This window comes from Schistocerca americana, chromosome 1 (assembly GCF_021461395.2).
Source record: "Schistocerca americana isolate TAMUIC-IGC-003095 chromosome 1, iqSchAmer2.1, whole genome shotgun sequence".
NCBI lineage: Eukaryota > Metazoa > Arthropoda > Insecta > Orthoptera > Acrididae > Schistocerca > Schistocerca americana.
In genome coordinates, this window is record NC_060119.1 from 252,874,303 (window position 1) to 252,936,046 (window position 61,744).

General features: G+C 41.2%; 1 protein-coding gene across 5 annotated transcripts; it reads right to left on the reverse strand.

The window, feature by feature from the left end:
• Nucleotides 1–12,639: 12,639 nt before the first annotated feature.
• LOC124556554 lies at nt 12,640–52,305 on the reverse strand. 5 transcript variants are annotated; one of them, XM_047130612.1, is made up of 3 exons: nt 52,083–52,305; nt 36,264–36,459; nt 12,640–15,967 (listed from the first exon to the last, which is right to left on the reverse strand). In XM_047130612.1, exons 2-3 carry the CDS (start codon nt 36,264–36,266, stop codon nt 14,660–14,662), a joined length of 1,311 nt encoding a protein of 436 aa, XP_046986568.1. In that variant the 5' UTR covers nt 36,267–36,459; nt 52,083–52,305; the 3' UTR covers nt 12,640–14,659. The 5 variants fall into 5 exon arrangements, with proteins under 5 accessions (XP_046986568.1, XP_046986504.1, XP_046986706.1 ...); XM_047130548.1 differs by having other exon boundaries at nt 51,966–52,305; XM_047130750.1 differs by lacking the exon at nt 36,264–36,459.
• Nucleotides 52,306–61,744: the final 9,439 nt, after the last annotated feature.

Genomic DNA, 61,744 nt, shown 5'->3' on the forward strand with positions numbered 1-61,744 from the left:
AGGAGTGGGACAATCTGGCCCAAGAGTGCCTTGATGAACTTGTGGATAGTGTGCCACAACAAATACAGGTATGCATCAATGCAAGAGGACGTGCTACTGGGTATTCGAGGTACCGGTGTGTACAGCAATCTGGATCACCACCTCTGAAGGTCTCACTGTATCGTGGTACAACATGCAATGTGTGGTTTTTATGTGCAATAAAAAGGGCAGAAATGATGATCATGTTGATCTCTATTCCAATTTTCTGTACATGTTCTGGAACTCTCGGAACCAAGGTGATGCAAAACGTTTTTTTATGTGTGTATATAAATTTCCTCAAATATATGACATTTAATTACTCTCTTGACAAACTATAAATGATTGATATTGGAAAGTAAAGAGTAACAATCTGTGATTTACTGAATAATTTCCTCATCAACAAACAAAAGTTAAAACTGTTAACTGTTTCATGTTAAATTTGTCTACTGACCTAAAAATGCAGCGTCTGTATTGCATAAAAAAATTGCTGTTCCTAATTACAATACACAATAATGCATTTTGACCTTATGTTTTATTCTTACCTGCACAATGGACAGTGGTGATCTGCTCTGCTTTAATTAAAAAGAAAACACTGAGCTACAAGTTCCTAAAAGGAATCACTGTGCGCCTGACAGCCATAAGATTTACTTTAACTGCTTGTCAATAAGGATTTAGAACGCAGACAGCTGATCGTGCAAAGTAGTAAGTTTTTGTTTCAAACAGACAGTGTGTGTGTGTGGTTTGAGGTTTTCGGGCGCTAAACAGCGTGGTCATCAGCGCCCATCAAACAGACAGAGGAAAGCTCAACTAATTGATGGCAAATAAATAAAAATGTCGTTTCAAATTGTTGAAAGTATATTTCAACTTTTAAACAAACAGAATCTGGATCAGATTAACATAAGAACTATGATTTTCATCAAATATTGTCCCCAACAATTCATGCAGAAACTGGAGTACATTCCATACACAAAAATTCCTCTTAAGTTTTGTTCTGAAATGCTTCTAAAGGTGGGAGATGAAAAATAGTTTATCAGTATGCTGAAGATTTGACTGATAATTCTGAAATGAATTTCAAAATACAGATTGTCAATTAGAATTTTGTTTACATCACAATAATTTGTGGAAGATTAAATGTGCCACAAGCAGCTTCCATTAGCTTTGCAAGTAGCACTCACAATAAATATGAATTCTGCCTATATTACCTCATTCCATATGTACAGTCACCCTGGAAAGCGCACCTAAAAAATTATCCCCTGTCTGCTATGTCTGCCATCTTGACTGCTCACTCTCAGACAATTTACAAGAGCCTCCTGGTTGCGGAAGAACAAGTGACATCATCTTCTCCTGACATAACCACTGGTAACCAAAGAGTTACATGTAACCCATGTGCCCAGGTACCTGAAGATGCTGTCTGTGGCAAACGTACAAATCAAATAGTCACTTCTTATAATACAGAAACCTTAGAAATGCTTGTAAGACCCATGAACTACAATATACATGCCTGCGCTGAGCTGCAGACAAAGAAGCAAAATCTACATTTAAATTCTATTTTTATCTCTTATTGTAATTGCATAAACTGCAATTTTACTGAAACTGATTTTTGTTATCAAAAACAAATACCATTAAGATGAATTAATGGCAAGTAAGTAAAACCATCTCAATATTTATGAAGAAGCTTCTCCGTGATGTGTGGCTATGTTGCAAGATTCCTACAGCTCACTTTTAATGAATGAATATTTTCATAGATCAAAAACATAAGATACTTTGGAACCAACTGAAACTTTCCACCTTTCTGAGTGCAGTTGAACTATAATATTTCATACTGTTAATATGACCATTTACTACTGTGAACCTATTACTAAACGTATATGACTCTAATGTCACAATGCTTCAACTTCTCTAGTCAAAGGAAAGATAAGTTCACAGAAAATAACAATATTATTATTCTGCCTACAGTTAAAAGCTTTTTGTACGTATCCATTTTTACAGATGGGTTTCACTACTGGATATTTTAATCTGCCATTACATATGTTTTCAGCACACAGATGGATTATGAATGCAACCAATGGTTTGGTGTAGTTAAATCAGCACATTTTCGTACCTCATTTGAAACACTGCTGGAACAATAAAATCATCTGATCTACCTAATCAACTGATTTGTGTAATTCTATGTTTTAAACTGATGTCCATCAGTGGTCCATACATAATATTTATCACGTCAAATCTAATCTGGGAATAATGCTCACCATATCTGTGGCATTAGATATGCCACACGAGTCCTGGAGATCATGCCAAATGGCAAGTACTTTAAGGAAATCAGTCTTCATTGGCTGGGAACAGGTTCATCAAACACAGTGTTTTGGGCTATTGAATTGGCGAGAGCCAGCTTTCCTCCTTAATCCTATATGCCTGCTTCATTGTTCGCCACAAGATGTGGCACTGAAACGTTGTGCATCACAGGAAATGGAGATCTTGGCTTAACTGTCTGAATTTCAAGGATGATGCAAAAAACACTCCGTACACTCCAGGTTTGCCTTTGGGTAGTACTGACATCCAACTCATTAAGAGAAATTATAATTTCAGCCCTCCTAAAGAAGTACAGTCCAAGATATGAATAGATAATGATAAAAGAACACAAGCCAACTGCTGGAATGTGTTTTTAATTACAAAGAGAGAGGAAGGTACACTGAAAGAAGCTGATACCTCTCATTATTTATAAGACTTCTTGCACAGTACTCCTGAAATCAGTGAAGTGTCTACAAAATGAGACCCACAAAAATTTAACACTGCTGCACAATACAAGACACCTTGGTGAGTGAACAAACATGTCGGCATTGCACAACATTCTAAATTTTAGCAAAATGAACCTAAAACCAGTGTATTAGGGAAGAATGGGAGGCTGATGAACTGACTGATGTACATAAAATTATGAAAAAAGTCTATGGGAAATTGCAAAAGATATACTTTTGATATACCTGTTCTTCCTGTATATATAACATCACAGTTACTCTGCTTCAAAATCTCATCCTTCATGCTAAACCCTTTAATATGTTCTACAAGCAGGCATTTTGGACACATTACACTGCCTTGCAAGGGCCAGGAAACTCACAGATATAGTCCAAAATTGACGTTGAACTTGGTACCACAGGTACACCTCCGTCTTCCAGTGCAAACTATGATAGACATCATGCTGGCTGAAGTTGTGATAGTCCTGTATTTGGTGGAAAAGATGACTCAGGAAATTAAAGTGGTCACAGAGTGAAATGAAAAAGGGTTATAAGGCACAACACCCATATAGCTTTGCAACTTCATTTCTGACTACTGTGAAAATATGGTGCAAAAAGTTAGCATGATGAGACAGACAGAGACCAGTAATCAAAAAGAAATGCCCTTACAGAGATACAATAGCTACAAGCAGCTTCCATCCTCCACACAGCCAACAAAAGCCAAAGTTGTGATTAGTACACAGCTAACCATACCTACACAAAGAACAGACAGGGCCAAACCTACTATGTCTGCACAAAAGTTAAGTCTCTAGTCTCATCTTGGAAAGTTACATAAAGTACATTAATCAAAATACCTACAAGACCAAATCTAAAGCCATCAAATCACTCAACTCTAGCTGTATCTGACAGTTCTGATGAGACTGCTGAAGGAATTACAGACTATGAAGTTAGCTGGCAGAGCCCTTGAGCCCCCCACCCAGTCAGCCAATCAGTTCAGGCTCTCTGACTTGGTCGAAGGGAAAATGGAAAGACAACGACGAATCTCATCATTAAGACGGCTCCTGTATATTACAGCAGAACATAAAACTGGTTTAGGATACCAGAAACTGAAACTCATAGCACATGAAACACTTTAAACTTATTGATACATTTCTACTACAGGGCTATAATCTCCAATGCAATGATAACCTTAGGCAAAAGACCGTGGAAGCCTGGCTGAGACTGTAACAGATACTAATCTTCTGCTGTACCCCTGATTACAGATGGTCAAGAAGATGCAGTTGAAATTTGTGTCAGATACAGGATTACAATGTGCACTCAGTACTTACCATCTAAAGAAGCATCACATTACAAGACTATCAAAGACCTTGTAATATAACTTTCCCAGCCATTTCTCTACTGGGAGATTTAAATGCACACAGGGTCAGTTTAAGACAAGACAGATACAAGCTGCTGCTTTGGGTGCCAAACTGAGTGGGGCACCACAGTTATAAGATTTCTACACAGGGTACATCACAATTAGTAGTGACAGCTTGAGGCACTGTGCTGACAGGGGCACTCCACTTTCCTCAGAAGTCAAACTTGAGACAGCCTTATGAAAGAGGTGCCGTGTGTCCTCAACACTGGCAACAACACACATTTCAGCACTGCTACAGTCATTCACAGCCATAAACCTCACATTCTTCTTTCCTACCATTGTATATTCTGCTCACTGGGAAGATACTGATGACCTTCATTCCAAAGATCACTTCCCATTCTGCTCTGTCTACCAGCTGGAGCAGTCACCAATATGGGTAATCTGCAAATTAAACTGGATACTGTATAGCCAGCTCACCGTTTTTGAAAACCAAGACAGCATCTAGGAATACTAGGTGGAGCACATCACAACCATTCCCAAGTCCTCAGACAGAAAGAAGCCTGTACCTGGGTGGAGTGATGAATGCTGCTCAGAAATCTGGGTCCAGTAAGCTGCCCCGCAGTGGTTTAAATACCTATCAACAAATATTCCACACAGGTATGGGAAACCGTCAAGAGGATTATCGGTAAATACAGAAGCCATACATAACATCAGTGTTGAGGCTAATGGGTCTACAAACAACATGGGACATCACTCAGACAGCAGCAGAGCACTTTGCAATGGCTATTGCTTCTATCATGCCTCAGCATTTTGCTGCTACCATGCAATTATGGAAAGGGTTGAAAGGACTTATCTATTACGATTTATATAACCACCTCTTTTCCTTGTTGGATCTGGAATCAGTGACTGTTTAATGCCTGTGATAATGCACCCAATCACAACCGAATCCAATGTAGTGTGCTAAGACACTTTCAAACAGAATCAAAGGAAATCCTCCTACAATGTTTTAATTTGACATGGCACAAATGACAATTTTCTAACTCTTGCAGGCAAATAATTTTCATATATCTCCTCAAAACAGAAAAAGGACATACATGGCCCAGTAGTTACAGAAGCATCACCTAACTAAGGTTTGATGGAAACATCCTGTGTTGAATAGTTAACCTTCACTTGGTCTCAACACTAGTGACCAGACTCTTAGTGCAGGTTCAGATGGTATTGATACACTGTCAACAGCTTGATGCTGCTGGATGTGGCTATAAAGCAAGCTTACCCAAATAGACAACATTGAACAGGACTATATTTTGAAACAGATAAAGCATACAACACTATTTTGTGAACTATACTATACGTCACCTCTATCAACAGGGTTCCAAAGCCATCTGCCTGTGTTCATTCGGTCCTTTTTTCCATGACACTTTTTTTAAAATGCCACATTGGTGAAGTTCTGTCTGATATTTTGGTGTAGGAGAATGGTATCCCTCAAAGTGTTTTGAGTGTTACTTTCTTTGTCATCGCCATAAACAGTATAATATCAATAATATGGAGTCACACGGCAATGATTCTCATTTGTGGTTGATTTTGTAGTTTTTTTACTCTACCTCCAATCCTGCAATGGCAACTCATTTGTTACCCACAGTTGGAGGTTGGAGGAGTGGGCTGCAGAGGCAGGTTCATTTTAATAATTCCCATAATATTTTTAATTTAGCTGACTTGTAAATGAGGGACACTATTATGTATTTCAAAGACTGAGTGAGGTTCCCAGGCACCTTATTTGAATCAAAACGGTCATGGTTATCACACCTAAAGGATGCAGGCAAGGACCCTGAAGGCACTGCAATCTTGCAGTTCTTAGCCATGGTCATTGGGAACAGACAATGTATGTATGCTCCAGTTCTATAAGACTTTTATGAGACTCCAACAAAATCATGGGTGCACAGTGTACAGATCAGCAAGACCTTCTTACCTTAAACTCATTGCTACCAGTGTTTGCAGAGAGGTCTAAGCTGGGTGATCCTCTTGGTCAATGTGTGATTTTCTCTGATTGTGTCCTCAAGATCTGGATACGTGAGTAGTTCACTGCATATGATGCTAGATTACATGCAATCTTGAGATGAGATGTATCCAGACTGCAAACTCCCTCATCTGATCATCTAGTGCCCTCCAGTCTCTTCAAAGCTTGTAATTGATTGATTGATTGTTTTATTGGTCCATTTCATCATTTTTGTACATAGTTACAAATTGGTATTAGACAAGTCAATTTTTGTGACATGGTGAGATAAGACAACGTGAATTTATGTGATGATTATTAATTGTATATCTACTACAATTTAAATAAGTTTACATACATAAAACTGTAAGAGCTGCATGTGAAATATAGCAAAGTGGAGCCACTGCACCTGCTATCGTGCTACTCCTCTTAAATAACAATTTTTTCCATATCTTTTATCTTAATCTATTTATACAGACTAGTGTGTAAGTAGTCTGTATCTAAAAATGCTACAATATTGCTCATACAATGTTTTATGTAATTTTATTATCCATGTGATAATTTACAGTTGGCTGGTTATAGTAGTGTACTTGATTTTTTAACTATATTAATTACGAGGAATTGGCAATTGAAATTGTTACAACAGTATCCAATGGAAAATTCAACCAAACTAATCAGTAGGTTTGAGAGTACTGACACCACTAAAAACTGAGTACCTTAAATAATATTCATGATTGAATATTCGCCATAACAAAAATTACTTTTGCCATTATACTAGTTAGATCCCATGATTTGACATACTTTTATCATTCTCATTCCAGCACCAAACAACCATCATTCCACCATCACATCCAGTCTTTTTACTTCTCTCCTTTTCCGCTATCCCCACCGTCTCCCTTGCCCTCCGTGTAACCTGCAGCACTTCACTGCAGCTGGGTGGTAGCATTGATACCTCGCAATGTTTCGGGAAGTGTCATACTACCCCATCCTCTGGCAAAGATAGGTAGTATGACACTTCCCGAAACGTCGTGAGATATCAACGCTACCACCCGGCTGGAGACCCGAGAAACCTTCATCAACAGTTTACGCCGGGAAAGCCTACAGCCACACAATATAAACTATATTATGAATTGACAATTAGTGAAATTTGGTAAATGAGGTTTAATTATTATGATGTTTCATAAACTCAGACAAAGAATAGAAGCAGTGGTCAAGCAAGAACTGTTTTAACTTTATTTTAAATGCATTTAATGTTGGTATGCATTTTAGATACGATGGCATATGGTTATATAACATAGCTCCAGAATGATACACTCCTCTTTTGCGTAAGTTTTTATTTACTATGTTCCTGTGTAGGTTCATCTTATGTGTAGTTTCATGTGTGTGTATATCATAGTTGCATTGGAGAGATTTTCCTGTTTTAAGATGCTCCCTTTTGTGAAAATTAGTATTTCGTATGTATACAAACGAGGCCGTGGCAATATTTTCAGAGTTTTAAAAAGGGGTCTACAGGAATCCTTACATTTAGCTTTTTTTATCAACCTGATAATCTTTCTCTGTATTTTAAATGTTTTGTAGTATTTATGGAATTCCCCCAAAAAAGTATTCTGTACATAAGTAGCAACTGTATACTGCAATGATACATTGTCAGCACTGATGAGCAGCTTGTATTTTGAGTGAGAATCCTAACAGCATATGCTAGTGAATTCAGTCTCTTATTTAAATTGTTTAGTTGTACCTCCCACTTCAGAACTGCCTGAGCATGTACACCTAGAAATTTTGTATGACTGACCTTCAACACATTTTTTTCCTTCGATAGTGAAAACAGGTTTTGCAGAATGGAGGTTTTGTGTGGTATGAAAGTTAGCTGCCACAGTTTTTTTAAGAATTTATGATGAGCCTATTGGTCTTGAACCAGTGTGTTAGGGTACGCATAACTGATACTCCAGCCTCCTGCAGATTTTCCTCATTCTGTGATTTAATTAGAATATTAGTGTCATCTGAAAACAGTACAGTGGTTCCATCACGTATTTTACTAGCCAAGTCATTTACATAAAGCAGAAATAGGACAGGTCCTAGAACTGACCCTTGTGGGACTTCATACTTGATTTTCTGCTCATCACTGCAAAAACTAGATATTTTTGTGTTTCACTATCTTTGTGTTTTATTACTGTAATCTGCTGACGATTACTGAGGTACAACTGGATCCACTTTTCAGCCTGGTCTCTAATTCCATAATTACTTAATTTACATAAGAGAATGCCATGATCAATTACATCAAAGGCTTTACTTAGATCCAGAAATATCCCAGATACATGTTTATCATTCATTGCTTTTAATACTTCATTTAAGAAGGCAAAAATTGCTGACTTTCCAGCTCTGAACCCATGTTGTGAGTCACTTATCAGCCTCTTTATTTAAGAAATCTGATAATCTTCTACGGAAAATTTTTTCCATAATTTTGCTGAAGCCTGACAAAACTGAAACTGGTCTATGATTAGCAATCTCACTTTTTGCACCCTTCTTATGCAAAGGTGTTACTTTTGCAGTTTTTAGATTATTTGGAAATACACCACTCTCAAAAGATGAATTTACTATGTCTGTAGGTAGTTTCACAATAAATGTTGCACTGGCTTCGATAATAGCATCTGATATCTCATCAACACCCACTGAATATTTAACAATAAAAGGTAATTCTTTTAGGATTCTTCGACAGTTCCTCAGGTATTGTTGGATACAGAAATACTGTGTTTGAATGAATTTTTTGATCTGAGTGACTGGTTGGCTGTTTGTCATGGTGTGCATTTATTAACTGCTGTGCTGTATTTGAGAAATAATTGTTGAAAGCACTAGCAACATGTTTGGGGTCGGTTAGTTTATTTTTATTCATAATCAGCTCTATATTACTATGATTAACTGGCCTGGTACCCATTTCTTTCCTTATAATTTACCGGGTTGCTTTAGTTTTATTCTTGGAATCACACAATATTTTGTCATTTTCTAGTTTTTTTGCTTTTGAAATAACTTGTGTTAGTATCCTTTTGTATCTTTTGAAATATGCAGTGAAGTCAGGACTGGTATTATGCTTTAAGTACTCATACAATCTCCTTTTATTCTGACAAGATATCCTTATCCCTATTGTAATCCTTTTTTTTTAGTGGAGTTCAACACAGTTGTTTTCCTGGGAAAAGCCATAAACTTATATTTCTCATTGGTATCATTAGAGTCATATACATCTTTCCAACTTTCACCCTCTAGGAGAGAATAAAAATATTCCACATTTTTTATACTGAAATTCCTTACAGTGTGTCGTATTCGACTGGGAATTTGGTGTCCTGAAACATTCATTGCAAGAATTTGAGTATAGTGATCGCTAAAACCCATGTTTACAACTTGTGTGTTATAGGCATATTTGGACATATTTATCAAGATCTGATCAATAATAGATGCAGAGGCAGGTGTTTCTCGAGTTGGTTCAGTTACCGTTGGACTGAGTTTGAACGATTGTAGTAAATTTATAATGTCATCCCTGAATTTATTGAATTTTGAGAAATCAATATTAAAGTCACCACATATAATTATATTTTTCTTGGGAGAGTGAATTTCTTCCAAAAGTTCCTCCATGTGATTGTAAAACACTTTTTTGTCTCTATCTGGTATCCTGTATACAGAAATAATCAACTGTATTTTGCCTTGATAGTTCAGCAATAGAGAGTTCTATATCTTTTTCACAGGACAGTTTATGGTATTTGGTTACACTACTGAATTCAATATTTTCTTTAACAAATGTACAAGTACCCCCCATGACCCAGCAGATAAAGTAGTCCGCAATATCCAGGATTACCCCCCCTACACTTACAAAGATTGGAGAAGCGGGCATTATTCTTCTGGGTACCAAGGCATATTTAAATTCAGGGATATGAATCGGCATATGTAGCAGGATGGAGGTGCACAGTGATAATAAGCTGGTGTGTCATCCCCCTGCATACTATCAACTCACTGTTTATGTGCAGTATCACACACAGACAAAAAGAAGAACGGCTGGAAATAACAGACAGCAAACAGTGCCTAATAGGGCCAACTTTTAATACTGTGTAAAATATCTTGCTTACAAAAATATTGGGGAGCAGTTTTTAATGTCTTAATAGGGTGACTAGACCAACCTTTTTAAGTGACCAGGCAGCTATACATCCCTGTATTGTTGTATAATCAATGTTTTAGAAGAGAGTTTAATATCACTGAACTAAATTTACAGTCTCTTGTAAGTTGCATGATAGTGTGATAATGCTGATGGAGGAAAGTGAGACTGAACGGATGTGAGTGCATTTTCAAGCAAGGTTGAACTATTACCTCTTTTCAATATTTTGGGCATTTTAACCACATTCACCTACTATTGTGTGAGCACTTATAACCCAGCAATTGAACATCCATAAACAACAAACACACTGCTGTTCATCTGTATTTAATATGTTCACTGTCATGTGGCTGCTGCTGGCCACAGCGACACTGCGTGCCTGATGATGAGTGGCTGGTGGCAGACACAGCAGAGCCTCAAGCCTAACACCATGTGTCTGGCCTGTTGGCGAAACATCCATCACTAAGCTTGTGGCAGTCAATGTATTAATTGCTTATTATTAATTCCTATGCTTGTTGCCATTTATTGGAAGTAATCATTGAATATGTTACCAATAATTTCAATGTGTTATTTCCACCACATTTGTTAGCTAGGAGCTGAATGTTTTTAATACACCTATTTTTGATTACCACACACTTAATAATGTTTCATATTGTTTTTGATTTGTTTTTTGAGGTATTATTTTTCTAGAAACTGTAAACATTTTTTAGTTTTGAAAACAATGAAGGATTCAATAGCATTATTTGGAAATTACTCAAATTATAGCTGTTATCTACCATACTACAAGATATACTTGAAAAGAAACAAGTTTTTCAATAAACAGCATTGGTACCAATTTCAAAATCAACCTGAAAATTGCATTATTAAAAATAAATACACTACCCATATGGTTAAATAACTTTATTCAAAACAAGGTCCTCAGAAAATAATACAATTTCTGTCAATGTATAATTATTTTTCAGAGTTTGTCAAATATAGCATTTGAGATTAGAGGCACAAATACAGTTTACACCCATTACTGTTTCTGGAACATCTTTATTTTCCTGCACATAAAACCTATATTATAACTACATTATGAAACATATGGCCTATGCTTCTGACTATGAAAGAAAGAAGTTACAAATTCCTAATGAAAAAAATTGAGAGTTGGTCAAAATTCTCATTTCTTTTTAGTTAGTTTATAGGAATACTTGTCAATATACTGGTTCATTTTACAGCAGTTTGTGAAGTTCTTTTAAGATGCTATTTCATTTTATCTGCAGTGTAAACCACAATTTAGGTTCTGCCACACTGTTTTAGAGAGAGTATAACTTTTACAGTAGGCGTTAGTACCTTTACAAACATCAGAAACTGCAGGTTGCATCACAAGTAATCCTGACAGCATTTTTCTTTGTGTTAATAATATATCTAGATTACTCTATGTTGTAGCATCTTATATATCTATTTCGTAATTAACACCTTGGTTCCAAGTTTTGTGGAATGTGTTTCCCAAGTGTTACACACTGTTATCATTTTTAATATCATTTCCTGCTAACAATTTCATATTAATCTCCATTTGTCTTCTAGTGTTCATTTTTACTGTTACAGACATTTAACAATGAAATGGCTAACCACAGTAAGTAATCTAACATTATAATCTTTGTTAATGTCATATTACAGATGTGAATTTTTTGTCACACTAATTTTCTTTTTACAGGTAAATTAGTCTAAGTCAGTTCAATAATCCGTGGATCGTTTGTGCAATTTCTGAGCACAGCCACAGGTGAGCCAATCATCCATAAAATAATTGTGTTGGAAGTTGAAAAATTTAATTTTCATGATAAATGTAAATAGATTAGACTTTCATGCTACTAGTTTCCAAACAATCTTTCATATACAGGATAGAAGGAGCTGCCAAGGAAAGTTAATTCCAGCTCAGATTTAGCAAATTGGTTAGATACACTCTCCTTCAAAATGCATAACTAGTGCCATAACCACTGCACCAAAACTACATTTATTACGACATTATTCCATCTTCTGAGTAGAGGATAATATTTATGCAGAGAATCACTTAATACTTGCTTGATAGGTTCCCGGAAATTACACCGGATAATGTTGTAGAAGCCGCACAATATTTCAGCGAGACAACTGCCCGCCATTTTCAGGTGCTACTGTCATGTCGCTGCAAAGTTCACCAATTTATATGCTGGCTTTCTAGAACAGCGCACGCGCAAACGGGGTCCGTCACTCCCAGCCACATTTTCGTGCGCCGTGGCCCGCTTCCGCAGACTGCGACCCGTTTCTCCAGCAGAGGGCTCTGGTATTCGAGGCTGTCTACGATTAGTCTTCGATGACGTTATGCCCCGCTGGCGCCTGCGCTGTTCTAGAAAGCCAGCATATAAATTGGCGAGCTTCTCAGCGGCGCGACAGTAGCACCAGAAGATGGCGGGCAGTTGTCTCGCTGAAATATTGTGCGGTTTCTACAATATTATCCAGCGTAATTCCCGGGAACCTATCAAGCAGATGCAGGGCTGGGAAAGCCTCAAACAGCACACTTAATATTTGTTTTTCAAAAGTGTTATTGTCAAATTATTCCACAACCACTTTTCTAACAATATTGATCAAAATACTTGTGACATCTGCAAAAGGTAGTAGCCCCCTTATGGCACAAACTCCCTACATTACTAAAAAAGCATTCTTGAAAATGATTTTGCATCTCCGAACTACACTGATATGCTTGCATACAAGCAAATCTCTCATACTACTACTGTTCACTTCAAGATTAATAATAATGGCTCTTCAAAATATGAAAAACACTTTTACTGATTGAATTACGCCGAAATGATTCAAAATCTACTTCAAAACAAAGTGCATCAGGCAAAAGGCAAACTAATTTTTTCTGAAATGAGCATACAGTCAGGTTATTTGTAAATGTCCATCATCAAATAATAAATGCGATAGCAGTTCACAGGACAATGTATGCAGAATTGTTTCGATATTGATTTGAAACCCAGATGAAAACTTTTTCTTGATGGCTCACCTTCTTTGCAGGAGTACCTAAGCCCATTTCATTGTGATGGTGCAGTTTCTGAACTTATTAAAATATTATTTTATGTTCAGGACTCCTGCCTGTTACCTCACCCATTCATTCATCCTACATAGGATTTTCCTTACTATCCTATAATAATTCCAGGTGAACAATAAGATATTTCACAACAGTAGATAATGGACATCACCTTCCCCATTATGTGTCTATTTGCAGTAATTTGAAATTAAAATCATATACACACATTTCATTTTATTCATGTGTTTAAATATCACAAACGTAATATAGTAACATGTTTTACGATAATTTGAGAACGTATCTGCAGTTCTATTGAGTACAAAGCTAAATGAGCAAATGAAATAAAATGAAAGCTTCACTACTACAGTTTCTCCAGATTTTCTTTCATTGTGAAAACCTCCAGAATAATTATGCAGATGGTGCAACAAAAACAATACGCCAATTTCTTGATTGCCAATGAGAATCCTTATTGTACATGTATTCAAAGGATTTTTTTTTATTTATTGGGAGGTAGTAACAGTGACAAAATAAAACTGTGTTTATATTAATACTGTTTAAAATCACTGTGAATAACATGGGCCATAAATTTTATTTGACAATTCTCCTGATGCAACTACATCAATACTCCACAAGGATCTGAGTATCTCCCCCCCCCCCCCCCCCTTTTTCCCTAATACCTTGCATGTTTTGCATCATTACTATGTATGGATCTGTTTATCAAATCAGCATCCTAAACATTTGATTTTGTTCTGAAACATCTAAAGCAGATTGACACATCTACTATTTATGAGCAGGTTCAACATATTCATGTTTCATGAGTCTAAAATGTTGATATGGATAGTCTTTCACCACATACACATAATGCCTCAAGTCATATGAGACTTTAATGACATTTCTAACCAAACATCATTACCTCACAATTGGTAATTGCATTTTCCCACAACCCATTGACTTACTTGTAAGTGACAGGATTGATACAAATGGAAATATGTTATGACATTAAAGCAATACTGTCCATAACAGAAAACTAAAGGAGCTTATCATTGCCATGTTATGAGGAAGGTGACAGTAGTCACAAGAGAAGACATGGAAAATCAATTTATTTTGACCACTAACTTGGGTTTTTTCTTGCTTTCCTGCATACAAGGTACAAACATTTAAATGTAAAGTCAAGTTCGTGCCTAATCTTCCATTTTATGCAGTAACTGTAATACAACTACAACAAATGAAACCACTCATTTTTTTATTTACATCAATACTTGATAAAAATCATAATTAGTCAGGATCTAATGTGCTACATTATTATTTTGAATTTTTCCTAAGAATGGTATTTTACAATAGTAAATAAAAGTTTGGCATAAATCAGAAACATCAACACATTATCAGTAACTTAGTTGTTATTTGATATGCAGTCTTTAGTTTGTGCCTGAAACGCAGTTTCATTCTTTGAATGTCTGCTACCTAATACATGATCCCTCACATTTTTGACAGTTGGCGGAATTGGACAAACACACAAGTTACATACGATAGCACCTTTGCCCACTGATAAATACTGCATTTGACTATACAGTGAGCCTGAAAGATGTTTAATGATTTTTGAAAGCTGGACATCTACTGAAGGGATACTTTCTTTTTGCTTGGCAGAAGTGGGAGACTGATTCTCAAAAGTCTTAAATAATTGGGTCAATGCACTAGCAACACTTGGCATATGACCAGTATTTTTCTGTACTTCCTTACCAGGTACACTTAAAAAGTTCTTATGATAACTTCCTCTCACATGTTCAGCAAAATTTTTGGGACTAGGCAACTTTTTATGACATACCGTACATATGAAGCCTTTTTCTAATGGCTGTATACAACTGAATTCTCGAGTTTTGTACTGTTCACCAAGCTGAGGAGGAGTCAAATTAACTCTGTTAGAACCTTCCTGAGATTTAGTCAAATTCTGTACCTGTCCCTTTTTCTCCTGTTTTTCTTTTTGCGCAGTAATCAGTTTGCTTGGCTTCCCTCTGCAACATCCATCCTGGTTATGTAATGCAACAGATAAATGTAGGTCCTGGTTGTACACAGTTATAGCCTCATTACAGTTTCCACATATATATCTAAAATCACTTTCTCGTGTTTTAAGGTTCTCAGTTGGTTTTATATGTACTTTTTCATCATGTGATATTGTTTTGTCTATCTTGTTGTCTTCATGATTGACTTTTTCTTTCTCGTACTCTTCTCCTGGGATGTGTGTAACATCTTCCCAATTCCTTTCTGGTGATTTGTTAAGCACTTTCTCCTCATTAGACATCTTTTGTTCTATGGTACTTGCTTCACAAATGATATTTTCTTGCTGGTTATGCTCACTTACGCCTTGTGCGACAGCTTTGCTCTCGACATTTGGATTTGACGCTTTGTCATCACCACCACCATCAACAGCAGCAGTAGCAGTTGTAATCTCATTTTTCAGAATAGTAAGTTCACTGTGGAGAATAGTCAGCATGCCACCAATATTGAATAATCTTTTACTGATACTGTCACCTGGGGGTCCAGCCTCAAAATATGGCAGTAAAGCTTCATAAACCCTTATGCAACAAGTGAAAGTATCAGTTGTGTGACACACACGCTGATAAAATGAATCGTTCTTTGACAACTCTGAAGAAATCATTTTGTCACCCAGTCTGGAGAAAGATTGCTTCCTGACTAATAGAACCTGAAATCAATACCAAAAAGTTGCCATTAAGAGCAATCCAAACCTTTATTCGCAACTTATTTGCTATTACTGCTGTCTGTAACTGCGAGATTACTAGTCAAAAATGTTCTTTTTTCAGTTCCATCTTCTATATTCTAAAAGCATTTCCAGTTGGTTAATTGCAATACTTAGTCTGGTGCATAAGTTTGTAGCATTTTTGCTTTGCATGTTGGTATTCTGGTTGCTATGAGTTTATTTATCACCTGTCATTTTTATTTGTAGTTCACTGCCGACCGGTGTGGCTGTGCGGTTCTAGGCACTTCAGTCTGGAACCGCGTGACCGCTACGGTCGCAGGTTCGAATCCTGCCTCGGGCATGGATGTGTGTGATGTCCTTAGGTTAGTTGGGTTTAAGTAGTTCTAAGTTCTAGGGGACTGATGACCACAGATGTTAAGTCCCATAGTGCTCAGAGCCATTCGAACCATTTTTGTACTTCACTGGTGCTATTTTAGTTTACACTTTGTCATTTGGAGATAGTGTAGAAACTGTGGATGCTAGAAAATGGGGTGCCAAGTGGAGAAACTTCCTTTCTGGATGAAAATGCAGTCCGAACATGGCTTGACCAGTTCACTTCACTTCAAAACCACACGATTTCTACTGTTGTGGAAATGAAATGTTATCCCAGGATTGGCAGACTGTTGTAAATAGTGAAGGAGAATATGTTACTGATGACTGATGTCTCTGTTACGTGTATCTGTTGTGTTTATGAAACTTATTGAAAAACACTACTAGCTTATGCACCAACCTAATATTTTAACAGTTAGCTATGTTCAGAGCTGTCCAGGAACGACCATAACTGCTTTTATACAATAAACATCAGTGCACCACACTCAACAGTAAGAACTCTCAAGTAATATGATTTAGTTTGTTTCAAACCACACAAAATGGCCATTTGTAAAATGAATATAAAATTAAAGAACTATAACAGTGTTTTTAGAAACAGTTCGATCATTCAATTACACACATCTGGACAGCTATGCATTACATCTTAATACCAATCATTGTTACAAAATGCTTCAATAATATGACTCCATCTACTTTACATCTTAGTGCCAATCACTGTTACAAAATGCTTCAATAACATGACTCACTCAATAACTACAAAGCTGTTTAGCAAAATCTAGATTTTTGTTCATCACAAGTTATTGCATAGTGCATGGTTCCAGTATTATTTGTACACTTTCCTGTTCCTTCTGTGTGGGAGAAACAAGTACTTACATGCTCCTGTGTACATCCTAATATTTCCATTTTGTCACCAGAATCCTCACATAACATGAGATAAGATAGCACTAGATGAAGGAAACAAAAGAAAAATTCAGAGTAAGAATTAAAATCCATGGAGAAGAAATAAAAACTTTGAGGTTTACCGATGACACTGTAATTCTGTCAGAGACTGCAAAGTACCTGGAAGAGCAGTTGAATGGAATGGACAGTGTCTTGAAAGGAGGATATAAGATGACCCTCAACAAAAGCAAAGATGACCATCAACAAAAGCAAAACGAGGATAATGGAATGTAGTCGAATTAAATCGGGTGATGCTGAGGGAGTTAGATTAGGAAATGAGACACTTAAAGAAGTAGATGAGTTTTGCTATTTGGGGAGCAAAATAACTGATGATGGTCTATGTATAGTGGATATAAAATGTAGACTGGCAATAGCAAGGAAAGCATTTCTGAAGAAGAGAAATCTGTTAACATCAAGTATAGATTAAAGAGTCAGGAAGTCCTTTCTGAAAGTATTTGTATGGAGTGTAGCCATGAATCGAAGTGAAATAGAGAGAACAGAAGCTTTCGAAATGTTGTGCTACAGAAAAATGCTGAAGATTAGATGGGCAGATCACATAACTAATGAGGAGGTACTGAATGGAATTAGGGAGAAGAGAAATTTGTGGCACAACTTGACTAGAAGCAGTTGGTAGGACATGTTCTGAGGTATCAAGAGATGTAGGTTGCAGTAGGTACTGAGAGATGAAGAAGCTTGCACAGGATAGAGTAGCAAGGAGAGATGCATCAAACCAGTCTCTGAACTGAAGACCACAACAACAAGTCAGTACTGAGAATTTACAAACAATGCTCCACATAGCATAACATACAATTCATGTTGCATTTGGTACTGGAGTTTTTACAATGTCCTCACCCAACTTGAAATATATCACTCCTTTCATTCATCTTCTTCTTCAACCTAACCTACCCATCCTCAGAGTCGTACCTTGCTTACAATTTTAACTACATATGATGCAAGTAAGAAATACCCAAATACCAGATAATTCAAATTATCATCTCTATATGTAAACCAGGTGGAGACATATCAAGGCCACAGGTTATTTCCTTATAGCAATTTCAGCCTGTGTTGAAAAGACATTGACGAGATTAGTAAAACCAAGATTCGAATGGCGCCTGAGAACTCTCACAACACAGTATGATTATTGCTAACTGAACATCCAGCTTGCCTAAAAATATTGGCACTTGCATCCCTAGTAAGCAAAAGGAGAAGTACAAGAAAATTATCAGCATTATATGGATTGGAATCATCTATAACAATCAACTGTCTGATAGAGCTCATGATGATTCCTCTTCAACAACATATTGCACTTCTGCTTATGTAATACAAGAGGAAGGACTTCAAGATCTCTTTGTTGCGATCAGTCAGTCATTCATTGATAAAAGGCAGGCTTTCATGACAAGTATTTGCATCCTTAGGGATTTTTCTTCCATTTGTCCTCTGCATAATTTACGAGCAATGTTTAGTAAATCGGCATCTGTAATTACTGTAGTTACTGTAGCAGATATTTTTAACTAACATATTGTGTTACAGCTAGTTTACCCTTAAAGAGGAGTAACCCTGTATATTATCTGCATTTATTGTAAGTTAACACTGTTTTAGAGTTTACTAACAACTATAATTAACCTCAAAACGTTTTAGGAAACTAGTAATATTTACCAAAGCCAAAGCAAAAATGCAGCCCCACAATGAATGCTGTTCTTGAACACGGGATGAATTGGTTGATGTTTGTAAGCAACTGGAAATGCCCTGACTACTGTCAAATGATTGGCAGCCACTACAAATCAGTGTGTTGGAAGAGCTACTGAGAGTCGTGCACCTGTGATACCTGTATGTGTATGGATCCTGTCTCCTCTGTAGAAAGTATATGATCTGTCATTACTCATCCACTTGACTGTGAGTGGTGTGTCAATGGTAGATCTAGGCATCCTGTATATGGTGGACAGTGACCAAGGAGGACTCAGCATGTTATACTGATCCCCCTAACCAACAAGTTTGAGGTGCTCTCTCACTGGAACTGAACCACTGGGATTCACTTCACCTGTTTCGGGGAAACCCGTCTTGTCCAGTGTCAAGAAGAGGCAAATGCAAAAGGGTAGGCGTCTACTAATTGTCGGCAGTTCAAACGTACAGCTAATGGTGGTACCCCTTAGGTAAACAGCAACAAGGGAGAGGATAGTGACACCCGGTGCAGTCAGTGCGCATGCCTGGGGGCCTCATTCAACATGTTGAAGAAGCTATTCCAACAGTCACTGAGGGAACAGGGAGCAATCAACTGTAGATTGTGGCACCCATTGGAACAAATGATGCCTTCATCTGGCTTCGAGGTCCTACTTGGGTCATTCCAGTGACTAGCAGAGAAGGTTGAGAAGAACAGCGTTGAGATGACCAGCCTTGGGCCTGGAGTTTTAACGAAGCTTACAATTTGCAGCATTGTCCCCAGAACTGATCATGACCCTTTGGTTCTGAGTCAAGAAGGAATGAACCAGAGACTTTGATGGTTCTGTTACTAGCTAGACTGCAACTTCCTGGACTTGCACCATATGGATAAGAACTGTAGGGTCCTCCTAAATCGATCAGGTGTGCACTACACATCAAGGCTGTTACTCAGACAGCTGACTGCGTGTGGGAAGCAGAAAAATGTTTTTCAGATCAGGCAACTCTCCATGAAGTTCAGATAACAATAACTGTAGGAAACCCAGAAGTATCAGAGTAAGATGAAAAAAATTGCCTCCCACAGGTGAGAGTATTAAAATCCTAATGGCAAACTGCCAAAATATTTGAAACAAAGTCCCAGAGTTTGAAGTGCCCCGGTAAAGCAGTGAAGCTCACATAATACTAAGATACAGAAAACTGAAATTGATAGCAGTGAGATTTTTGGGGAAAATTTAAGTGTATATCGAAAGAATAGGCAAATGGGAAACAGAGGTGGTGTATTTGTCGCAGTAGACAAGAAACATAAACCCATCAAGATAGAAATCAAAGCTGTGTGTGAGACTGATTGAGCAACTCTCGGTATCAGAGGTGGACATAAAATGATAACTGGATCCTTCTATCGCGCACCAGACTCCTGATGCAACCAAAAACTTTACAGAAAACCTCAGTTCAATTGTACACAAGTTCCCCAATCATACTTTAATCACTGGTGGAGACTTCAATTATCCAACAATTAATTTGGAAAATTACTGTTCTGTTAGTTGTAAGCATGATAAGACATCCTGTGAAATATTATTAAATGCCTTCTCTGAAAACTACTTAGAACAGATAGTTAGGAACCCCACTCAAGACGTACATGTACTGAATCTAATGGCAACAAATAGACTTGACCTATCTGAGGATGTCCACATCAAAAAAAGACCACGATGTGGTTGTAGCGCAATGATTACCGACAAAATTACAAAGGACTACTACAAACAGTAGAGAAAAATACATTTTCAGTAAACTACATAAAAAATCAATAGTGTCATATTTCAATGAGGAACTTGAAACTTTCGACACAGTGCAGGAGCATGACAGGAATAACGGCTCAAGTTTAAAAGAATAATTGACCATGTACTGGACAGATACGTTCCCAGTAGAACAGTTCATAATAGGAGGGAACCTCCACAGTATACAGTCACTGTAGAGGAACTTCTAAAGAAACAGAGATTACTGCATAGTAGGTGGATGTATCCTCTGCCATGCACCTCACAGTGGTTTGCAGGGTATAGGTGTAGATGTACACATAGAGGCAGTAAGCTGTTGTCCACCGTATGTTTCTGTAACTGTTCAACATGTCCTTTTCTCACATGACATCATACAAACCACGGATGGTGGGCAACAGACAAATTTCATGTACCTAGATTTCAAGAAAGTGATCAACATGGGCCCCACTGCAGACTGCTGACAAAGGTGTGAGCATGTAATTTAGGTTCCTAGATGTGCAAGTGGCTCAAAAAATTTCAAAGTAATAGAACCCAGTATGTTGTCCTCAATGGTGAGTGTTTATCAGAGACAAAGGTATCGTCAGGAGTGCCCCAGGTGAGTGTGATAGGACTCCTTTTGCTCTTTATATTGATAAATGTTCTGAAGGATAGGGTGAGCAGCAATTTACGGCTGTTTTTTGATAACACTGTGGTGTATGTATAGTGTGGTGGACATGCTGTGAGATGAGTGAGTAGTGGTGACAGGCTGTGGGGCCCAGGGCAAACACTATTAACTGTTACAGAACTTTTATTGATTTTGATACATGACATAGCGAGGCTGGCAACTTCTCGTTACTCCTGGCTGGTGCTGATGAACAGGCGGTGGCTTTTCCACTCGTATTCAACGAGACAGAACCCTGTGTTGCTGAGACTGGCAGCCTTTGGTGGCTACGGCCATTGACATCAGCAGCAGTGCGTGTTGTTCTGCAACAGTGTTTCACTTAGGCAATGGCCACTCAGCTTTGCACATGACCGCAGTGGTGGTGTGTTTTTTTTTTTGGTAGGGTTTAAGGGCGCTCAACTGCTGAGGTCATTAGCGCCCAGTCACTGGTGTTAGAGCACAAGGAACCTGCTAAAACTCAAGGGGATGGGGGGACATCAAAAGGACCTGACAAAGATGCAGATGAAATAAGTAAAAAGGTTAAATGTCTTTGGTCAAGCCAGTTAAAGTTATAAAACGCAGAAGACGAGCAGCTGCTCGAGCGTCATCAGCTAAAACATCCGGTAAGGTAGATGGCAGGGACAGGACAACACGAAATTGACTAAAACGGGGACACGACAATAAAACATGGCGCACCGTTAATGCCTGACCACAAGGGCACTGCGGGGCTGGGTCACCAGAGAGCAGGTAGCGGTGGCTAAACCGGCAATGCCCAATCCGCAACCTGGTCAGAAGGACCTCCTCGCGCCGAGATGGTCGGGAGGAAGTTGTCCAAGCAGTTGGGAGCGGTTTTACTGCCTGGAGCTTGTTTCCTTGGAGGGATGACCAAGCATCCCACCACAAGGACACAAGCCTCTTACATACAACCCCACAAACGTCAGATGACGGGACACAATGGGAGGCTGGCCGAGGCTGGAGGACTGCAGCCTTGGCTGCAGCATCCGCAGCCTCATTCCCAGGCACTCCTACATGTCCGGGGACCCACAGAAAGCTGACAGAACCGCCATTATCAGCGAAAGAATGGAGGGACTGCTGTATTCGTTGAATCAAGGGATGGACCGGATAGGGAGCTCCAAGGCTCTGAAGAGCACTGAGTGAGTCAGTGCAGAGTACATACGATGAATGGCGGTGGCGGCGGGCATACTGAATGGCCTGATGGAGAGCAAAAAGCTCGGCCGTAAAGCTGGAACATTGGTCAAGGAGCCGGTATTTAAAGGTGGTGGTCCCGACGACAAAGGCACAGCCGACACCATCGTCAGTTTTGGAGCCATCGGTGTAAATAAAGCAAGTCGAGCACGAAGTTCGACAAACCGTGAGCAATACACTGCAGCCGGAGTACCCTCCTTCGGGAGTGAGCTGAGGTCGAGATAAATACGAACCGGAGCCTGGAGCCAAGGTGGTGTCGGGCTCTCACCCTCTCTGAAGGTGGTAGGGAGGGCAAAATCCAATTGTCGAAGCAGGCGACGGAAGCGGACTCCGGGGGGCAGCAGGGAAGACACATACAACCCGTACTGACGGTCGAGAGAATCGGCGAAGAAGGACTTGTAAGAGGGGTGTTCGGGCATAGACAACAGCCGGCAGGCATACCGACACAGCAGTATGTCACGCCGGTAGGTCAATGGTAACTCGGCAGCTTCAGCGTAAAGACTCTCGACAGGACTAGTGTAGAAGGCTCCGGTCGCAAGACGTATCCCCCGATGGTGGATGGAGTTGAGCCGGCGTAAGAGGGATGGCCGAGCGGACGAGTAGACGAAGCTCCCATAATCCAGCTTCGATCGGACTATGGACCGATACAAGCGAAGCAGGACAGTGCGATCCGCTCCCCAAGATGAACCGCTAAGAACTCTGAGGACATTAAGGGAACGTGTACAACGGGCCGCCAAATAAGAGACATGTGGAGACCAACACAGTTTCCGGTCCAACGTGAGCCCTAGAAACTTAGTTGTTTCCACGAATGGGAGAACAACGGGACCGAGATGTAAGGATGGCGGAAGGAACGCTTTATATCGCCAAAAGTTGATACAAACCGTCTTCTCTTCAGAGAACCGGAAGCCATTTGCCACGCTCCATGAGTAGAGGCTGTCTAGACAACGCTGGAGGCAGCGCTCCAGGAGGCATGTTCTCTGGGCACTGCAGTAGATCGCGAAGTCATCGACAAAGAGAGAGCCTGAGACATTAGGTGGAATGCAATCCATAATTGGATTGATCGCGATGGCAAAAAGGGCTACGCTCAAGACGGAGCCCTGAGGCACTCCGTTCTCCTGGAGGAAGACATCGGACAATACGGAACCCACACGTACCCTAAACTTTCGATCCGTTAAAAAGGAATCAATAAAAAGGGGCAGACGACCGCGTAGGCCCCACTTGTGCATAGTGCGGAGGATACCTCCTCTCCAACAGGTATCATAAGCCTTCTCCAAGTCGAAGAACACGGCTACCGTTTGGCGCCTTCGCAAAAAGTTGTTCATGATGAATGTCGACAAGGTCACAAGGTGGTCAACAGCGGAGCGGCGGCGACGAAAGCCGCATTGGACATTAGTAAGTAGTCGTCGAGATTCAAGAATCCAAACTAACCGAGCATTAACCATGCGCTCCATCACCTTACAGACACAGCTTGTAAGAGAAATGGGGCGGTAACTAGAAGGAAGGTGTCTATCCTTCCCGGGTTTGGGTATAGGAACAACAACGGCGTCACGCCAACGCATGGGGACCTGACCTTCGGTCCAGACGCGATTGTAGGTACGAAGAAGGAAGCTTTTGCCCGCCGGAGAAAGGTGTGCCAGCATCTGAACGTGAATGGCATCTGGCCCCGGAGCAGAGGACCGGGACAGTGCAAGCGCACGTTTGAGTTCCCGCATAGTAAAGGGGGCATTGTAAGTTTCCAGATTCAGCGAGTGGAAGGAAGGTCGCCGAGCCTCGTCTGCCTCTTTCCTGGGAAGGAAGGCAGGATGGTAATGGGCGGAGCTTGAAACCTCCGCGAAAAAGTGGCCAAAGGCGTTGGAGACAGCCACAGGATCAACAAGGACCTCATTACCTGAGGTCAGGCCAGGTACTGAGGAGTGGGCCTTAATGCCCGACAGCCGGCGCAGGCTACCCCAAACAACGGAAGAGGGAGTAAAACTGGTAAAGGAGCTCGTGAAAGAGGCCCAGCAAGCTTTTTTGCTGTCTTTGATGACTCTACGGCATTGCGCTCGGAGTCGTTTGTATTCAATACAATTCGCCAACGTAGGATGGCGGCGAAAGGTGCGTAAAGCACGTCGTCGAGCACGGATAGCGTCCCTACAAGCCTCGTTCCACCAGGGGACGGAAACGCGACGTGAAGAAGAAGTAGTACGAGGTATGGAACGTTCGGCAGCATGGATAATAACAGCCGTGAGGTAGTCGACCTGACTGTCACAACTGGAAAAATCGTGGTCCGGAAAGGTTGCCAGGGAGGAGTAAAGTCCCCAGTCAGCTTTCAGTATGTTCCAGCGCGAAGGACGTGGGGATGGGGTGTGGTGCAGGAGACGAACGACACAGGGGAAGTGGTCGCTCGAATAGGTGTCAGAAAGGACATACCACTCGAACCGACGGGCAAGAGTGGTAGAACAGATCGAGAGGTCCAAGTGGGAGTAGGTATGAGTAGAGTCCGAGAGGAAAGTCGGGGCGCCGGTATTGAGGCAGACAAGATTGAGATGGTTGAAGACATCCGCCAAGAGTGAGCCTCTTTGACAGGATGCAGGAGAGCCCCAAAGGGGATGATGGGCATTGAAGTCGCCAAACAATAAGAACGGCGGGGGAAGCTGATCGATCAGGTGCATCATGTCAGCCCGACTAACAGCAGATGACGGTGGAGTGTAGACGGTACAAACTGAAAAAGTAAAAGCAGAAAGAGTAATGCGGATAGCTATTGCTTGGAGTGGGGTGGTCAATGGGATGGGATGGTAACAGACATCGTCCCGAACGAGCAACATGACCCCACCATGAGCTGGGATACCGTCCACAGGGGCGAGGTCATACCGCTCCGAGGTATAGTGGGAAAAGGCAATACGGTCAGTCGGGCGCAACTTGGTTTCCTGGAGACCAAGGACGAGCGGACAGTGCAGGTGGAGGAGCAGTTGTAATTCCTCCCGATTAGATCGAATACCTCTTATGTTCCAATGAAACAACGCCATTGCTAGTCAAAAAGTTGGGGGAACGAGACGGGGAAGAGCTGGTCACCTCGATGGCCGCGGAGGGCCAGGTTGCGAGGCAACAACGCTACAACTGACGGCAGGCGGATCCGGTTCCATCGACTCGTCGCCAGCTGCGGCCGCTGTCCCTGATTGTGTAGGAGGGGTCGCATCAATTGCCGACAAAAGGCCGGCGGAACGCCTGGCAGCAGAGCGTCCAGGCGAAACGGAGGAAGGCCGGGAGCAGCGACTCACGGATGAAGCGTCAGATGAAACGCGCCAGGGTGGAGAGGGGGATAGAGACTTCTTCTTGGAGGCCTTCTTGGAAGGCCGAGGAGGCACAGGGATGGTGGGCTGGACCCGAAGAAGGTCCTCACGCGCGGGGTCCGTTTTGGAACGCCGGACCTCGGAAGCTGGGGTCCGGAACGTTTCCCCGATGGACGCCTGAGAAGAGGATCGCTTCTCAGGTGGCGTGGGGGGAGGAGGAGGAGGAAGGGTGGCCCCTGGGGCAGGGGGGGTGGGGGCCGCGGGGGAGGAGGAGTTGGAAGGGAGGGATTTGGGAGGCGGAGGCAGAGCCCCCTGATGGGCAGAGGAGGCGGAGGGGGGACAGGATAGAGGTGAGGATACAGCGGAAGGAGTGGACACAACTGAGGCAAACGAAGTAGCCAGTGACACGGGATGAAGGCGGTCATACTTCTTCCTGGCCTCAGAATAAGAGAGCCGATCCAAAGTTTTGATTTCTTGTATCTTTTTCTCCTTCTGATAGGCGGGGCAGTCTGGGGACCTAGGCGAGTGGACGCCAGGACAATTAGGGCACCGAGGTGGTGGGGTGCAAGTATGTTCCTCACGAAGAGGACATCCACAGTCGCCACAAAGGGGCTCAGCCTCACACCGGGACGACATGTGCCCAAAGCGCAAACACCTAAAACAGCGCATAGGAGGCGGGACGTAAGGTCGCACGTCGCACCGGTAGCACATCACCTTTACCTTCTCCGGGAGAACGTCCCCCTCGAAGGCGAGGATAAAGGCCCCGGTGTCGATGCGACGGTCTTTGGGGCCGCGCTGGACTCGCCGGACGAAATGCACGCCGCGGCGCTCCAGGTTAGCCCTGAGCTCCTCATCAGATTGTAGCAGGAGGTCACGATGAAAAATAACCCCCTGCGTCCTATTTAGTGCCAGATGTGGGATAATGGAGACTGGGATGTCCCCTAGGCGGTCGCACGCCTGGAGTGCCGCCGATTGTGTGGCAGAGGTGGTCTTGATAAGAACGGACCCTGATCGCATCTTGCTGAGAGCCTCGATTTCCCCGAAGACGTCCTCAATGTGCTGAACAAAGAACATGGGCTTGGAGGTGGCGAACGTCCCCCCATCTGTTCGAGAACAGACCAAATAGCGGGGGAAGTACTTCGCCCCAAGCCGGCGGGCCTGTCCCTCCTCCCATGGAGTGGCCAAGGGGGAAAGGGCAGGAGAACCAGAACTAGAAACGGTACCTTTTCTTTTGGAAGACTCGGCCGCAGAGCGACCTGATACGTGTTGACGTTTCATGTGCGAAACGTCCGCCCCGATACCACCCACTCCGACCAGGGGCTCTCCCCACGGGCGCCACCCAGCCGCAGCAAGGGCCACCTGGCAGGATGACCATTGCCGGGAGTCCTGATGCCCCAAGGAGACGGGCATCTACTCCTTGGCCAACGTGGGGAGGGTGCAGCTCAGGTATCGGCAGTACGATCCCTGTGTTGTCAGGGGGCTACAGCCTAGAGGGTACATGACGACCCCACCACAACGGGCTGGCTACCGTGCTGGATTTCTGGTGCCATGGAAAGTCCATCATGATCGCTGGTGCAGATGGAGATGCACTATGGGCGTAACTTGGACAACCCATCAGGCGTTTAGGCCCAATTTGAGGAATAATGGGTATGGTGACAACGCCGGTGCAATGCTGAGTGCCAAGGTCTTAGTGCACTTAGGACCAGTGGTACACCATGTAAGGTGTCCTTCCCCAAAAGGCTCGTACTTCTGTAGAATTTTGAAAAATGGAGGTCAAACCCCAAGGGGGACCATCACATTAAGGCCAAAACATTTGAGACTCCTTTTAGTCGCCTCTTACGACAGGCAGGAATACCGCGGGCCTATTCTTACCCCCGAACCCGCAGGGGGGGGGTGGTGGTGTGTGAAGTTTGCTGTGCGGCAGAGTCAACTCGCTGCCCTCGGACAGGATTCAAATAGAGACGCACTGCACCATCAAGCCTACAGGAATTCGGTGTCAGTGGTGGCAGGAATGGGCAACACGTCGACAGGGCTGTGGCACCGAGTCCTGTGAAGGACTTAGTGTTGGTGGCAGGCGCATCCCAGTCTTAAACCCACACCTGCTGCCAGCAGTGCCTGGTTGTCTCGCTGTCCGGCATAGCTCTGGCATTGTGGCAGTACAGCTGGCTTCAGGCGATGACAAGTGATCCCTGCCTCAAAATCCAGACTTATTTATAAGCCTCCAGTGCCCATTTGTTCCACTAAAACCTGATGCCTAGTCATGTTGCCATACCAAGAGACTCACGCCAGTGTGGTGATTCTCTCCCACTTGCTACACAGTTACCACTGTGCATCATCATTTGCCACTGAGGTTGGCGATCCTCACTTTCCAACCCAGTATACTGTCCTCAATGGTGAGTGTTTAACGGAGACAAAGGTATCATCAGGAGGGTCTCAAGGAAGTATGGTAGGACTGCTTCTGTCCCTTATATAGATAAATGATCTGACGTGTCTTTATTGTTACCCCTTGTTGCCACATTGATGGATCTTAACACAATGCTCTAATGTGCTTCCACTTCTCCTTACTTTTCTTAAGTCTAATAATTTTCTGAATGAGAATTTCATTCTGCAGCGGAGTGTGGATCTTAACACAATGCTCTAATGTGCTTCCACTTCTCCTTACTTTTCTTAAGTCTAATAATTTTCTGAATGAGAATTTCATTCTGCAGCGGAGTGTGCGCTGATATGAAACTTCCTGGCAGATTAAAACTGTGTGCCGGACCGAGACTCAAACTCGGGACCTTGCCTTTTGCGGGCAAGTGCTCTACCAACCGCGCTACCCAAGCTTGGGTTTCGGTCCAGCACACAGTTTTAATCTGCCAGGAAGTTTAATAATTTTCTGTCTAAAGTCTGGAATGAAGCCCTATGCTTCCCTCCCCTATGGACAAGACCCGGTCTCTCAGGTCTTACCCCGACCCGGTACTGTAATTACTTCTACCTTTAATCTCTAAAGCAAATAACCTATAATAAATCAGCTATCTTAATTACTCAGAAATTACTGTGTTAATCCCTGACTCTATAAATCTATCTTACGTCTGTCACTCGGGGTACCCAGTCTATGGGAACTTGGATTACCCCTGGGTCAGGCTTCCACACAGCTCACCATTTCAAATTTATAACAGCTAGGCAGAACAAAAAATAGAATCACCACGGCACTAGGAACTGCAACATTCACAGTCACAGATACCTGATGCCTACCTTCCTGATACTGTCCCACATGTTGCAACATTTGCTCTATCATCTGCTTAATTAACAGTCCCAAATAGGTTCCCAGGTGTTGTTACAGAAAGTGATGGTTTTTACTATCCCCTAGTGATTGCAATAGCCACACCATACCATCTTTAGTCTTGCATCTAGCACTTGTGTTCAAGATTGTACTGCTTCCAAACCCTGGTTCAGATTGCTAGCCAAGGCCCTGATGTTATCTACAATTTCCTTAGTCAGTTGCCAAAATGTGCAGTTGTTGTTTAACATGCCACTCTCCAAGTTAATCTGCACGGACTGTCACTCCACAGTTACTTTATTTGCCTCTGCTAACCCCTTTATGGCTTCTGCTTTTTTGTTCAACTTGATTAAGTCACTAACTTCTGTTGTCCCGGAGGATGGTCTTTAATGTATATTCCACCTCCAGCGTCTATCCATCCCCCCCTCCTCTCTCCTGGAGTCATGCAGTACCACTGTGATCATCTCCTGCGTCTGTTCCTTTAATCATAAATGTGCCCCAAGCAAATTCTTGTGTTTCTTTGAGATCTCTTTCAGATTTCCACTGCTAACTGCTAGCTTGTATCCCTGAATACACTTCCTTCAACCTCAATTTCGTTCTGCAACTCCCAAACATTAAACACTAAACCCAATGATGACCTGTGGCTGGGTAACACCATGTGTGGTAACCTGGAAAACAAAACTCTTCTGGATGATCCTATAGCACCTTCACTCACCTCCACCAAAGAGGTATAGCATCACTAAGCCAGACTACTGCTTCTTTAGCCCCACTCTCACATGGAGACCTGAGGTCAAGAACCAATATCACCTCCCTCACCTCCCCTCCTCCCAGAAGCCCGCTGTATTCAAACAGAATGCCTCAACACATGATAAAACCTACCTTAACATAAACATATAAAGTACATGAAACAACATTAACACCCTATAAACAAAGGAAAAATATTCATAAATCACAAAACCACACCACATATCAATTAATTCCTTGGTCTGAATGTGTAATGAGCATGAGGTTTCTGGACCTATCTCTCCTATCACTCATGTTTCTGTTTCTTCTCTTTTGCCTCCCTCCTCACTTTTAACAATACCTATCATGGAAATCTTTGAATGGTCGTAGACACCCAACATGCACAACTGTTTTCCTTGTTAGCAACTGCAGCTTCACATTTACTGGTGATGTAGTTTCAATTACTCGACATGTGCCCTGGCACCATATTACAATTTCTTTGTCTTTCCCTTCAGGGTATATGGGTTAGATATCATCCATTGACCTACTTTATTTTTATACTGAGTCAATCATCACTTCTTCCTCCTCCTCCAATGCTGCACCCTTCTCCACACTTCCCTCACTGTTCTAGCAAACTCCCGTACTGTCTCCACTTTCCTGCCTTCTTCCTGGCTAATCATGTCAAATGGCAATGTCATCTTTTTTTCATGTACCACCTCAAATGGCGACAATCCTGTGGTAGTGTGTACTGTACTATTAAGGACAGTTGTGTGTCCCAATCTGAATGGTGTGCGTTTACACAACAACCAAGCATCTTCCCAAGTGTATACTAGTGCTTGTTCAGTCCTTCCATTAGCTTGCGGATGAAGTGGACTGTTTCTCAATTTTTTTCACCATTAGTAACAGATACATTTCTTTCATCAGTTCTGAAATTAGGCTTGTCCCTTGGTCTATAAATATTGTCCCTGGCACCCCAAACTTCAATATCCACCTATTCACAATGCTTGTGCAACTGCCCATTGGTTTGGAATTGGCACTATCTCAATATGAAAAGAAAAATGGTCTTGCATGGTCAGCACAAAATTATCACCTGTGGTGTTCGGCTGAATGGACCTAACACATCCACCCAAATGAAACTAAATGATTACTGCTGTTACTTGCCATACTGTTTACACTCTTCATTGGCACTCGGGGCTGCTTGCCATCTCCTAAGGCTGTGACGTATTGCCTGTGCTATAGCTATTTTTCTGCTTAACCCACCTGAATTTCGGTGTTTCTTCACTGGTTTGAGGATTACTTTGCACTGAAATTCAAAGAGTTTTAATGTTCACCTCATCAATCTACTAGAACGGCCCTTCAAAACCAGTATGTGCTTCAAAGCGGCACGATTCATCGTAAATTGAACCTTCCTGGTTCAAAATATACCCAAGAGAATGATTTGGCATATCACATAATAATATGAACTCATTTCAAAAGTTTGGGAGCATCAACACCGGACTGAATGTTGATGTATCTTTTAAATGTTGACGTATCTTTTAATATGACAAATTACTCTGGCATTCCTCCAACACACTTAACTCCCTTCTTCAATAACTGCATAAGCGGTCTGGCAATATACACAAAACTCCTTCACAAACTTCCTATAATAATTTGTGAGACAAAAAAGTTTGCAATTCCTTGGTTGTTAGTGGTACCGGAAACTCTTGCATCACTTATATTAACCTTGGATTGTCTTCTCACTTCCTTCCTAATGATATGGCCCAGATAGTCAACCTCCTCCAGCACTAAGTGACATTTTTCTGTGCTCCGTGTCAAAAGGGCTGCTTGCAATCTCCTAAACAATTCCCTCAGATGTTGTCTACGACATTGTATATCCCTCGAAAAGACGATTATATCATCAAGATATATGAGACATTGATGCGGATTGAATCCTTTCAGCACACCATACACAATTGTTGGAATGTTGCTGGCAAATGTTACAATCCGAAGGGCATCCTTATATATTTGTAAGTGTCCACAAGAGACCAAAAATGCCATTTTCAGTCTGTTCTCCTGAGTAACTTTTTACCATCTGTTACAAGTTGCTTTGGAAGACAGACTGAAAATTCCTTAAGTCCACTGTTGAGAAGTATTGGATTTGCCATTAGTTACGTATCACTTATGTGTTATTTGGAATTTGTAGGCATCTGTCGCAGTCTCACTATTCAAATGGTGATAATTGCAACAAAACCAATACTTCTTTGAGCCATCCATAGACTTCTTGGGCACAATCACAATTTCTGCGTCCAAGGGGCTACTACTCTCTCTTCTATAATTCAATCAGCCAACTGTTGATTTATAATTTCCTCCAAAAGTATTGTGACAACTGTGGTTTTCTGTAAGGCCTCTGATACACCAGTGCTTCATTCCCATTCAGTGTCATGTGCTGTTTTACTGATGTAGCAGACAATGGCTGCTGTGGAAAAAACAAATCCTGAAATTCTAGCAACAGGTCCTCATCTGTCTCTTCTCTGCCCCTTTAAAATTTCTCATGAAGTGCAGTCCCAGCAACATCCTGTGCCTCATCATAGCCAACACCCCATGTTTGCTCATTCAGAACCTCCAGGGTAGTCAATAATGTTTCCTTTAACAACTTAACTTCTTCAGCTCCAAAATTATAAATACTGACAGGTACTACTTTGCCTTAATCCCTCTCTTGTACATGTACAGTACTATGTTTCTCAAACCACATGCTGTATCCAGTATCTCACTTTGCTGCAGAGATTCTATAACACATTAACATGTCAACTCGCGTTTCAGGATCCACATTCACCAATAGTGACCTTCCGGTGTTTCCTGACACACAAACATGCAAATCGAGCCTTAATATCAGTGCTCACAATTTAGCTGGATTGTTTTGTATACTAGACACTCCTCATGGCAGATCAACATTTGACCTCAATGGTTGTACATCACTACCCCCTCTGCATTTGTTCTTACTGAATTATTTTTGCCGGGAACTCATGTCAGCAGCTCTGTGGTTCCCTCCTAAAATTTAACAGACCCTTCCTTCTCCTGGACCACCTGTACCTCACCCCCTATATCCCTATCGATGACCTACACCTCCCCTTATACCATTCCCATTAAATTGTTGTCCACATCTTATTTCCAATGCTCCTTCATGGCTGGTTGAACTGCCTCTGCATACCCTGTTTGTCCACAATTCAAACACTTTATATATATTCAATGCAAATACATATCTTCGATCCCTCGCCCTTGCAATCTACTGATCTCCTTGTATGCATGGAGGTCCTTAGGCATACTCTCCTAGACATCTCTGTTGCTAAACCTCTCACAAAAGCATCGAGAGCCCATTGCTTGGTCTCCTGAAGTACCAATTTCTTCACCTCTTCATTCTGCGACAATTCATAGATGTGAAAATTCAACCTTCTAAACTTATCCACTGAGTCCTCCACTGCCTCATTACGCCTTCTGGACACCATACCCATCTTATCAAAAACCTATGTCTAAGTTGATCAAAAGTCTACACATTGCTTAATGCTTCTGTGCAACTTGCAAACAACTTTGCCCCCCCCCCCCCCCCTCCCCAAATCCAACACTACAATCTGCAATAACTGCTTACCCAACTAACCACTTACATTAGCCGATGCCTTGAGATCTTCTACAAAAGCTAACATGACTTAAGATGCACTACCAGAGGAAGGAGAAACAAGGTTAGCAATAGCCAGAACAACCCTCACAGCCTGAGACCAGAACAATTCTATTTCGTGATTTTTCTCGGTCAGTTCATTATTAGAAACCATATTATCCACTCTCAACTGAGCTACCTATTCACTAACCACTGTAAAGCCTTCTCATGGGTGACACATGTGTCTCAATTTGCCTCTGCCTCAACTTTACTCATTTTCACAACTCAGAAAAACAAGAGAAACAACAATACTAACGTAGATTAAAAAGGTAGTCTCAGAGTGCTCTATCAATCTACCTCTTCTGTCTAATGATAAGTCACCATGACTCTTCACTGTTACTGATTCAGAACAAAGGGCAGAGTGCCCAAATAAATTATACTGAGTACAACACACAGGCACCAAACACTCATCTCTAGAATTCCCCTTGAACTGCAGTAAGTCAGCCAGCACCCCCAGTAAATGTAACCGTCATGTAATTACCATGATTTATCATCATACAAGAACAAAGTCATTCTCACACTGATGATACTACGGGCTGTGGCTCACACAATACATTGTGGACTTGCTGGGGGATGAGTGAGTGGTGGTAACTGGTCTTGGGCCCTCAGGCAAACACTGTTTAGACCAGCAGCCTTTGGAGGATACGGCTGTTGATGTCAAGCAGCGCTGTGTGTTGTGATGATGACCTTTGGGCGCTCAACTGCGCAGTCATCAGTGCCCATACAATGTCTCAATTTTTACACAGTCCAATCTAGACACTGCCATGAATGATAATGACAATAATGATGAACTGATGAGGATAACACAAACACCCAGTCACCGGGCAGAGAAAATCTCCAACCCAGCCGGGAATCGAACCTGGGACCCCGTGATCCAGAGGCAGCAGCACTAGCCACTAGACCATGAGCTGCAGACTGCTATGCGTTGTGCTGTGAGTGTTCTGCTTGGGGAATGGCACCTTGTTTCCACCGCAGCCATGGTGGCGTGATTCTGCTGTGTGTAGGACTCAACCAGCTGCCCTTGGAAAGCAGCTGGCACTGTGGTGCCAGGTCCCACTAGAAGCTCAGTGCAGGTACGGCAGATACAGGTGGCAGGGCTGTGACACCAAGTCCCTTGAAGGACTTCATGCTAGTGGCAGGTGCAGCCTGGTTTCGAATCCGTGGCTGCCTCTGGCAGTGCCCAGTCATCTTGCTCTGGCATAACTCTGGTGTGGTAGTACTTCTGGCTTCCAGCAATGAAAAGTGTCCTCTGCCTCAAAATCTAGGCTTATTTACAAGCCTCCAGTTCCCATTTATTTCGCTAACACCCGGCACTTACTTACATTGGCATAACAAGAAACTCACAGCGGTGTGGCGGTAACGCCTCACTTACTAGACAGTTACCACTGTGCAGCACCGCTTACTGCTGAACTCTGCTATCCTCGCTGCGCAATGCACTGGCGTGTTGTTACTGTGACCCACTTGTCACCACAGTGGCAGCTATCGACCCATGGACTGTCAAAGCAACACTCAACAGCAGTTCCATGCTACTTATCCTTACTTTTGTTAAAGACTAATAATGTTCTGTCCGAAGACTGGGTCACAGCATAACATACAAGAAGGTGTCATTGTTGAGTGACTGTAGTATACAAGATGACTTAGATAGAATTTTTAGTTTTTGTGATGGATGGCAGCTTGCTCAAAATTTAGACTATAAGTTAATGTGGATGAATAGCAAAAACAATCCCACTATAATTGAATACAGCATCAGGAGGTTGCTGCTAGATACTGTCACACTGATTAAATATCTACACGTAACGTTGCAAAGCAATACAAAATGGAATGAACACATCAGGTTGCTTGTAAGGAAGGCGAATGTTCGGCTTTGTTTTATTGGGAGAATTTTGGGAAAGAGTGGCTCATCCATAGAGAAGGCGGCATGTGGAGTGCTAGTGTGACCCATTCTTGAGTACTGTTAAGAGTATTTGGGATCCAAATCAGATTGGATTGAAGGAAAACATCAAAGCAATTCAGAGGTCTGCTGCCAGATCCGTCCTGTAGATTCAGTCAGCATGAAAATGTTAGGGAGATGCTTTGTACAACTCGAACGGGAATCTCTGGAGTGAAGAAGACACTTTTTGGAAGGCACAATTGCAGAAATTTAGCGAGCCCTCATTTGAGGCGCACTGCAGAACGATTCTACCATAGCCTACATACATTTTATATAAGGACCATGAAGGTAAGATAAGAGAAATTAGGGTTCGTAAAGATGTTTTCACAGAGTCATTTTTCCATCAGTCTACCTGCGAATGGAACAGGATGGTACATGGTACCCTCTGCCATGCACTGTACAGTGACTTGCAGAGTAAGTATGTAGATGTACAGTTATGATGTATGTAGTGAAAGCACAAGAAGTTAGGAACTGGTACAAGACAGAAAAGCATTTCATTATTGAAATTATAAACAACAGAAGAACTTATAGAATTTGGTAACCACAGTCAGACAACAGTACTAGCCTGGGTTAAAAGCTGTAGAAATATAACCAATAATGAGATGGCTGACAGCTGGCAAAGGAGGCAATTTCTAATGTGTAGCAATGTTACAAAAGTCTTTTACCTTCTAACATTTAGAATTTCTAACAGGTTATATCTTTATGCTAAGCTTCCAAATAAAGAATTTTATAGCTGCCTGGCTCAGAGAATCATGACCAAGTGGCAAGCAGAACAGGACAAATCACAAGTCATTCGAAGACGGCATTACATAGAAGTAGAACTTACTTACCATCCCAACCAAGACCCGGTTTAGTGATCACAATTTATGACGAACGTCACCACGATTTGCATGAGAAGAATTGTGGTATGGATGTTTTATGTCCCACCTGTATCAAATCAACATCAATGCAGTGCCATTTTGTGATAGTTACAATGAGTTTGTCAGAGATATAAACCACCCATTGTTTTCTTGCAGAAAGGGGAAGCTGCAAGGGGGAAAAACAGTATTTCAGTTTATCCTGTGTCCATTTCCCATGGAATATTATTTCAATATGCAATGAGAACAGTACGCAAATTCTTACAGCAGCCACTGGATTCATTTTAAAAAGCAGTTTTACTGTTTGAATTTGAGAGTAATTTAATTTATAGCTATAACACCATAGAAGCTGATAGTCTACACTATTTTAATGAGTGTTTCATATGACCTGGGTTTAAACATGCATTCATTCTTGTTTAGCATTCTAGTTGGTTCACTGAAAGATATCTGTTCTGAAGTCTTGATCTTAAAACTTTAATGTCTGTCCCTAACTTATGAAAAATACAATAAAGAAACATGATAACTGTATGGTCAATAAAATAAACCCCTCTTATTCTGCCATGGTGTCATGCCAAAAGTATTGACTGATACTACTGACTTTACCAATTTATTGCAAATTCAGTATTCAAACAAAACAATGTTTCTTACTTCACACACTATTAGTCCCTCCTTGGTCCTATAACTGGGTAAATGAGTGTTCCTGCGAAGACTTCAGCTTATTCATACATGATTATCTCATGCTCAGAAATCAATTTCCAATATGCACTGGCACACTGGTCTTAGTTTCTCGCATGAATTCTAAAGCTGCCCCCTGCCATAGTCATTGTAATATTACAAGTGACAACTCAATGAACTGTCTTATTTGCTCAACAAAAAAGCTGTAGTTTCATACATGAAATAGTGATTTCTGAAGCAGTTCATAATACTTGTAGCTGCAATACTTTATGGTAGAATTTCTTGGGTCTGAATTTACTATTATCTTTACCTGTACCTACAGTAGTGATTACCGTGTATCAGGTCTACTGTCTTTAGCACAAAAAGGGGTGCACTATGCTACAACTAACATTTTTGATCACCTTCACAGCGATATAAAATGTCTGAAAGACAGCAAAGTAAAATCTGAAAAAGTTTCTCCTCAACGATCCTATTCTGTAGAAGAATTTCTATTATTGTAATATCTAAAAGATGGTGGGCAGGAATCTTAACTCACATCTGTATATTTAACACAATAACTTTTTAAATGTCAGCATGCAGCCATATTTACAAATTAATTTGTCATATGAATGTAAAATGACTCGTTTCACATTATTATTATTTATCATACAAAATGATCCATAGAATATGAAAGTGGCTAACTAACTGCAAAAATCTGATTTATTTTACTGGCTTCTAAAGTTGGTAAGCAATAAATTACTGAGTGTGAGTTGTTCATTTACGGGTTAATGGAAGAGGTATTCTTGAGAATGTCACTCTGAGATACAGAGCTGCACATGCAACTAGTCAAACTGATCTCAGAGGTCTGGATCTTCAACAGTTATCTCTCCAAAGCCGGACAGGAGGAGTTGAAGGCTTCTCTGTCTCATATGTCTCTTTGCATCAACTTATTCAATTACTGATTTTTTCTTTGACCAATACACACCACTGCTGCTCCAGAAATGATGTAGACTGTAAAATTTACACAAGCTAGTGGATATGAGCACAATTCTCCTTGTTTGTGACTGGGCAATTATAATGTGGTTTCTTCTAAACATCAAGGTGGTACAGTCATAGATCTGGACATCGTACAGTACACATTATCAGATCAAAAGTATATGGATGCCACTATGTAATGTGGAATTAACCATTAGATGTCACGAGAAATAGACTCATCAATATAAAAGGAGGTACGGAGTATCATGATGACAGTAAAAAAATAGTAACAGCAGAATGGGTTTGTCAGAAGAGTCCAGCAACTTCAAATGTAGGCTAGTCATTGTATGTCATCTCAGTAACAAGTCATTCAGGATCATAAAAAGACCCTTCTGAAGCTGCCCAGATCAACTGTTAGTGATGTGATTGTGAAGTGAAAATGCGAAGGAACAAGCACAGTTAAATCAAGACCAGGCAGACCTCATGTACTGATGAACAGAGGCCCTGAGCATTGCAGAGGGTGGTTGTAAAAAATCGTATTAAGTTAGCAGAAGGAATCAGTCATGAGCTCCACATTGCTACCACCAGTCCAGCTAGTGTACTGACTGTGTGCAGGATGTTAAATAGATTAGAGTACAATGTTTGAGCAGCTCCTCATAAGCCACGCAATTCTGTAGTCAATACTAGGCAATGCTTGAGGTGGTGTAAAGTTTGATGGCATTGGGCAACATATGACTGGAAACGAGTCATTTGCAGTTATGAATCGTACTATACCCTGGGACAATTTGACAGAAGGGTTTGGGCTTGGCAAATGACGGGAGAACATTACTGACCGTCATGTGTAGTGCCAACAGAGAGATATTGAGAAGATGATGTTATGGTATGAAGGTGATGTTATGGTATGAGGGTGCTTTTGTGATTTGGGTGTGGTCCCCTTAAAGGACTTACGAAAATGCTAAAGGATGCGAATGCTTTTACAGCACTGTGTGCTGTGTACAGTAGAGGAGCAGTTTGAAAACAATGATTGTTCATATCAGCATAACAATGCACTGTCATAAAGTGAGATCTTTGAAGCAATGGTTTGTGGACAATAACATTCCTGGAATGGACCGCCCAGAGTTCTAACCTGAACCCAAAGGAACACCTTCAGGATGATTGAGATTGTTGACTTCACTCTAGACCCCACTGTCCGACACCACTATCTTCACTGGTTTTGGTTCTTGAGGAAGAATGGGCTGCCATTCCCTTCAGACAATGAATGAAAAATATAACACTTTTGCTAATAAAGTGTTTACCTTATTTGAACACTGTTTTCTCCCAAAACTAACCATGGTTAGAGCAAAGTCTACAAAGAAGCCATGGATTACTCGAGGAATAGGGGCACCTTGTAAAACAAAAAGAAAACTGTATCTGTGAATCCAAAACAGTTCTGATGTTGATGCTATAGCACACTATAAGAAATACTGCAAAATATTAAAGACTGTAATACGGACATCAAAGCAAATATATCACAAGGAAAAGATAGTCATATCAGATAACAAAATAAAGACAATATGGGATATAGTGAAGGAGGAGACTGGTAGAACCAGACATGAAGAGGGGCAAATAGCATTAAATGATACTTTGGTGACAGATGTGTATATTGTTGCAGAACTTTTTAACAAACATTTTATAACCGTTACTGAAAAGATGGGGTTGTCAGGTTCCATAGACGCTGCTATGGAATACTCAGACCAGACATTTCAAGTAATTTCCATAATATGAATTTGACCCTCACTACCCAAGCCAAAATAATTCCCATCATAAAATCTTTAAAATCAAAAACCTCTAGTGTGTATGAGGAAATATCAACAAAGTTAATTAAAGAATGTGATTCTGAGTTAATTAACATATTAAGCTATCTGTGGAACCAGTCGTTTATCAGTGGAATATTTCCTGAATGGTTGAAATATGCTGAAGTTTAGCCACTGTTTAAGAAGGGAGATAAAGAAATAGCATCAAATTTCCGTCCAATTTCACTTTTGCCAGGATTCTCAAAAATTTTAGAAGAAGTAATGTACAATCAGCTTTATAACCATCTTATCTCACATAACATGCTGTCAAAGTCACAGTTCGGTTTTCTAAAGGGTTCTGATATTGAGAAGGCTATCTACACTTACAGTGAAAATTTACTTAATTCATTAGACAAAAAATTTTGTGATCTGTCAAAGGCATTTGAATGTGTAAATCACAATATCCTTTTAAGTAAACTAGAATATTATGGTGTAACAGGAAATGCTGCAAAATGGTTCAAATCTTATATCTCTGGCAGGCATCATCCAACTGGGAACTAATTACATGTAGGGTCCCACAAGGTTCCATTTTAGGGCCCTTACTTTTTCTTGCGCATATCAATGACCTTTCATCAGTAACATTATCAGATGCCAAGTTCGTTTTGTTTGCCAATGATACAAACATTGCAATAAATAGCAAATCAAGTGTAGTTGTAAAAAGATCGGCTAATAAAATATTTGTGGACATTAATCACTGGTTCCTAGCCAATTCTTTGTCACTAAACTTTGAAAAAACACACTACATGCAGTTCAGAACTTGTAAGGGGTGTCCCACGAGTATGTGTCTAACATATGATGACAAGCAGATAGAATAAGTGCACAGTGATAAATTCTTGTGATTACAGCTTGATAATAAATTCAACTGGGAGGAGCACACCACAAAACTGCTGAAGTGTCTTAACAAATCTCTAGTTGCAATGCAAATTGTGTCATACATAGGGGATATAAAAATGAAAAAGCTGGCATATTATGATTACTTTCATTCCATGTCATACGGGATTATTTTTTGGGGTAATTCATCAAGCCAAGCTAAAGTTTTCCAGGCACAAAAACACACAGTAAGAATTATATGTGGTGTGAACTCAAGAACATCCTGCAGAAGCCTGTTTAGGGAACTAGGGATACTAACTACTGCTTCCCAATATATTTATTCCTTAATGAAATTTGTCATTAAAAATATATAACTTTTTCAAACCAACAGCTCAATTCATGGAATCAATACTAGAAATAAGAATAATCTTCACAAGGATTTAAAATCACTTAGTCTTGTACAAAAAGATGTGCATTATTCAGGAACACGCATTTTCAATAACTTGCCAGCATCCATAAAAAGCTTAAGAGAAGCCTAAAGGATTTATTGGTAGCCAACTCCTTCTACTTCATTGATAAATTTCTCAGATGTGTGTGTGTGTGTGTGTGTGTGTGTGTGTGTGTGTGTGTGTGTGTGTGTGTAAAAACTTCTGCACAATTTCAGTGCAGTAATGTGTTCAAAGTAAATAAGTATTACAGTAGTTCTATTACATATTTATTATCTTATAAATAAAAAAACTTTTTTTTATTTTAAATTCAGTGCATTAGTGTTTGTAAAATGATTCTTTCATATAGTGTTTATTAAAAAAAAAAACTGACCATGATGGGCCCATTTCATAGCCGTCACCATATTAACAACAAGGACTGGTGGTTTCCCCACATCTGACAAGGTAAATTCCAGGCTAGCACCCACATCCTGGCTCAGTTATACAATTCGTAAACATTTAAAAATATTCACACAGTACCACACGGAATAACACTCGACACAGACAGTTGGGGAACCAAATTTTTTACTGAGAGGGAAGGTGTGGTGACAGGAAGGACATGCAGCCACCCTCTACTATTAAAATTGACAAATCCATAACATGCGAGCCCATAGAGAGATGGGATAAGGTCAGAAAAAAATAAGAAAAGACTTATACACTACGCAAGAGAAAGGAGAGAAAGCACACAGCGTGCCAGAGGATTCTTGCTTAGAATGTGTCATTTTCCATTCTGCATGGATTTGTAAAACTACCAGTTCTCCTTATTTACCCAACACTGTTTTGCAAGAATAATATCACATTCCTTTCGACAATACTCATTTAAGTTTCCCAATAATTTAAATTACACTTCTGTGTGAACCATAAAAATCTGTAAGATCCTAGTAGCACAAAGGTACATGAATTCCTTTGATGTGTTCTATAAGACTATACGTTATGATAGGTCCCGATGTGTCTTGATCCTTACCAGATGCATTGTAGTTTCCCACAAATATCTCAAGTTCTCCATTTGCTTCCCCTACTGCCAATTTAACACGGCCATCCCACTTCATATTTCTTCATAATATTACATTTGTTTTTAAATAACCAGATAATATATAAACATTTATCACAAATGATGTAATTTAACACCAATTTGGTGGGCACTGTACACGTCTCCTTATTTTAAAAGGGCTATCATTCAGTACCAAGGTGAAAACTGTCCATGCCATTCTGGTTGGTTGGTTGGTTTGTTTAAAGCGGTGGGTGGGGGAAGGGACCAAACTGCTTAGTCATCGGTCCATTACTCCAGTTAAAACAACCATACAGAGGAAAGAAGAAAACAAACGAGACATAGAGCACAATACTGAAAGGAAGGAAATACGACAAGAACGACAGAAAGGCAAGAAACACTACAAAGAACAAAAGAGGACAAGAAAACCACAGACAGATGCAAGAAAGAGGTAGAAGAGATTAAAACAAGAAAGCAGATTACCAAGGCTGGCTGACCATGAGAATAAAAAGGAGAAGCCAGCCTCTCTGCAAAACATTAAAACCCCCACCCTAAAAGCACTTGGGTGGAGGATAGGACAAAGGATGTGCGCTAAAACTTAGATCAAATAATAAAACCCACCCTCATGGATAAAACGTAAAACTAAACCTGCTGTTGATGCATTGTTGCCCAAGACTGAAAGTAGATTGCTATGAAAGTTTAAAGTCCATCGCAGAGCGGCTAAAGTGGGCAGTCCAGCAAGAGGTGGATCACCGGTCACCGGTGAGCCACAGCGACACTGAGGTGGGTCCTCGCAGCGGAAGAGGTAACCATGTGGTACCCACATATGGCCTATGCGGAACTGACAAAGGACAACTAATTCCCTGCGAGAAGCCCGCGGGGAAGACTTCCACACATTCACAGTCTCCTTAATAACACGCAGTTTGTTGTGCATACTGTTATGCCATTCTATCTCCCAAAGGTGAAAAACCTTGACGTGTAAGACAGAATGCAGGTCAGTTTCAGAGATGCCTATGAAAGGAAGCAGTTTCTGCATAGCCTGTTTGCCCAGGCTGTCAACAAGTTTGTTGCCTGGAATTCCGATTTGTCGTGGGGTTCACACAAACACCACTGGACTGTTCCAGGGCATACAGGAACTCCTGGATGGCCACTGCCAAAGGATGGTGAGGGTAGCACTGGTTGATAGCTTGTAAGCTGCTCAGGGAGTCAGAACAGACAAGAAATGACTCACCAGAACAGGAACGGATGTACTGAAGTGCAATAGATACAGCCACAAGCTCTGCACTGAATACACTGCAGTCAGTGGGCAAGGAATGCTGTTCAGTATGGCCTCTGTGGACATAGGCAAAGCCAACATTACCAACAGCCATCGAGCCATCGGTGTAAACAACTTCAGACTCTCCGAACACGTCAAGAATCAAGAGAAAGTGACAGCAGAGAGCGGCGCAGTTAACGGAGTCCTTAGGGCCATGCAAAAAGTCCAGGCGAAGCTTCAGCCGAGGTGAACACCATGGAGGTGTATGTGAATGGACCTCACATAGAGGTGGTAAAGGGAAGGACTTCAGTTCAGACACAAGTGATTGCACGCGAACCGCAATCTCTAGCCCTGACCTGGGCCGCCAATACGGGAGATGAACTGCCGCAGGTGGACAAAGGAGACGGTAATTCGGATGCTCAGGAGAACTACGAATGTGTGCAACATAACTGGCGAGCAGTTGTGCAAGTAGGATCCGCAATGGAGGGACTCCGGCCTCCACCAAGGACACTGGTCACCAGACTCTTTCTAAAAGCTCCCGTCGCTAGGCGAACACCACAGTGGTGCACTGGGTCGAGTAAATCCAATGCTCAGGGCACCGCCGAACTGTAAACCAGACTCCCATAGTCAAGGTGGCACTGAAAAAGGGCTCTGTAGAGCGGCAGCAGTGTAGAGCGATGCGGAGGGCATTGGGGTGCTGCCAGCACTTCCGCTTAAGCTGACAAAGATGAGGTAGTCAAGTCAATCAGGCTTCAAAAACCAATCCTAAGAATCAATAGTCTCCACTACAGTGAGTGGATTGTCATTAAGGTATCAGTAAAGTTCTGGTTCTGGATGAACAGTGTGACACCGACAGAAGTGCATGACACACAACTTAGTGGCTGAAAACTGGAAGCCATGGGCTGGAGCCCATGACTACACCTTGTGAATGGCTCCCTGTAGGCATTGCTCAGCAACACCAGTACTGGAGGAGCAGAACGAAATGCAGAAGTCATCCACATAAAGAGAATGAGAGACCAACGGTCCTACAGCTGCCACTAAAAATAGAAACACACTGAATATGGATCCCTGTGGAACACCATTCTCCTGAATATGGGAGGGGGGCGGGGAGGGGGCGAACTATGGGACACACCAACTTGGACAAGGAAAGTATGGAGTGACAGGAAGTTTTGGATAAAAATCAGGAGCACGGCCCAGAGACCCCACTCATACAATGTGGCAAGGATATGATGTCACCATGCCATGTCGTATGCTTTAATTAAGTCAAAAGACGGCAACCATGTGTTGGCATCTGGAAAAGACTGTTCGGATGGCAGACTCGAGGGACACAAGATTGTCAGTGGTAGAGCAACCCTGATGGAAGCCGCCCTGACATGGAGCTAGTTGGCCACGTGACTCCAGGACCCAATCCAACCGCCGACACACCATACGTTCCAGCAGCTTACAAAGAATGTTGGTGAGGCTTATGGGCCAATAGCTATCCAGATCAAGCAGGTTTTTACCAGGTTTGAAGACCAAAATGATGGTGCTCTCCCGCCATTGCAATGGAAAGACGCCATCGCACCATTGCAATGGAAAGACGCCATCGCACCAGATCCGGTTGAAGATGACGAGGAGATATTGTTTGTAGTCAGACGAAAGATGTTTATTCACCTGACTGTGGATCTTATCTGGCCCAGGAGCTGTGTCGGGACAATGTGCAAGGACGCTGAGGAGCTCTCACTCTGTAAATGGGGCATTACAGGGTTCACTGTGGTGTGTAGTGAACAGGAGGATTTTCCTTTCCATCCACCATTTGAGGGTGCAAAAGGCTGGGGGTAGTACTCCAATGCAGAGGTTCAAGCATAGTGCTCAGCAATCGTGTTTGCATCGGTAGATAACACGCCATTGATGTGAACGCCAGTGATACCTGTTGGGATCTGGTACCCAAAAGGCGTCTGATATTCATCCGGACTTGGGAAGGTGACATATGGCACCCAGTGGTTGACATGTACCTCTCCCAACAGTCCTGTTTCCCTTGTTTTATAAGCTGGCGAACACGGGCACAGAGCCACTTAAAATCTATTAGGTGCTCTAGGAAAGGGTGCCGCTTATGTCGCTGTAGAGCTCGCCAACAGTCTTTAATTGCCTCAGCGACTTCTGGTGACCAACGCGGGACTGTCTTTTGCCAGGGGTACCCTAAAGAACAAGGGATCGCATTTTCTGCCACAGAAACGATCATTGTACTGACGTGCTTAACCATAAATCAATGGCACCATGTGAGGGAGATTAAACGATGACAGCAGAGGTGAAGGCTACCCAGTCTGCCTTGTTTAAAGTCCACCTGGGTAGGCGTTTGTGGGCATGATGCCGGGGGAGTGACAGGAAGATGGGGAAGTGGTCATTACCACACAGATCATCATGAGCTCTGCAGTTGATAGATGGGAGAAGGCCAGGACAGCAGACTGAGAGATCAATGGCCAAATGTGTGCCATGTGCCACCCAAAATGTGTGAGGACATCTGTATTTAACAGGCAAAGGCCGAGGTGGGACAATAAATTTTCAGCGTCTCTAACTCAGCCAGTAAGCACAGTGCCACCCCACAAGGGGTTATGGGCGTTAAAATCTCCCAAAAGTATGAAAGGTTTAGGGAGTTGATCAATCAGTGCAGCCAATTGGCAGGTATCATCTTTCCCACTATTAGAAACCTGGGAAGGGAGTGACCCAAGGCACTCCATCTTGCGAGAGGAGCTGAAGAAGACTGACGCTTCTACGGCTGGCAAATGGTGTCCCCGATGGTTGGGGGGCAGTGCTCCCAAGGTAGGTGGTGCAGGAGCAACAGGGAGGGAAGTGCCCCCCACCATCAAGAGGGCAGGTGTAGTCTTCCATCTCTGAGAAGCGACTGGAGTTGGCGGAACTGATGGAGCTAGAACTGTTGTACTGGCAGCGTAACACGATGTCATATGTACAGGATGTACACGTTCAAATGTTCTCTTAGCCTCATTATAGGTCAGCTGGTCCAGGGTCTTTTACTCCATCATTTTATGATTTTCCTCTCCTTCTGGAGAAGTCTACAGTCTGGCGAGCAACGCGAATGGTGCTTTCCGCAGTTGACACAGATGGGAGGAGGGACACATGAAGTATTGGGATGTGAAGGACATCCACAATACCAATAAGTGACACTGGAAATACAGCAGGAAGACATATGGCCGAAGCACCACATCGGGGGAGGGATATACGGCTACACGTCACAGTGGTAGACCATCTCACCTTGACCTTCTTGGGTAATGCGTCACCTTCTAAGGATAAGATGAAGGCATGGGTGGCAACCTGGTTATCCCTCAGATTCCGGGGGAGGAGCGGGACGAAATGAACACCTCACTGCTCTAAATTGGTGCGCAGCTCATCATCAGACTACAGAAGAAGGTACCTGTGAAATATGGTACCCTGTACCATATTTAAGCTCTTATGGGGCATGATGGAAACAGAAACATCCCCGAGCTTGTAACAGGCAGAGGACGCTGTTTCGATCAAGACCCAGATCGCATTTTGGATAATCCCTCCACCTCCCCAAACTTGTCCTCTAAATGCTCAAGAAAAAACAGAGGCTTCATCGTCATGAAAGATTCCCCATCAGCTTTCGAACATACAAGGTACCAGGGCGAATAAGATACGCTGTCGTCCTTAGCCTGGCATTCCTCCCATGGTGTGGCCAGGGAGGGGAACGATACAGGGTCACACTTCAGTGCATTGAATTGAGGCCATGAACACTGAAGAGACTGCTGGTGTTTGACCACCAGCAAGAGATGATGTACTATGCTTCATCACATGTCATCCGCCCTGATGCCACCAACTGTAACCAGGGCCCCTCCCCATGGACGCCACCCAGCCGCAGCAAAGGCCACCTGGCAGGATAGCCATTCCCGGGAGTCCCGATTCCCCAGGGGGACGGGCATCTACTCCTTGGCATATGTGGGGAGTTAACGGTGCAGTCAACAGCAGAGTGATCCCTGCGTGGTCAGGAGACTACAACCAACAGGGTACATGGCGGCCCCACCACAACGGACTGGCTACTGTGCTGGATATCAGGTGCAAATGAGCTAAAAAGTCCATTATCATCGTCAGTGCACAAAGCGATACTGCACAGTGGATGGAGGAAAACGCACCCAGGAGGGTGACCTCGCCCAACAGCTCGAGAATGAGTGGAAGTGCAGATCCACGTCGATGAAGGATGTGTGAGGTCTCAACGCATGATGGACATGATGCATCATGTGAGGCACCCTTCCCCAATTGGCTCGCTCTTCGGGAAAATTTAAAAGGATGGAGGTCAAACCCTACAGGGGACCATCACATAAAGACCGAAACGTGTGAGACTCGTTTTAGTCGCTTCTTGCGACAGGCAGGAACACTTCGGGCCTATTCTAACCCTCGGACCAGGGGGGCATGCCATTCTGCATTTCATTAACATAACACAGTGATGATACTATTCTACAGACAGTGTAATCACCAAGGGTACTGCTGAGCCTATCTGATAAATTCTTTTACTTAGGACATTAAGTGTACAGTTATACTTTGAACTTTGATGGCAGTCAAACAGCGTTACGGTGGCAGGATTCTCTTGTGTAAATGTCTGTTTACCACTAGAAGCTAAAAATTTCGTTCTCCATATTGCCTCTGTCTTGACTGCAAACTGACCTGTGAGCACTAGATGGAAGGTTTTGATCACTTCCTTCACGTACAACCAGAATTCCGTAAGATTTCCTGACAGAAGGCTCCATACACAGCACCTCTTAGAAAATGCTCAAGGTCCACGACTCTTTTGATGTGAGAGTTCTATACTTTCACATTCTCTGGATGAAGATATTAAATGAACATGGTTCCTGCTACCGTTTATTACCCTACTTGGCACACATTGACCTAAAGTGTGATTAACAACATGTTTGAACTTTGACTATATTTTTTCTATTGTTATCAGAGCCGAATTAAAAGTTCACAATTCACGTTTTAAGTACAATGTTGGTGACTGGATAAAATCCTCTTAGTTTCAAGCCACATCATTTGAGTTAAAAATCATGAGCTTTCAACAGCTGTCACTGTCATCATCTTCACAGTTTAAAACTGCTGACAACTGCAAATGACAAGGCTGACATTCCTACCGCATTAAGTGTGTGATATCACATATTACATTTTGTAATACCACAAATGTGCTTGAAAATGACACATCATCGAAATTAGCTGATTTCACAATTCAAATAAAGATCATTTACATTACAGCCTACTATGGACCATATTCCTTTTAATAAATATTCAGAGGCTCTGGATCCATAGAGAAACAAAATTTTAAAGAGAAGTTCGACACATGGCAAAAACTCCCCATCTTGTCCAATTAAAAGTAGAATGACAAAATGCAAATTTTTAGGAATGTGTACAACAATGTAATTATTAAGAAGATAATTGTTTATGTTTACAGAATTCACATACAGAAATAATAACAAACGATACATCATCCCACGGAGAAGTCTATGATCACCTTCATTTATGGTTGACACACTTGTCTATGACGACGCTGTTAACTTCTCTAATTCCATTGTGGTCATTACACAAGAAGCATGTTGAAGGAAATACAATAGTTCCTGAATCATTTTGGAATGTTCCTTTCCAGAATTTTGTGAGTAAGTCTCTTTGTAACACATGAGAAACTTCTTGTGGCATCTCCATTGCAACTGTCAACACACACACACACACACACACACACACACACACATAAACAAACAAACAAACAAAAACCAATCTAACAGAATCATGACAAAGTGTACAGACCCTCTTCTCCTCCCTCCTCCGCCCCCCCTCCTCCTCCTCAGTCTTTCCTACCTCATCATAATTTCAGGTGGTATTTTACCATGAATTTCTTGCAGAATAGGAATTCTTGCCACTAAAAGAATAGGACAGTATGTGTTGGTACATCTTGGAAATCTGCTACTTCCCACATTCCAAAACCAACTGCTCAGTTTTAGCAGTCCACCTGTATCATGTTCATGAACTAGATGAACATAGTACCCCATAATCCCTATGGACACAATGACAAATGCTCTACACACAGGCTAAGTAGAATACTAGAAACAACAATGACCTGGTATCATTCCACTGTAATTCTATAGAAGTGCTTTGTACTTTAAACAATTAAATCTTCAGTACCATACCTCACTGTAATAGAGACCTACCTCATTAACACCTTTTAGAAAATCAAAGAATTTTGGTTACCTCCGAGATCTTATGAAGCTGGTGAATTTTTAAATAAAGCTTAGCAAATGGTGTGATAGTAAATTACTACAGTACTTGTAGAATTAGGATCCAATATGTCAGTGAACAATAACAAAATGCCTAGTTTATTATTAAACCAAACAACGGAAAATCCATGATGGAATTTAACAACACGAGAGAAGGAAAGTTGCTACACACCATATAGCGGAGATGCTGAGTCACGACAGGCACAATAAAAAGATTCACACAATCATAGCTTTTGGTCATTAAGGCCTTTGTCAGTAGCACACACACACACACACACACACACACACACACACACACACACACACACAAGTGCAACTTGCACACACGTCTGCAGTCTCAGAGAGCTGTGTAGTTGACAAAGGCCGGAAATACGGAAGCGTCCGATCCCACCCGTCTGCTTTGACCCATGACGTCACAAATATGGCGGAAACAAAAACAAACACACACACTTTCCACAAGAAGCCTAATGACACTAACGGGACAAGCGCGGGAAATGGGGTGTTTTGGGTGGGGGGCAAACTAAATATAAACAAATTTAGACGCAACTTGTAAGTGAAGACAGCCATGCATGAATACCCACCCACCTCCCCAGGGGTCGTAACCCCTGCAACCCATAGAAGATAAAGATGCTTCAGTAGCTGATTAGTGTTTTTTGTCTTTTTTAAAAAAAAAAAAATCACACGGGATAGAACGAACAGATCAGAAAGATAAATATAATAAACTAAAACAGAAATTCGAGGAAACAGATAATTAAAATAAGTAATAAGTGGTTTTTAAAAAAAAAAAAAAATCTCACGAGATAGAACGAACAGATCAGAAAAGTAAGTAAAATAAGATAAAACAGAACTGGAGACAACCACACTCAAACCAAACTCCGCACCGTCATGACGTCACACACGACAACACCCTTACGTCACGGGTCAAAGCCGACGCGTGGGATCGGACGCTTCTGTCGACCCCAAAGGCCTTAATGGCTGAGAGCTATTATTGTGTCAATCTTTTTATTGTGCCTATCGCGACTCTGCACCTCCGATATATGGTGAGTAGCAACTTTCCTTCTTTCATAATGTAAGTTTATTATTATATAGTAAATATTTGTATCAGCAATATACTGTAATTGTATTGACACTTGCAACCTCATATGACCTATGCAGTCTCTGCTACAATATAAATCCAAGTTTTCTAATACAGTGTCTAACATGTGTGCTCATTTTCCTTGCTTTCCAATTTCTTATCCTGAGAGAATTAGAAAATTGTTTCAATTAAATTTTCTGTTTAAAAATTAGTTCCTATTTCAGTGATAAATGTTGGATGATCTTCATCTACAGCAAATACTGTTGAAATTTTTATTCTCTATTCGCCTTTAGTGGATTTGTCAAACATCTGGATGAATAACACAGAAAAGTAATGTTATCAAAATATGAAAAAAATTCAGACCTTTTGTAAGTTTCACAGCAGAAACTTAGAAAACTGTAAAAAGGTTAAAATGTTTGCAACCACAGACGAATAAAAATTCATGACACTGAAGCAGCCACCAGTTGGGGTCGATAATACTTTGTATCAACCAAGTAAGACAAATAAAAATTCATTAGGCCCTACACTGAACCAGTCACTAGCTGGGGTCCATAACAGGCCTACTTTGTATCAAACAGGTAATTTTCTTTCCTTAGCCACTAATTAAATCTGCGAAGTCTTCCCTTAAATCTCGTAACTTCCTTGTAAGAAATATATTTAATGCAATCTGAATTTTGTAAACTAAACTTCGGATGTTCGCGTACTCATATCATTTGTTTCTACAGGGATATACTATATGTAAATATTATACTGTATTATTCAATACTACATTAGCTTATGGTACCAAGTACAATTAGCGAGAGCAGGGAAAGATTTAAAAAGCTAACAACAAAATAAACATCTGCAACCAGTACATAAACGGGCAAGTATCAAATGAAAATACTGAACCTAGCGATACGATCAATCTGCTTCAGCTATGATTTCACCAAAATGATGGGCAAAAGTCATACATCCACACCCAACTGATTACAATACTACCCAAAACAAGAATTTTGAAATGGTAACGGATGAGTCACATAAAACACTTAAAATAAAAGGTATCAGGATTGACTTTTTACGACGGAGAAGAGCCTGAAGAACAGAGTAACTGTTTTACTCTTGCTGAGTCCATACTAACGGAAAAATTTCCTCTGCACACACTATTTGTTTTGTCGTTGATTTTTAACTACTGTATGGTCAACCTGACATCACGTTTACCTGACATTACAATTACTCTATATACATGTAGGTTTTCATTTCTTCACGTAAAATACAAATCAAGAAGAGTCAAATTAGATGACATACTGTTGAACACTTCAAATGTTATTATCGGAACCCGTAACAATATTACTGTACCTGCACCAAAAAAACAGCACTAACAGTCGCATAACCGAAAGGCTCACAGACGACACCACTCCAAAGCGAACAAAATACTGGAATTTGCTTGGAGTCGCCACGTCATTATAGACTTACTCTTAACTGTGAAACAACACTCTGAAAATAGAATCCGGTGATTCCCACGAATCAACTTCTGACTTTCTTGTGGTTTATTCCCGCAGTATCCTGCTACTGAAAGTAGTACACGAACCCAGCAAATATGTCTTATTGTCTTTTGTTACATCGTCGAATGAACAATAATTCTATTCTATTCTACTCAAAACACGTCGAAATGATGCAGGAGTTTAAGGAAGGTCAGGCGGAGGGGAGAGGGGTTACAAACAAAGATTGCAAATTAAAAGAGTGTGAACACATCTTGCGTTTTTCTGGTTTTTATCTCACAGCACGAAATTGGTAACCTCAATATTTACAGGATCCAAAGAGTATCAGAGTTCCAAGATAGCTCAAAACAGCATCTATGAAATACCCCAAGAATGAATTTACTTTTTTTCAGGATTACAGGCCTGTCCACACGCATGTTCTGTCTGCGCAAATGTCTGCGCACATCACGTCTGCGCAGACAGATCGTTGCGTGAGGACAGAAGATTTGCACCAACCTGACGTGTGTGCAACCTGGAAGTTGGAGTTGGAGGTTTGAGCGAAACCTCTCAAATCTGTGGGTTCAAACCACATCTGCGCAGACAAGTTGGAGCGTGTGGACAGGAGATCGCCGCAAATCTGGCGCGAAACAGCTTTTTCATCAGTCTAGTGTTTGTATTTGTGCGCACAGGGCATTAAAATGGTTGATACTTGTCACTGTTCTCGAGAGTTTGTAAGTGAATTCATTGAAATGTATAGAAACCACCCATGTTTGTGGAAGATTAAAAGTAAAGAATATAGTGACCGAGACAAAAAGACAGCAGCATACAATGCTCTAATTGAAAAATTGCGGGCAGTTGTCGCCTCGGCAAACAGAGAAACGGTAATAAAAATAAAAAATTCGTTGCGGACTGGCGAAATTATTTGCGGATGGATGTCGAAACTTATAATTATCTCTTAAAGCTTGTAACCCCTCATATTATGAGAAAAAATACTTGTATGACAAGGGCAATTTCTCCTCGTGAACGGCTGGCGGTAACATTAAGATTCCTAGCAACAGGAAGGAGCTACAAGGATTTGGAATTTTCAACTGCAATATCGAAACAAGCGTTGAGTAAAATAACACCCAATACATGTGAAACTATTTACGCTGTCCTGAAGGATGAGTTCATTAAGGCAAGTCAAGTAAATTAAGTCTGTCAGCGAACTATTTACCGAAAAGAGTTATCCAAAGTTCAGAAATCTAGAAGATCTGGTGTAAGAGTAGATTAAGTATACCAGCCAACGTTATGGTATTTTGATCTGCTTGGCTTTCTTCGTGATCAAAAAAGGCCAAGACCAAGCAGGAGTACAATTGAAGATGAAATTGGAGTGTCAATGTGCCAGGAAATGGAACAGGAGGTAATGTAAAACAAAACAGGTTCGCCTTGCAACTCTCGCAGTAAATGTTCGTGAGAAAACTGCTTTCGCTTTAGCAGCCACCGTCTACACCATTTTGACCGCTTTCTCTGTTTCCTGCGGTTGGTCTGAATGTTTTTTGCAACACAAGTTGCGAACACAGACCACAATAGAACTTCCTCCATTTCTGTATTTCAAAATAACTGAATTAAATTTTTGACGTTTACGGGGAGCGTAGTCGCTTGCCACTGATATTTCTTTTCTACACCGACAGATGGCGGGCGAGTAGTAGATTGGGGTTTGTGTCGTGTGAACAGACCACATTTGCAGCGATCTTTTGCATGTACAGACATCTGCGCCGATGTCTGCGCAGATAGAGCGTTGCGTGTGGACCGGGCTCGGCTCGACAACACGCAATCATCTGTCTGTGTTACACGGAACTCACGCTTAATCTCATGTTTCATTCAACTCGCTCACACACGCTGATTAGTAGATCTTTAAATGTGAAGCCAGCTGTAATTCGTTGTGAAATAGTTTCACTGTGTGATCGTTTCATTTTTATTTTGTAAGATGTTTATGTAGACAATAAAACGACAGTTTTCAAGAAACAATTTTCCGACGACGTTATCAAATTTTCGGCATGTGAGAAAGTTTTTTGTTATTGAAGTTAGGTGTACACATTATGCGAATGAAAGTCAAGAAAACATCAGATTTTCATCTGTTTCAAACCTTAGCTGTGTCGAAGGTCTCTAACGCAAGATTTGGGCTGTAAATAATACGACGCGCAATCCTCTGCTGGCGTACAGTAGCGATAGGCAACAGATCTCTATATTTGTAAAGAGGTGATATACTTCTGACATGCATCCTTATTTCCAACACAACAAAAAAATAAAATAATGCTTGTTCAGCATCTTAAATTGGGCAACATCTATTCTGAGAAACAAAAACAATACAAAAACCACCAATGTATAGCAGACATTATTTTGATTACTGTAATATGTATGCACAGATTGAATTCTAGAAATGCACTTTATTTGGAATTAATACTTGATAATGCAGCCATATTAAAATTTCAAAACTTAGTGTGAATTAATTTTGTTATGGCAGTACTCACAAGTGCAAACCGCGCACTCCGAACGTGTAGCTGAATCCCAGATCACGTAAGAAACAGATTGCCCCATCGCTTGGTCTAGGAGGCAACCCTTTTCAGGGAACAGCCACCAGGCGGCAACAGCGTCACACCCTTACTTGTGGAATCAACCACTAGATGGCACTCCGTTCTGTGAAAAATGTGGCAACATCGGTCGAACGCGTGCAGCTTTCCACTATTTGGCGTCTGTGAAGTACAGCTGTTTCTGACATACCAGTGGCAATGGATCGAGTCGTCATGCCGAGGGCCTGCGATTATATCAACTGTGGAAGGAGTAGACGAACAAATCCTGAATTGAAATTGTTCAGATTTCCCGTCAAAGATAAAGAAAGGTTACGCGAGTGGATTTTAAATTCAGGTAAATCAATAAATTAGTTACCAGTAAGAACTAATAAAGAGCCCTAAACATTCGATCTTATCTAAATTTTATCGATCTTATATTCTGATATAACGTGGCAGCCCTTCCTGTACAAGAATCATATCATATAATTTTTAAATGAAATCTTTGCTGCGATTTGGACTTTTTTAAACTGTTTATTCACTTCACTATCGTAATTTTGGGTGTAGAGGCATTTTTGTGTGCAATATGAAAACTGAAACCAATATAAGATATGGATAACAAAATGCAAAGCATAGTGTGGTAACATTTGGTAAACAATTTAAGAAGCATTACCTTACAAGACCTTTCCCTTGGTACTTGAAAATGGCTCTAGAGCTGAAGTCGCAACAGTGAAATAAATGAATAATAGCCGTCATCTAACTGCTAGGTCATCGGTCCCTCTAAATCCTGGTATATACTAGAGCGAACGAAATGAAGGGGTGTAAAACCTCGTTACACTGCTGCCAATGAGTATTCATAGATAATTCGCCAATGTTCAATGCCATTCGTTTATATGTGGGAACTACGTTTATACTGGAATGAAGGGAGGAGGATAGAAGAGAACGAGCATAGCATTTTTTTTTATCTGTGCGCTAATAATCCTCACACAGCTTTCACTTGAAAACAACACTACTTGTAGTTACAGGTCAGCGCGAGTGCGGATATCCCTAGTAATTACTGTGTTGCAGATAAAAGCGTACGTCTGTTGCGAATATTTGCGGGTTATCTTTAAACTGTACAAAGTAAATTTTTAACTTAATTATGGTTTGCCGTCTGTGGCTCTTCAAAGTTGACACCGCCAAAATATGCTCGAAAAACACACTTTCACTTATATATTACCGCGTTTGCAGCCCCCTTTCAACAACAATCCAAAATTAATCGTTTTGTGCCACTCTTATATCATTTACGATAAGTTACAGGCAAAGTAAACGATTTTAAATTTGAAATGACTATCACTGAAATACGTCCAGCCTTAATTCGCATCGTAACTGATTGCGGGCATCAGCAGACAAAACTTCAGGCCAGGCACAAGTCTCTTTTTAGAGCAGTGGTGGGTTAAACAGCTTTACAAAACGTTAATATCTGAGAATGCGGATACGCAACTTGGCAGATGTGGATAATGATCTTGTGGATGCGGTGCACATACGCACGGCGGCATTTTTCCTGTCTGCGCAAACTTCTAGTTACAGCTACGATGTAAATCTTTGATATTGAGGTAAGATTATTTTGCCCGAAGGTTTTGACAAAGCAAACAAAGTGGCGTAGGAAAATAAATATGTTGGTGGCTTAATCTGTTACGTAGGTGTGAAATGCTTGGAAGTAGTGCCAGTGCACTTAACACCGAAGTGCAGCTCCAGCCTTCTTTAGATTTATTCCACAATTTTGCACATATGTCAGTTGACGCCTTTCGCTGGCTCCTCATTACACCTGACGAGGAAATTTACTAGCAGCAACATAAAGCAGTTTGCAAGAAGACGAGTACTCTCCGTGCTGGTAATACCAAAGGGGACACGAGGCAAACTTCTTTTGATGCTTTGCTCAAAAACTGACAGCCAGCTGAACACTAACGAACACTACCGAATGCGTACCGAAAAAGACTGAATGTTATTGTCTCGCAGTGGTGAATGGAATTGAACACTACAGAATCAGCATTTCATCACGCAAACACTTGCAAACATTGATGTTATGCTTTCGCTACTTAATTGTTTCTCACTGTGAAAAGCTAAGCACTAAATGGGGAAACAACATTATAGGCAATGTTTTTTTTAATTACGAAGCAAGTAATCTCACGCAGAAGAGTTTAGAAACCAAGTGTTTCTTAACTTTTCCAGGAACTTCAGAGGCACTGTGGGCACCGAGTAAAGTTTACGAACCAAACACGACTGAATGACGCTTGCTCAAATTCGTCTACACATATGAGAATGCTGTTTTTCCTGTTTTAGTTCGCTCAGTGTTGACCAGGCTTAAAACGCCATAGGACCACATTCCCAGAATTAATCATAATATTTAAAGACCAAAAAAGGTTGCACACAAAGATCCCTCTTAGCAAATATTTAATGAAAGATTCCTTTCCATCATGCTAATGTAGACTGAGCTACTAAATGTGTTAATGGTATATACATATATAGCATTTTTCTGATGGATAGTTATTGTTACAGGCAATGTCAAACTGCTGGATATGGACCCAGGAAAACTGCACAATAGACTCCTGTGTGATGTCCATTTTGATGAAAAGTCATTCATGAACAGTACGAGACAACGGCTTATGCACACGGCAGTTCCTGCAAAATTTACATCTGACACTGGTTCTTCAGGAGTATGTGAGGGAAATAGTGATAAGAATAGTTTGTCATCACCTGAACTGAAAGTGAACATTCCAAGGAGAACATACAGTGCAGCTAGTCACCTTCTGGTAGAAACAAACGCAACACCACAAAAGTGTGAACCATTTCCAGACCTGAAAGAAATAGAAATGCCTGTGAGACAAGTTAAAAGAAAACTCTGTATGCTACGTCGTGATGATGAGGATACCCCTAGAAAGCAAAAACTGAAACAGAAAATACATAACATGAACAGATCACTGAAAAACAAAACTTCCTACTTGTCAAAAGTTAAGAGTAGATTATTGCATTATAGGAGCTCAAATAATATTGCCCATGTGTTAAGCAGTTTCTGCTTCCCATCTGATTACTCCAGGGCACTGGCTGCAATGCAGTGCAAGAGCAAAAAACGCCCGTGGTCTTCTATCGAGAAAAATCTCTCTCTGATGTTGTTTTACAAATCTCCTGCAGCATATAAATTTTTGCGAAAATTGGGTATCGTATTACTTGGACTGTCCACAATTAGTCGATGGATTGGCGTCACAAAATTTCTACCAGGGTTTAATATAAACCTTTTTAGTCAACTTAGCAAGAAATTTGAGGCACAAACTTATTTAGAAAAGGCATGTGTAGTATCACCGAGCGAGGTGGCGCAGTGGTTAGCACACTGGACTCGCATTCGGGAGGACGACGGTTCAATCCCGTCTCCGGCCATCCTGATTAGGTTTTCCGTGATTTCCCTAAATCGTTTCAGGCAAATGCCGGGATGGTTCCTTTGAAAGGGCACGGCCGATTTCCATCCCAATCCTTCCCGAACCCGAGCTTGCGCTCCGTCTCTAATGACCTCGATGTCGACGGGACGTTAAACACTAACCACCACCACCACCATGTGTAGTATCTTTTGATGAGATGTCGATAATGCGTCATCTGGAATATGCAAAAGATCTTGATTTAGTAGAAGGTCTAGATGATTTGGGTGATAGGGGAAGGAAACCACTTCCTGCAAATTATGCACTTGTTTTTATGATCAGAGGCATCTACAGTAACTGGAAATTGCCTGTTTCATATTTTTTGTGTAATTCAGGAGTAAAACATGTGGATTTATTGGGACTCTTACAGGAACTAATTATTTTATTGCAAAATGCAAACCTAGAGCCAAAATTAGTCGTTTGTGATCAGGGAGCTAGTAATCGAAGTGTTGTGAAGCATTTACATGTTACGCCTGAAAAACCTTATTTTATTGTAAATGGACAGAAATTGTTTTACATTTATGATGTCCCACATTTATTCAAAAGCATACGAAACAATCTGCTTAGTGGGGACTTCATTTTCAACAATGCTGTTGTTTCATTCGAAGATGTCAGGAAAACATATGACATTGATAAGAAGAACAAAAAAAGCAGAATGTTGGTAAAACTCACTGATAGTCATTTGCAACCTGATTCATTCCAGAAAATGAATGTAAAAATGGCAGTCCAGGTCCTCAGCCACTCTGTTGCTGCAGCTATCAGAACTTGTGTAGCGACTAAAGAATTGCCGAGTGATACAGCAGAGAGCACAGCTACTTTTATAGAATTTATGAACAACTTGTTTGACGTTTTGAACAGCAGGACAGCATTTTCCTCTAATCCATATAGGTATGCATTATCAGAACAATGTCCAGTAGTAATGGAAACGCTACAGAATGCAAAGGATGTCTTAAGTACCATAAATAAAATTGAAGAAAAGACAGGTAAAATAACGACACCACCATGCATTACGGGTTTAATCCAGACTGTGAATGCTATTGCTCATTTTTTCCTTGAGGAACAAACTGTCGGCATTAAATTTTTACTGACCAGCAGATTGAATCAAGATGCTCTTGAGAATTTATTTTCTGTGTACCGTCAGAAAGGAGGCTACAACCGTAATCCAACAGTTAGAACACTAAGGTGCTTGTTCCGAACAAGCACTATTAACTCACTAATGAAGCTTTCTGACGCTTCAAATTGTGAGAATGACACTGACAAGATGATGTTACTGAACAACTGTGTGTTGCAAAAAGAAGGTAATGAATCTCAGCTGTTGGAGAGCTCTGGAAAGGTCGGAATTCCGAACACCCCTGGTTCCTGTACGGATGAAGAAGGGAGTACCATCGAGACCGACGAGTATTTGTCTTCCTCACAGCAAGACCTTTCCTCTGAACAGTGTTCAGTAGCATATTTTGCTGGATACTTAGCACACATATGCATCGAAAGGTATGGTTGTTTGAAATGTAAGGAGACACTTACTTGTAGCAGTGAGCTTCAAGAGAAGAGGGAATTATTTATTCTCCATAAAAAATACGCAACTGGGAATTTGTGTCATTCTTCAGTGGGACTCAGCGCTCCAACTGTTGAGTTTAGCAACATTATTGAAATGTCTTTACAGGCATATGAGTCCTGTTTTTTACAGTTGATTTATAAGAGAAATATAAAGTTTAGGATTGTTAATTACATCAAATCAAAACTTGAAAACTTTCACTGGTTGGACGATGAGGAATGTGGAGAACACAGACTTTTCATTTTGAATCATCTTGTGAAATGTAAATTGTATTTCAGTTGCAGAACAATGTTCAAAGACAAGTGTAGTAGAACTGTCTCAAAACTGAAAATTATAAAAAATAAGTAGTTTATTCATATTGAATTTAAGTACCAAATAAAGATTCTCTGTTAGGCTGCACAAATAAGTTTCGTTGCCTTTCCTTGATCGTTCTACCACGTTTAACTAGAAAGAAGTAATGTGTTAAATCTGAGCAAAACAGTACTGCTTGTGACAATAGTAGATGTGCTGACCGCAAAGTTAAGATATTTACCATCACAGATTTTTTGTTTTGTTTTTACTCACGATATTTAAAGTTTCACAATATTTATTTTTTTCGAAGATATCGTTGTTAAGTGCGCACATGAAATTATATTCGTTTACAACAAACTGTAATCAAATGCAAAATGTGGTTATACTTAAGAACGCTTACAGAAATACTTAAAAAGGAAGCAAAATCTGTTTCTTAAACTTATTTACAGTCTCAATGTGAAAAATATATTGTTGTTATAACTCACCTAATCCCTATACATACTCTATGCAAAATAAATAGTTATGTCGGTAATGTCAGGACGCGAAACCCACTGCTCAGTGCAATATTTGTCAGTAAATTATCGGATTATATTTCAAAGACGTTGAGAAGGTTTTGAAAACTTTCTAGTGTTAACCTGCACGTGGAGATCTTTTTTACCCCTATCATCCTTATCAGAATAGCTTGTAACAAAGAGGAAATAGACGGTGAGTGTAAAACCTATGCGACTGCAATACAGTCTGCATTTAAACAGTAACTCACGAGAAATATTTGTGTGTTACTTTTCATTTATTTCATTTCGCATATGATTGTGAGAAGTATCCCTACAGTAGAAATAAACTTGGTTTGTAGAATTACAGGAGCTAATTTACATTCTTCGATTGAAAACTCGGGAAAAACCATAGCCGATCATGGTCTACAGTCAGCTGTGTGACGAATGCATTTCGCGCGCAATGCTCTAGCCGAACACAAATCAGCGTCATTCACGTCACCGAAGATACAGCGTTGCCAATTCCGCGACATGGACAGGTCAGTTAGCATTGTAGCGTCGCCTGCGATATCTGTTGACCGACGGGAAAACTATTTTTACGGTTGCCTGTTCCGCCGTAAGGACGGTCAATCTGTTTCTTACGTGATCTGGGGCTGAATCCGTTTGTGCTGCATCTCTGTGTGGATAACGGTAAAACTCCACTGATGTCACTCTCGTCGCTATTGCAGACACTTGAAGTTTCGCTGTCCCTGTTGTCACTTAAAGTGATAATCATCTCTTCCACTGAAGTCTCCAAGGCACCTTCATCCTGCCATGCCCTTTCCATAAGGTTGGGTGTGTGTTTGACGGCTTTCTTCCAGTCGTCAGAGGCAACGTGAGTAATAGGTTCTCTAGTGCGGAGAGCGTAAATTTTTGGTTGTTCCTGGTAATGAAACAGTTCATTTGGGCCCATATCAACTCTATGGGGTTAAAGTGGCAGTGGTACGGTCGGCAACCTGACGATTGTACGCCTATGTTGTTTTGTCAGTTCGTCGATTTCATATTCTGGAAATTGCGGTTTATGGAAATTTATTTTCTCCATAAGCTCGAACTTCTTAATGTCATGATATACATTTTACATTACGACGCTCAAGCCAATTAATCATTTCCTTCTTTCGCTTTGCCATGGTAGGAGCACTGTCTAAAACAGTTGTAGGCGGTTTATCTAGATTGGGTATTAGAGCTTCTACGAACCACTTTGTGAATGTAATGTGGTTCATATCTTCATGATAATCTTCTGTCTTTCTCGATTTAAAGAGAAGGAGACAGTTTGGTACGAAACCTTGTGAGGT